We start from the raw sequence: 72,089 nt of genomic DNA on the forward strand, positions 1-72,089 counted from the left end.
TTGTTTTTTGGGGGGGGGTCTTGTTTTCATTCAGTTAGGTTTCATTTTATGAAAGCTTTCTCTGCAAGGGCCACGCGCACACACCGAACTTCCCTGCTTTTGCAGGAAGAATAATGAGCATGAAACACATCTAATGAAGCCACAGCTCCTAACCAGGAACCTTCACAATCAGGAGCGTTAAAAGGCGAGGGGGAGGGGGGGGGAAGGAACCAGAAAGACAAAAGAAATAAAGAGAAAAACAACGGCAACAAAGCAAGAGGCCAGAGGCAAGTCTGGAGGGAGAGGGAGGTGGTGTCCAGTGGGGGTGCGGCGGTGGGCAGAGCTGGAGGCCGCAAGGAGGAAGAGCAGACACAGTGTTCGAGAAGAAAACCAATAACCTGGGATGCCAGGGGAGGGCTCAGGAGCCCTTGACATTGGTATTTCTTAAAACAAATAGCTCTCTCTGAGCTTCAGCTTGATTTGGGCTCAAAGCATAAAGGATGAAATCATCATCTTGCCTAATTGTAGGTTTAGTGAAATGTGTGTAGGTTTAGTGAAATAATGTCCACACTTAGCTCTTCCTTCGCCTTAAATCACGGGATGGTGTATTGTCAATGGAGAAACTTACAAGCCCCACGTGAATAAAATTAGTTGTGACACTTCAGAATAATGTCAATACAACTGCAGAGTGACCCCAAATCAAGGACCCAAATGCCTTTATCCTTCAGGGCTCTTTTATTTTTAATTCGAAGGGCAGATATTATTGGTTACCTCCCCAATATCTATTCTCTCTTCTTTGCTAATGGAACCACAGTTTTGCTTGAATGGCAATGTGCCCCACCCTGGGGAATAATAAGCATAGACTAGACCGATTTTGGAAATCCCACTCTCCCTTGATAATAAGCAAACCAGGGACACACAGTGAGGTATAAGGAGAAATTGGCTTGTGGGTTTATGGAAAAGATTTTCTCAGCTGATAAAGGAGATTGCCTTTCTGTTTTGAATGCTGTTGTGTGAGAAGGAGCTGTGGCAGCCAGGTTGTGACCAGAGGTAGCAGACCAAGAGAACCACAGAAATGCCATGTTCAGGTCCTGGTGTTGTTGAGCCATAGAACAGATTTTGACTCTCTTTCTCTCAAAAGTAAATAAACATTAAAAAAATAAATTTAAAAAGATCAGTAATCCATGGCCTCCTTTTCAAAGGTCCCCTCATGGTCTAGATTGATTGCTGCCATTCCAGCCACCATGTCCATTTTTCAACCAGCAGAAGGAATAAAAAAGGCAGAAGGGGCACCCACATGTGACTTCTTTCCCAGTCCTCAGGAAATAAAGGATCTCGGGTAATAACTTGGAACAACTGATCTGTGTAAAGGCATCTGCATAATTCACTGAAGCAGATTCTTCCCATTTCAGAGGCCCCCACAGTATGGTGCATTTAGAGGGTGTGGACCAGAGGCCGCACTGCGGATGGGGCTGGTAGGCAGCCGCTGCAGGTGCTGTGGCCGTATCCTCTCTCATGCAAGCAGGGGCATTCGAGAAGGTGTGTGGGTAGACATGGGTGAAATGTCCTGGGGCGGAGGCTCGAGGTAGGCGGCGGGAGCAGGGAGTCCCGGGATGGAGGAGAAGTGTGGAACCAGAGGAGTAGTTTTATTATTGCTTGCAGGCTTCACTCTCCCTCCAGGCCAGTGTGGACTGGAAAATATAAGCTACACAGCTGCGCATCTGAGTTATACAGGATAAAGACCGAGCCACGCTGCCAGAGCATGGACATAAACAGTGGGAGATGTAAGCTGTGTTGACTCTTCAGCTCCCTTCCAAAATTAACCCCTGTCCTTTGGGGGGGGGGGTCCTGACAGTGGGCATGACTGGGGCTGAAGTGGCTCCCGGGGTCGATAGGAGACACTAACAGAACAGAGGTCTGGGACCAAGCTCCCCGGGGAGCCACGCTTCAGCTGCCCGGGACACAAATGCTCTCCTAGTGCTCAGTGAAGTTACTTAGCCTCACTAAACATGAGATTCCTCTTCCAGGAAACAGGGGCAACACTAGTAACTACGGTAAGTGGAGTTTTTTTCTTGCTCTTCCTCTCCTTTCCTCCCTCTCCTTGACCGTCCCTAGTCTAGGTGCTGAAAGGCTCTGGAATAAGTCAAGGAGAAGGGCCAAGGCTTTGCGTAGACAATTGTATCGTCCTGAAACTTTGCTATGAACAGTGGTCACGGTGGCAAAAGGAAGATTAGCAAGATGGCGCTCCTCTCTGGTCTGGCTTAACGCTCAGAACACTTGGGATCCCTCAGTGCTTTCTACCCTCAAGGGCAACCAACCTGTGGGGAAGAACAAGGGTAGCAAAGGCCGAAAAGATCCTGAGTGAAGGGGGCAGAGGAAGAGAGACCAGACAGAGAAGGGTCACTCAGATGCCTTCTGAACCAATGGGTGGAAAGGTCCTCAATGAAAAAAAGAAATAAACACTGTCTTCTTGTTGTCTTTTTCCTTGTTTGATCATGGACTATTCCTGCACATCCTTATACGTGTTGTGACTTGATCTGCGTATCTCAGAGGCAATAAAATGCTCCAGTGTATACAAAGTACTGAGCACAGTGTGAAGCACATGGTAACCACTCCACGAATGTCAATGACAGTCTTTACAATAAAAGAGACCTTGGTTTTTGTCTTGGTTCCGCCACTAGTGAGCATGTTTCTTGGTCGATACAACGGGGGCTTTGAACAAGATGACCTCTAAGTTCTGTTTTAGCTTTCCTGCCTGTGTGGGGCTGGCACTGGGGCTAGGAAGGTGGTGGTGGATTACATACAGTCAAGGTTAGGGAAGAATTTTTGACATGATCTTGGCTGATGGGTCTCAACTGTGTGGGGAGAAGAAGGGCTGAGTTCCTGCTCTCAGGGCTTCCCTAAACTCAATGCTGGACCAAGGGATCTCCAGGGGTGGACCTTTCTTCTTCAGAATGGAATGGGTCTACTCTTCAATTGTTCTTCTCATATAGGAAATCTGACCAATTAAAGATTTGTTCATAAGAATTATTCTGTAGAAGGGGAAATGTTTTTGGGCAAACGGTGGTCTCACCTATTCAGATGAGAATGGATTCAATCAGATTGATTTTCTTTGAAACTTTAACTGATATGAGCCATGTTTAGGAAATGGGGACTTTGATATTCGGATGAGCAAGTGGAGGGCAGAGAAGAGACGTGGTGGGGTGAGGGAAGAAGGTGTGTAGGGAGGTGAGGTCAAGGTGTGTGTGTGTTGGTGTACTTGGCTAGGGGCAGGAGATGCCTAAAGAGCTTCCAGACTGCATTAGTGTCTTGTGGCCGCTTTCAAAAATTACTACAAACCTGATGGCTTAACTCAATAGACATTTATTTTTTCACAGGTCTCGAAGCCAGAAGTCCAGAATCAAGGTGTCCGCATGGCCATATTCCTGGAGGCTCTAGGGGAGAATCCTTCCTTGCTTCTTGTAGCTTCTGGCTTGTGGCCGCATCATTCCCACTTCTGCCTCCCTGTTCATGTGGCCTCCTTCCCTGTGTCTCTCTCTGTGTCCTCTCTTCCTGTAAGGTACCAGTCACTGGATTTAGGGTGACCCTAGATCCAGGATGGTTTCGTCTCAAGGTTTTTAACTAATTACACCTGCAAAGACCCTATTTCCAAACAAAGTCACGTTCTGAGGTTGTAGTTGGCCATGATTTTGGAGTGGGTACCATTCAACCATTGTGCAGGCACTTGCAAGTGGGGGAAAGGGGAGGGGTCTTTGGTGGTGCTGGATGGGAGCCAGAATAGGCTGGAAAATTACGTCTTTTCTCTAGAGCTGGCCTTTCCTCTCTCCTCTTATCAGGTGAGACTTGGCCTCTCCTTTCAGAAATTCTGACCCAAGGGGACAGAAGCTGCACCAGTAGACACCAACCTAGGGTGATGAGCTCTCTCCCATTCTCTACACCTGCTGTCTAGCCTGAAAACACCCTTCCTCAGCTGGCCTCCTCTCCTGCCCCTGCCTACTTGCCTCTCCCCCCAGAGGGATCTGATTCCACCTGAGATGGCTTCAGGCTCAGAGTGTTTTGAATGTGATAGACTGGTGTTCAAGGGTTTGGTCCAGGAAAGAAGTTATGAGTGGCCTTCGTTCATGTAAACGTCAGTCTCTAATTGTCTAAGCGTTTTTGTTAGTTTCTGCTACAACTTGAACGTGATTGGATCCCCTCAACCTCGCTACTGAGTACTATTTTGAAATTTTCATCTCTACCTACAAGGGCTTGGTCTCACAGCCCCATCAGTGCAGCTTTTTTTAGGCAGTGCACGAGCCCAAGGGTGGAGTGTTGGCTTCTTATTAGCATTTTCCAACCGCCTGGCTTGTGTGCTCTTATGCAGATGTGCCGAATGCTTTCCTTTTATGTAAGTGTCTGATCCACCACCCTGACTGCTTTCATCTTGCTCAGATCTTCCAGGGCCCTTTTAAGGTAGCAACAATTTGGCAGGTCTAGTCAAAGAAGCTGGCCTCCTTATATCAGAAGTTAAAATTCCGACATAGCCCTAAAATTTCGTGAGACAAATAGTTTATGGATTTTCAGTTTGATGGTACATTAATTGCGAATTGTTGTTGTTTTTTCTCTGTGTGATAAAAGATCAACTGGAATGAGCTGGAGCATGAAGAGGGATTTAATAGAGTACTGGGGTTTCTTACATAATCAAAGGAAACCAACAGCCAAATAGCGAGAGGGAAAGCATGTGGCTCAACTCAAGGAAAGATCACGATAGCCTTGAAACAGCCCAAGGTTTTGTGCTTTGTCTACACTTCCCTCTATGTGTTGACCTCATTATCACCCCAGATCAGCCCAAATTTTACATCTTGCTGAAGCCACAACTAGAACAGGGCCAACTCACTCTCTCCTGGTCCCTTGGTCCCACGGTAAAATAAAGCATCAGGGAAGGGTTGTGCTCGGTTCAGCTTAGGCAAGAACATTGCTCCTGGATCCAAGAGCCACACATATCTGGAAAAGTTGCTTCCTTTGGACACTTTCTGAACTTACATCGAGGTCACTGACTGTAAGTCCTGTCTTCTTTTATGTAATGCAAATCTGGATGATTTTGCTGTGTACCTATCTCATTTTGAAGAAATTGATGCTTTGAATACTATGGTGTTTTTTCCCTTTGACAGAACCTTCTGGAATAAGCAGAAATATCCATCCCAGCAAAAAACAGTCTACTATTCCAAGTTTATTAAAATGGCTCCGAAATTTTATTTAAAATACTGTATTAAGTACTATTGCATAAAGAATATTTAGTGTTGGGGTGCCTGGGTGGCACAATTGGTTAAGTGTCTGACTTGGGCTCAGGTCATGATCTCACAGTTCATGGGTCTGAGCCCCATGTCAGGCTCTGTGCTGACAGCTCAGAGCCTGGAGCCTGCCTTGGATTCTGTGTCTCCCTCTCCCTCTCTCTGCTCCTCCCCCCACTTGTGCTCTGTCTCTCCCTCTCTTGAAAATAAATAAACATTAAAAAATTAAAAACGGGCACCTGGGTGGCTTAGTCGGTTGACCGTCCAACTTTCGCTTAGGTCATGATCTCGCGGTTCGTGGGTTCGAGCCCCGCATCGGGCTCTGTGCTGACTGCCAGCTCAGAGCCTGGAGCCTGTTTCAGAGTCTGTGTCTCCCTCTCTCTCTGACCCTCCCCTGCTCACGCTGTCTCTCTCTCTCTCCTAGAAATAAATAAAACACTAAAAAAATAAAAACAAAATTAAAAACAAAAAATATTTACTGTTACGGATATAAATTTAACAAACTATAATATTGTGTCTAGCAAAAAAACCCTCTTTTCTGTTTTAAATATTCATTTCATTTGTTGAGGAACTAACACTGAGATTTAAAAGGGATGATTGAATTCTGGAAAGCAGTATGGATATTCCTCAAAAAATTAAAAATAGAATATGACCCAGCAATCACACTACAGGTATTTATCCAAGGGATACAGGTGTGCTGTTTCAAAGGGACACATGCACCCTAATACTTATAGCAGCACTATCAACAATAGCCAAAGTATGCAAAGAGCCCAAATGTCCATTGCTGGATGAATGGGTAAAGAAAAAGTGGTATATATATACATACACAAAGGAGTATTACTCAGCAATCAAAAAGAATGAAATCTTGCCACTTGTAATTTTGTGGATGGAACTAGACGGTATTATGCTAAGCGAAATTAGTCAGGGAAAGACAAATATCATATGACTTCACTCACATGAGGACTTTAAGATACAAAACTGATGAACATAAGGGAAGGGAAGCAAAAATAATATAAAAACGGGGAGGGGGACAAAAACATAAGAGACTCTTAAATATGGAGAACAAACAGAGGGTCACTGGAGGGGGTGTGGGAGGGGGATGGGCTACGTGGATAAGAGGCATTAAGGAATCTACTCCTGAAATCACTGTTGCACTAAATGCTAACTAACTTGGATGTAAATTTTAAGAAAATTAATAAAAAATAAATAAATAAGAGAGGTGGTTGATAACAGCAGCTCTGGGTTATGTCCCCATATGTTAAAAATAAGAGTGTGGGCAGTATGTGTCACGGTCCTTTAAAAAGACAGGTGCTCGTTCCAACAGAAAAGCAGACCGGACTCAACCACGAGGCTCAGCTTTGTTGCACTTAGTCATCATTTCATAGAGCAAAATTCTTCCCTTCTCCTGTGCATTCCACCATCCTGGTTCCCTGGAGTAGCTCACACTGCATTCAAGAATACTTCTTTGCCCAGTTCGAAGGGTGAGCCCAGAGGCCAGAAGACCAAGCAGAAACCGCCATCTCTTGCTGGCATATAGGGCAGAGGGGGAGATTTGGAGACCAACAGTCCTGGCTTCAGACTTAGACTTCATTGTGCTGAACACAGTATTTAACACTTGAGGGTTTTGATTTTCTCATTTGTAGAGTTGAGACGATTTTACACAGGGTTGTGTTGAGTATTAAAGGAGATTATCTGTGTAATGAGTTTGGCACATGATTACATGGCAAGACTTTCACTTGGTTCTAACCATACTCTGACCTCACCCCCTTTTCTGGGTTGTTCCAGTCTGTCTCCTTGGTCCCCTGCATGTCCCCGGCGCCAGGCAGGTGGGAGGGGCCATAGCCCCACTCATGTTAGCTTTCCCTCCGGTGGTGTAATTTAACCAACAGGTTCCCCTTTCTCTTCCCTCCTTACTGTTTTTACATGAGTGCGGGGTCATTTCCATTTGGCTGGCCTCACAGGATGAACATTCATCTGATACGGACTGTCCTCCATCCTGTGTGTCCAGGGGCCCCATCAGGGTGAGAAGTTTGTCTTGAGCAGAGTATTACGGTCTTTCAAAAGCTATGACTTGGTAGGTGTTCTAGTTCTTTCTTGTCACCATCCGTATTTACTTGTGGGCTCATTCCATATACCCCATGTTCTTTGCAGAACATTTCTTAGAAAGAGGAAGCAGAGTTTGTGTAAATACATCAGCAACAGATTGAGGGGCACTTCGAACAAGGGGGCTGGCGAATCCTTTCCATGGCTGGCCCGGTCCCCGGAGGGAGAGTGACAGAAAAGAGAGTCAACTGGCGATCCGAAATAGTGCCATGTAAATCCTCAGGCACCAACATCCTCATCCAAGAAACTGCTATAAATGTCAAGTGCATCACATTTGCTGAGGCAGGATCAGAGGACAGCCAAACTCTTGGCCATTGCCAATGGAAGGATGATATATTACCGTTGTTTTCTGTGCTCATTAATATCCGGTTTTCCTGAGGTGACATTTCTCCTCTTGCTAGAAGGAAGCAAATATGTCTTTGGCTTTCTCTGGCTCTGGATATCAAGCTTAGTTTTCCAACAGAAGAACCCAAATTCATTCTGATGGTCTGTCTGCGTCAACATAAATGTCAGAAAGGAGAGCCATGAGGCAGCACACAATTTGGCATTTGGGACACCCGGACACTCCAAAATCCTGCCCTTTCTCGGAGAGCTTAGAGGAACGGCAGTGACTGGCAGCCCCTGGAAATGCTGATCAAACTTCCCGAGAAGCTGCACAATCATTTTTGGGCAGTGACCCCACCTCGAGGGGGTGTTTTGGGGCCCAACCCGGCTTTTGCTGAATTTTGTATATTATTCTAGCTTGAGGACTCAACCGCAAGGCCCAGGGCCAAAGACGGTCCTATTTCTGTTGAGAAGAGTTAGAAACACTTGCCATTTAATTCTGTCTCAGATAACATTCGGATGCTTTAACCCATAAAAATAAATCCAATTCTTTGAAGTCTGATGTGTGTTTGGATCTTTATACAGAGACAATGGGAGCTGTATTTCATTATTGGCTTTAATAGCAAAAGCAAGGACTAAATGTCTGTAAGATGAAGCCTGTGAAGCCATTTTAGAGCCTATAATTGTCTTGATAATTGGGGGGGAATGCACTAGAATTCAATAAAATAGTAAGGTAGATTTAAAACATTCTCAAGACAATATTTAGACTGATAGTTATAAATACTGTTCAAGTGGGCCTAACTTTATTTCCCAATTAGCAAAAGATAAGAAAACCACCTCTGATTGCTTTAGATGCAGACCATGAATGAATAGCCACAGAATGAGATAAGGGCGTCTCTAAAGCTCACAGCTCATGAATTTGTCCAGAGCGCCCCCTAGTGGAAAGGTCGGCACGGCTGCAGGCCGGCAGGGAGGGATAATGTAATGAGTTTAAATTTAAGAGAAAGTGAACACCCTTTGAAGCCTCATTTAAGAACGATTTTTCTAATATGTCCGTATATAGTTTGCCTCGATAAATATAGTGAGCATAACCAGCGATTTCTCAGGCAAATCGGAATGATAGTGCTTCAAAAGCATCCTTTAGAAAAATCAGTTTCCTGTGCAGAGAATCAGGTTGGTAGTGCAGACAGTGAGAGATGGTCACAGACTCTCTCAGCCTCTGTTACATGTTTTGAATAAGTCTCTTTGTTTTCATACAGTTTACCTCTTAATGACAAGAACTTAGTGTATACAATTTTATAGAGTTGATGCCACTGGTTAATGAATTTGTAAGCTATAGTTAATAGAGTGACCATATATGTGTGCGTGTGTACATGTGTGTATGAGTGCATATGTATACACACACACGCATGCACACACATATATGTACATATACATATATACATATGTGTATATATATTGAAGCATTCAGAGTGGGTTTACCTCCCACACCCCCTAGCTGGGAGGTCCCTGAGGACAGGAGCCATTGTGTATGGGCCTTGGCACCTTGAATGCTTCGCATAGAGCTCACACGATGGGGGATTTAAAGCAGTGGTTCTCAACTTTGGCTGTACTTTGGGATCCTCAAGAGAGCTTTTCAAAAACACTGATGCGAGTTCCCACCCCAGAGACTCTGATTTAATTGGTGTGTAGAACTGTGCTTGGCACTGGGAATTTTAAAAGTTCCCCAGATGATTCTAATGTGCAAGTCAGTGTTGAGAGCCATTGATCATAGGAGTAAATTCTCCAAGTGCGGAAACAGCAGTATCCCTTCTCAGGTGGTGGAAGGAGGCACGAAGAAGGGCTTGGGTGACACAGAGGTCCCCGGGATTTGCTTGTGAACACACGGCAATGTGTGTGTCCCTGCAGAGCTGCCTGGCGTGAGAGTAGAGTATTGTGGGAATTTTTCTGGCCTGATTGTCATGAGTAGTTGGGATGAGTTCTGTAGAACGGGAAGAGCTTGAGGGCCTTCGAAGATTCCAGAATTAAACTTCACCCCTGCCACAGGTTTACAGGCTATCATATAAACAAGCAATTCACAAAAATGGAAATAATAAAACTATATTAAAAATGTTTAATTTCAGCAATAACAGTATGAAGGCAAATGGACCCTTCTTCCTCTTAATTACAATAGAGTTATTTTGATAAAACTCCGTGTTAACAGGGAGAGTGTAAAACTGAGTTTTGCTCAGCAGCGTGGATCAAGGATGATAAAAATGTATACCCTTTGACCCCCTGATTCCCCTTCTGAGAGTCTATTATAAGGAAACAATTCACCATTCTGGAAAATCTACATGGACAAAATATTCATCATGGTGGTCTTTAATGGTGCAATATCAGAAATAGCCAAAGTATCAAATAGGAGAAAGGTTAAAAAAGATATGAAAGTGATCTAATCACTGGGTGGAATATTATACAGCCATTATAAATATAGAGAAGAAAACGCTGCACACAAAAAATTAGCTCTGGTGCTAAATAAATCATGATATAACACTATTTGCAAACTATGATTTCCATAGGTTTTGTTTTGTTTTGTTTTTAGAAAGTCACTTGGGACATACTCAATTCCAAAGTATTTTTCTCCTGGGAGTTATTTTGACACACCAAACATTTGTTTTCTGTGTGGATTGGCTTACGGTGCTTCCATTTTGGATTCAGGTCTTCGATCTAAACTGTCTCTCCTTTGAAATGACTGTTGCTCCTTTACATCAGAAGTTACTATGACTGGGTACAGACACTTTCTAAGTTTTTGACTATCTCGCACTTTCTTAGAAGAGCCAGAGATCACCAAAACGGGGAAGCTATTGAGTTCAATGAAAGTTCTCTCTTTGTGTTGCACAGAGGAGAAATGACAAGCCTGTCCTATTCATCTTTTAGCACCTGTTCCTTAGGTCCTTCCCCCTTCGGTTGAAATTTCCACCTGTTCTTAAATCAGAGAGCCTTGCTGACCACCTTAAAAAGTTTTGCATGCCCACCCGGCTGGGGACATGACTTACGAAAGGCAGACCAGAATCTCCAGCTCCAGAAATGATAAAAATAACCAAGCAGCAAAGCGAATGCACAGACAGGAAATTGCTACAAAATGAGTAAGGATTCTCTTGCAAATCCTTCTGTGAGAATTCCAGAATTTACACGGATGCTGAGGCTTTGGAGTAGAATGGAAAGAGTTACGCACGAGAGAGCGAAGCTGTTGCTCCACACAGGGACCCCTGTGATGAACTCAGCACTTCAGGTCATAGGCAAAGTGCGCCACCACTGGGCCACCGCCAATCGATGAACGCTTACCGAGCTACATGCCTATTAAGTTATGGTAGCGGACCTGTAATCTATTAGTAACTTATCACAGGCTTATTAACCTATTATTTAAAAAATTAGTTAGTCCAGGCCATTTCCTACATTGTGGTCTGAAGGATTATAAAAACCAGGCTGGATCCAATAGAATGCCTTTCTTCTCTCTCCTTCTTCTTCTTCCTCCCCCGCCTCCCCTCCCCCTCCTCTCCCCACACTCCTTCTCCTCCTCTTCCTCTTCCTCCTTCTTCCTCTTCCTCTTCCCATCTATTCCTGTTCCTATTCTTATTCTCTCTCTTTCCCTTCCCCCTTCTCCTTCGTCTCTTCCTCCTCTTTCTCTTTCCTTTAAGGAAAACAAAGAGGACTTTTATTGTCCTTCTTAACTACAATTCCAAAGGTTTATTGTTTCAGGTATAACCCAGGGGCTCAAAGGGTGATTTGATTCTTTCTGTATCTTTTGGCTTTATCTCCTTTTTGTTGACTCAAGATTTCTTTCTGTTGGACAGAATGGAGATCATTCTAAACAGATGAGAGCGGCCCTCGGAACAAGGTGACAGAGGTGGCTATTTGGACTTTAAGACTCTCTATTCATTTCTTTGTTTATGATTATGGTAAAAAAAAAACAACAACCATATACCATAGGGGAGCTTGGGTGGCTCAGTCAGTTAAGTGTCTGACTATTGGTTTCTGCTCAGGTCATGACCTCAAGATTCTGATTCTGTGGGTTCGGGCCCCAGGTCAGGCTCTGCAAGCTGACAGTAAGGAGCCTGCTTGGGATTCTCTCTCTGCCTCTCCCTCCCTCTCCCCCAAATAAATAAATAAACTTAATAAAAAACCTACAGAGCATCAAATTCACCATCTTATCCATTTTAAAGAGTGCATCAGTGATAAGTATGTTCACATTGTTGTGCAACAGACCCTTGGAACTTTTCATGTCACAAAACTCTAAGCTGCCTGGACGCCATCTCCTTACTGCCCCTCCCCTTGGCCCCCAGCCACTACCATTCTACTTTCTGCTTCTGTGAGTTTGGCTACTCCAGACACCACACGTAAGTACAATCATGTGGCCTGTGTCTTTTCATGACTGGCCCATATCTCTTTGAGAACATCCTCAAGGTTCATTCACATGGCGGCATGTGTCAGAATTTCCTTCTTCCCTAAGACTGACAAGACCCATTTGATTACTTGCTTTCTTTAGCCTACAAATATGCTCAATGATTCCATCTCATAATAATAGAAAGAACAAAAATGATAACTTCTTCTGTTTTCTCTGATAAGCCCTTAAACTGGTGTCTTTCTTCTTTTTACTTATTATCGTCAAAAAGCCCCAACTAACCTGTATTCGGTCCTCTCATCTTTGAGATTTGGATTGTAGCTCATCACTTTTCTACAGCTATTTCTTTGAAGAGTGTTAGAACGTTCTGGCATTTAAAAAAGAGAGGGTGCCTGGGGGGCTCAGTGGGTTAAGCGTCTGACTCTTGATTTTGGTCCAGGTCATGATCCCCATGGTCCATGGGATCAAGCCCCAAATCTGGCTGCTTGGGATTCTCTCTCTCCCTCTCTCTGCCCTTCCCCAACTCACACTCTCTGTCTTTCTCAAAATGAATAAATAAACTTTAAAAGAAAAAAAAAGTAGTTCTTCTATAGCATGATGCACTCGCGGGAAATCTATTTCTGTTTCTTGGCTTATGTTTTCTTCTAGATGAGGTTCTTTGTCCATGCCCTTCTTTCCTTTCGCTTTACTTTTCTTTTAGTTTAATTTTGGGTAGTTTTGTCCTTAGCCCCAGAATCGCCTGTAGAGCAGACAGAAATTCCTCATGCTTTAAACAGACAGCTCTTCTCAGACACCTAATTGTTCTTCTGTGGTATAATGGATTCTTCTTGACATGTTCCTCACCTGATTTTGAGGGCAGGTTATTATGTCTTCCCAATGTTAAGGACAGGTGTTGCTGTCAGCTCAGTTTTCCGTAGGCTGGAGGCAGGAAGACAGACGGAGGCTGACATCCAGGCTGAGGCTGACATCTGAGCCTGGGTACGTGAGTTCTGAAAGTGTTTTGAGATTATTTCCAATGTGACAGAGCCCACTTCACCCAGTCAGGGGGACACCCAACCTCTGGAAGATTGGGCTCATCACCCCAACTCAACATGATGTCTTGGAGGGTGGGAAGCCTTCCTAAGTCTTTCTAACATCTTTCAGGACCCTACCAGAGAGAAAGGCTTCTAATCTGGAAGACTTTTCCACAGGTTTTCCGGGAATGCCATTCTGTGTCCTTGGTCTACTTCTCCATGGATCCGAAGGCGTTAGTGAGAAGGCTCGAGATTTTGTTGACTCATTCATGTTCTTTCCTCAGTAGTGCTTTCGGGGGAGGAGAGAGCTGTCAGGAGCCACAGGGATTGTATCACTGCAGAATCATGTGTCCCTCTGTCCCTGTCTCTTTTTCAAAGTGTAGGACATGAAGGGACTTCTTTTTTCTTGCTTGATTACTCCTGTTAAGTTTTTATTGTTTCTTTTTAGCTTTTGTGGTTGTTTTCAATGTTTCGCTCATTGCTTTAGCAACAGTCTCTGGGTTGGCTTTGGGCGGCCATCTGTGCCTCAAAGTCCGACAGCAGCGTCCTCATTATGAAACGAAACGATCTTTTCTTGGTACTCACCCCCCTCCCCACCTCCTCAGCATTTTAACACAGCTAACTCTGCCCTTATCTGACCCAGGTTATGGGATATGCTCCTGTGTGGCCCTAGGATCTCGCTTTTTTGGATTCCTTCTCCCTAAAACGAAGCTGTTGGACTACTAGCCAGTTCTTAATGTTGGCTGTACATTAGAATCACCGAGGGAGCATTGTAGAAGTATGTCAGTCCCAGGAAATCTAATTTATTTTGCTTGAGGTTGAACCTGAGCATGAACACTTAAAAAAAAAACACCTCTTTTCAGGGGAATCAGTGAGTGGCAGTAGTTGAGAGCCACGGGTCTCTGCATGGTGACAGCCCCACTGGGCTCTGATGCTATAAGGCTGTCCTCCCCTATAAAGAAGGCAAGTGGCCCTTACCAGAAATCCCTCCACAGTGCAAGTAGTTGAACAACTTCAGTGAGAGGGAAGATTCCATGAACAGAAAACACGAAATACAGAGAAGACCTAAGTAGAGCAGAGGAGGAAGACCCCCTAAACAGGATACTGATTCTGTTTAGTAAATCAAGAGTAGGATCCGGAAGTTATAATTTTAAAAAGCCACCCAGATAATTTGGGTAACTGGTCATATTTGAGAACCGGATGTCTGGAGATATCCTTTGCTTGTCTCCTGCCAAACCTTCTGAAAGGTCTTTCTAATGCATCCTGTCCCGCTTAAACTCACGCCCCTGGCTTTTTCTTTTTTCAGGCCTGAGCTATTTGGCGGTGCAGATTCAATCTGTCTCTCCCCAACTGTTACTAGGACAGTGCGTCTCTAATTTGAATGTGGATCAGAATTAGCTGGACGCCTTGATACCATACAGATTCCCAAGCCCCATGACCAGAAATTCTGAATTTCTGACCTTGAACTCTGAGGATGGGGCCAGAATTTGGGTTCTTACCGGGTCCCCAAGCGAGGCTGCGGCCACTGGTCTGGCCCACACCTCAGGGAACATGGGACGGGAGTGATCACCCTACACCCATTGGTGTGCTTACCAATCGCCTAAAACCCTATTGTGTTTACAGGATCAGGCCCGACCGTGGAGCAAGGCACGTCTCTCCCCTCGGCATCGCTGGCTCAGACACAGCAAACATTCCTCTGTTCTACCACCCTGCCTGGTACTTTCACACTCCAGGCTTTGCACATCCCATCCTCTGCCCGGAGTCTCTCCCTCCTGCTTCTATATTGGGTGGACTCCCACTCATCAGTCAAGACTCTGCCTAAATGTCACTTTCTTCACGAAACCATCGCAGAGCCCGTCAGTAACACAGTGCCTCTCCTCTCTCTTCTGTGCTCTGATATGGAGTCGTCACCTCGCATTTTGATCATCTATTTGCACATCCGTCTAATGCTTGTGAGCCCCTAGAAATCAAGCTCAACATATTCTCTTTATTCTTACCTTAAGACCTAGCACAGTGGCCAGCACAAAATACATGCTAAATGAACATTTGCTATATGAAAAGCTGGCTAGTCAAGCTATAAAAACTAGCAAAGAGGCAGGTGATTTTTCCCTTAAGGCATGAAAATACTGCAAGTGAAAAGACAGATTCACTCATGAGATGGGGGGTGGGCATATCAGAACGACCTGGAAAATGTTTTCAGGGCTGGACTTGGTGGAAAACATGTAGATTTCCTGAAAGAACCTCCTGAGACCATTGTCTTCTCTACACCTGAATTCATGCCACCTTCCCCAGTCCTTACTCCACTCTTCCAGAAAGGCGTTAGTATTTCAAATCTGATCAGTGCTAAAGAGAGTCTGGGTGTGGTCTCCCTCTTCTGAGCAAATATAACTGCAATTATTTCAGTGACAAAAAGCCAGAGAACTGACTTGGTAACCCCCTTCACATCTGAAATGTAGGACACGCTGTAATTAGGAGGATAGAGATCCAAGGTTCTTCCTTTTATTAAGATGAATGCCAGTTTCTTTGGGCTTAAAGACACTTAAGTGGTCACAGAAGAAATTTAGTGTCATTCAAACAGAATAAATTACAGTCATCTATTCTCAGGTGTCTAAAATATTGGCTGGGCGGGGGGAAACCCTACATTTATAGATGATTGTAAGGGTGAGGATGTTTTTCTGTCACTGGCTGGTATTTTGTAAAACATGTCATTGTGCTCAGCTTTGCAGAATTTATGCCGCTAGGAGTTGTACATTCCGATGAAAGCTGGCTGCAGGACAGGGAGCCGTGGGCAGAGCATAGGCTGGTAAAGGATTTACAAAGACATGAGAGTTGGCTTGTTCTGAGTTTTAATCTTTCCTTTCAGTAATACCACGACCTTGCAAGGACTTGGAGATCTGCCTGAGCTTGTAGTTCAGAAGGGCAAAGTACTGTCTGTCACGAGTGGTAGGTGGTGTCTGTGTCTCCAGACATATTCTGGGATTCAACCACTAATGTGATCCAGAGAAGTCACCCGTTCACTCGTCATTCAACAAGCTTGTATGGGGGGCCAGTCCTATGCCTGCAGTACAGACAGCAGTACACACAGCAGACGCAAGTGTCAGCCCGCATGGATCTTACACTGTAGTTGGGGAGACAGGCAAGAAACCAAATGTGTATCTGTATGTGTATGGGGTGTGTGTGTGTGTGTGTGTGTGTGTGTTTAAATCATTATGGAGAAGAAGAGAGCTAGAAACAGGCTAGAGAATGATGAGAGTAGACAGCTTGCGGTTTTCTACTAGGGATTCAGGGAAGACCTCACTGGTCGGAGGAGTTGGAGGAAGGGCCCCGCCACTGTCTGGGGGAGGACGCTTCCAGGCAGAGGAAAATGGCACAACTGGTTTGAGATGGGACCAGACCTGGGGCGCTGAGGAACTGAGAGGTGCTAGCGAGACTGGAGCAGAGTGAGTAGGGAGCGCACTAGAAGGTGAAGTCTAGAGAGCTTGGGGTGGGGTGGGGGCATCCTTGTATATGGCTTTGCAGCCATTGTAATGATTTGGGCTTTTACTGAGTGTGAGATGAGAGGTCGGGCAATGTCAATTAGAAAAAGGATGGGGGTGGGGTGCCTGGGTGGTCCAGTCGGTTAAGCGCCCAATGTGATTTCCCCTCAGGGTCTGATCTCACAGTTCATGAGTTCAAGCCTAGCTGGCACTCTGTGCTGGCAATGTAGAGCCTGCTTGGGATTCTCTGTCTCCCTCTCTCTGACCCACTTGTATTTTCTCTTTCTCAAAAATACATACACTTTATTTTTTTTTTTAAAGGGTAAGATCTCTTTTATGTTTTAACAGAGTCACTCTGGCTGCTGTTTTCAGAATAGACGGGAAGGAGACAGAGCAGAAGCTGGGGGATGAATTGGGAGGTCATGACAGCCGTCCTAGTGAGAGGTAGCTCTGGCTTGGATAGGGACATGGTACACAGATGGTGAGAAGTAGTCAGACTCTGCATATAAAGAAGAGCCAACAGGATCTGCAAAAGGATGGGGCAGAAAATGGGAGAGAAAGAGAGAAGTCAAGCATGACATCAAGGTTGGGGCCCAAGCCACGGAGGTGGGGATGCCATTCATTGAGATGGGAAAGGCTGTTAGAGAAGCTCTATTTGGAACATGTTAGGCTGAGATGCTGATGAGACACTCAGGTGGAGTCCGGTCTTAGGGAAGGCATCAGTGTTGGATAGAAGGTCATCAGTCATCTGCATGTAGGTGGTATCTGACTGGACTGGATGGATATCACTAAACATGATGTAAGTCGGAAAGAAAAGAAGCCCAAAGGAAAATGTCTTGGGCTGTTTAATGGGAAGAGATCAGGGATACAAGGAAGTGAAGGAACTGAGAAGTCAAGATGTGGGAAGGGTATTCACGCAGATATTGAAATTGCCAAGAACTGGGACAGGAAGAATGTTGGAAATCTAGGAGCTGAAATAGCGAGGGATAGACTATCCGAAATTTTGATTATCATGCACTCAAGTAGAATAATTCAAAATGCTCTAAACCCCGTAGGTATTTAGTGTACTATTGAGAGGCATAATGGCTTGGATTAATTATCCTTCAGCGCCACCTGCTGGACACAGACCAAAGCAAATAGCTGTAAGGATGAAGCCTCTAAGGAAAGTCTTCCATGTAATTTTAATAAGTTTCATGACAGGTGCAAAAATATAGAAAAGTCCTTAGTGTACTGTGATTAATTAGATAGTCACTTTGGCATTTCACCAGAGGTAATAAATTTCTCAAAGCTTGGCTTCTGAAATATCTAGAGAAGAGACCGAAGAAGGAGGAAGCCCAGGCCCACAAAGGGATAAAAGAAAAGGAAACAGGGATAAGACAGAAGAGTTGTCTATTCTATAATTTGGCCTTTGGGAAATACAGCTGCCATTTTATTTTTTTCATGTGTACATGTATTTCCCCCTACTCCACCGCACGCTAGTTCCTTAACATTTTCTATAATCAAGTACTCCATTTTAAACATTATTAGTGACATGCTCACCCTACCAATAAGTCCAGTACAGGTCCAGGTGGAAAGTAAATGTTTAATATTGGCCAACGTTTGGAGTAAGAAGAACTCAAGAGTGAAGCTAGTTGTACAGCAATGTGAATGTACTTAATATACCAAGCTGTACACTCAAAAATGTTGAGATAGTAAAGTTTATATTATGTGTGTTTTTTGTTCCACAATTAAAAATTTAAAAAGAAATAAGGGCAATACAAAGGATCCTTGTGCTGATGGAAATATCCCATACCTTGACTGTATCAATGTCAATATCCTGGTTGTGATAGTGTACAACAGTTTGGTAAGATACATTGATACATTTCTTTATTGTTTAACACGGTGCTAGTTTGGCTTTTTATCATTTTTAGTTGAAAGCATCCTCACTGATAAAATGACTTGGCTAGGGGTTTACTCCAGGAATGGTAGTATTGTTCAGTATTGGCAACGATGCTGGTATAATTCATTCCATTAATAGGGCAAAGGGCAGAAACAACACATCCATTTTGACATATTAAAGAGACATCTGGGGAAATTCAAAATACGTTTGTGAGTGAGAGATTCTCTATTATCAGATAATAAGAAAAAATGAATACAAAAATACTAACAAGCTCTCTCAGAGGATGCGGAAACATTTGGGGAACAGAGCCACCTGAATGTGCCCATTTCTCTCCCTTTACTCCAACTCTCATCTCCATGGGTTTTCTAGGCCACACGGCTGCTGTAGTCTGTAGGAAGCTGGAGGAAAGCAAGGTCTTAGGTTTAGTTGGACTCTAGCGGAGAGAACCAGAATAAGGCTTTCTCTCCCAAGAGCAGGATGTTTGCCTGGAGACCAGGCATTTGACAAGGGTGGATATTGGGAAGGATGTAGCTTTCGGAGATAAAGGGAGCCCCTGGTGATAACCACCATCTGCCTTAACAAAGTGTGCCCGGCTACCAGGGTTCTATAATGTTAAGAAGTTAACAGGGTTAACTAAGCCTTCTTTGCCCATGAGATTGGTAAAGTACATGGAGACCACTGTCAGGGAACTCTCCCCGTGTACACACAGCACTGGGGGGTTGGTGGCCTGACTTCTACGCGTGAACTCCCTGGAATGGAGACTGTTTTTCTTCCCTCTTCCTGTCACTGCTGCCTCCCGGGGTATTTAAACAATCTTATCTGGGTGCTCCCGTTGGACATCCAACAAGAGTGTTGGCAACAACAACAAATCCCACCTTAGGATGGTCTGCAGTCGAAGACAGAATACAAGTTGTACCAAACAGAATGCATGCCCAAGGAAATGGAGCTGCTGGAGAAGACAGATGATGACAATTTAGTGGAGGAAAAATAACATCACATAGAGGGGATCATTGGCAACAGGGACAAGAAATGCTGAAGCTAAAAAAAAATACATAATTTACCAAATAAGCAATTCTAAAGATAAATACAAATTTGCTGTTAAGATCCAAATTAGTGGGCTTAAGAAGGCAAGTCCAGGGGCGCCTGGGTGGCCTAGTCGGTTAAGCGTCTGACTTTTGCTTAGGTCATGATCTCGTGGTTCGTGGGTTCGAGCCCTGCGTCGGGCTCTGTGCTGACTGCCAGCTCAGAGCCTGGAGCCTATTTCAGTCTGTGACTCCCTCTCTCTGACTCTCCTCTGCTCACGCTGTCTCTCTCTCTCTCTCTCTCCTGGAAATAAATAAAACATTTAAAAAAAAAAAAAAAGAAGGCAAGTCCAAGAGCTATCTCAATGACCAGGAGAAGGGGAGTATATACATACATAAATAAGAGACTTGGAGGACAGGCCTAAACACTTAATTCTATAATGGAGCTCTGGAAAAAGAGGCAATACTTTAAAAAATAATAAAAGAACATTTCTGTAAGTTAAATAAATATTGGTGGCCTACAGATTAAAAGGGTATCCTGATTTCTAGACTGTGTATATGAGAAAAGACGCACACCTAGGAAAATGCCAATAAAATTCCTGAATTCAAGAAAAGAAGAAAATCATAAAATCTTCAGACAAAAGGTCAAAATCACTTCCCAAAGAAAAAGAATCAGACTGGCCACGGACTTCTCGTATGTAATGCTAGAAAATGAAAGACAGTAGAATCAGATCTATAGACTTCTCAGAGAAAAGAACCACAAGCCACAGTCCTATACGCAGCCAAGATATCCCATTTCACACACCAAAGAAACTTGAAAGTATGCATGAATTCAGAGACGGTATCACTTAAGTGGCCCCAAAGGAGGAATTTTCTCAAGGAAATGCTCTCATCAGGTCACAAACCTAAGGAGACATGAAGATAAGTCAAGAAGATAACAGGAGGGGCACCTGGGTGGCTCAGTCGGTTAAGCATCCGACTTCGGCTCAGGTCATGATCTCACGGTTCATGGGTTCGAGCCCCATGTCGGGCTCTGTGCTGACAGCCAGCTCAGAGCCTGGAGCCTGTTTTGGATTCTGTGTTTCCCTCTCTCTCTGACCCTCCCCTGTTCATGCTGTCTCTCTCTCTCTCAGAAATAAATAAAACATTAAAAAAAAAAAAAAGAAGATAACAGGAAACAGTCATGGGCAATGAAACTTGAGATATTTACATCTGTGATAGATCTATATCTGAGAATCTGTATCTAAGTGCAGACAGGGACCCCTAAAAAAAAAAAAGCATCCCTTACAGACAATGTAACAATATTAAAAGTGCTAAATTATTTCACACACACACACAACGGGGAGTTAGAAGGAATAGTAACTAAAACCATTCTTAAACATTCAGCTTAAGACCAGATGAAGAAGGAGCAAAAAGAATATTGAAAAGTATTCGCGGAACTTGTTGAGCTGATGTGGGGCTGTATTGGAGATGTGGGAGGGCTCAAGCTGGCTGGTTGTTCAGAGGTTCCGGAGGGCGCCGTGACCACCCTGGTGTCCCCCACTGAGCTGGGGACATTGCATGTACAGGCCCTGCTGTGGCCCTTGATGATACGAAATAGCAGGCTTTTATCAGGCCGAGCATCATGAAATTGGCACAACTGGACCATATTTAACCTCTGAGCTTTACATCACAGACGGTGGAATGTAATATTTTAGCCAAGCCAATACTCCAAGGCCACCTGCCCCGGGCATCACTTTCTTCCTTTTTGCTCTACAGCACGTCGCACTGGAGATGTCAGCCTTTCTAGCAGCTGATTCACCGGCCAGAAATCGTTCACCTTGGGCTGAGGACTCAAGTCCACAAGAACCTCTCCACCTCAGCCGCTGCAGCCAGCGACCACTCGTTTGTCTTTTCTGGTGTGGATTTTCAGCATGTTAGCCGCACAGGTTACAGCAATGTGGAGGGAGGAGGGAATAAGGGTCTCTCCTTGGAGAATTACACACATAGTTCCAAGCCATCTGAGCTCATCAAGCACTCAGTCATTGCCATGGTTTTCCTGTCCAAATGGCAATTTCCTGAGTCGTCAAGTTTTCTGCAATGGGAGACTCAAGATGCAAAACAAAAATTTCCATTTGAAAGAGCTTAGGAGATAAAATTGAAGACATTCAAGACTAGGTTAATAAACTAGCCATTTGTATGTTGACTGCAGAATTATTTACAATAACTTATAAAAGTGAGAAATTGAAACTAACCAAAACTTCCTGTAACAGGGATTAATTAATTAAATAATAGCAGTATCTTCCAACTTTTTTGGAAATGCAAATCCCCTTAAATGGTTTAAAAAACTATTTTCAGCAATTTTGTATGGCATGCGAGAAAGAACTGATTCTAAATAAAAAATACTTTAAAAATTTTGATCCATATATTAGAAGCTGTGTTATAAAATTCTTTTAAAATATAATAGATGTAGGGGTACTTGGGTGGCTCAGTTGGTTAAGCCTCTGACTCTTGATCTTAGCTCAGGTCATTATCTCTTGATTTATGAGTTCAAGCCCTGCATCAGGCTCTGCACTGACAGTGTGGAACCTGCTTAGGATTCTCTCTCTCTTCCTCTTTCTCTGCCCCTCCTCTGTCCCCCCATCAAAATAAATAAATAAACTTAAAAAATAAAATATAATAAGTGCAATCAGGTATGGGAGATTATTAGTTAATAAAAAATAGTCAATTTGACAGAAAGTCTTAAGAAACTATGTATATATGGTAAGCAGTTTATTTTAACTTAAAACATTTACATAAACTTTCACTTGAAAATATTTTGACATAAACCAAAGCGTGATTGGAATTCTTAACATGAGCCACATCCACAATGCACTGTCTAGAGCCAAAGTTTTAGTTGTCTTAATTGGAGGGTGAAACTTGTACATTTTATGAAATGATGTGAGTGTAGAACCTCTGAAGATTTTTTTTTTATAATCTTATCTATTCCTTTCCAGGCCACATTTAAAATAGAGAAGCTATTAAAAATTAAATATAACAGCCAGTACAAATGGCATTAGTAGGTTATTGAAGAAACATCACTGACTTGGTAAGTATTTTTTTTTAAGTTTATTTATTTTGAGAGAGAGAGAGAGTATAAGTGGGGGAGGGCCAGAGAAAGAGGGAGAAAGAGAATCCCAAGCAAGCCCCGCACTAAGAGTGTGAAGCCCCACATGGGGCTCAGACTCACAAACTGTGAGATCACGACCTGAACCGAAACCAAGAGTCAGACACTTAACCGACTGAGCCAGCCAGGTGCCTCTGACTTGGTAAGTATTTAACTCAATTCTGGGGGGTAGGGGTCCCTCAGCCTGACGGAAGCTGGCCTGAACTGAGTGCCTACGAGGGAATGGAAGCACAGGGTAACTTCGGTGAGCATCGGAACTGCCTGGAAGGCTAGAGCAGACCCAGAACGCTGGGCCCCACTATCTGATACAGAAGGTCTGGGGTGGGGGCCTGAGAATTTGCATTTATTACAGCGTGGGGAGGCGCACGCCCTGAAAATCACTGGAGAGGCTGGGGGGCTGGTAAACAATCCTCTCCATTGTCTTTCTCCCACTTACCATGTGAGCATTGCTGTTTCAGTGAAGCAAGGAAAAAGCATGAGTTGTTTTCATACGCATTTTAGACGGTACATTGTGTTTACTTTAGGCATTGAGCTGTATGACACTGAAAGGAAATTAATGTATTAATTACTAGAAATTACTAGGAATTGAAGTCCAGCTTTCAGGACCTTAATGTTTAGAATGATTGCCCTCTGTGCTTAACAGAGCCAATCGCTCTATTTTTAAGACTACTTTCTCGTTCTGAATGATGAGAAAAGCTTTCAGACCCTTAACCGCAAACACTCTTCTGCCCACGGCACTTTGCAAAGGCGGCTCGTCTTTATGCCTGGTCCACGAAAAGCCAACTCGGATAGAAGATGCAGTGGTCAGTCTCGTCCCTCTTTATCACACGGGTATTTGAAGCAGACTTGGGGTCCCTGCATGCTCAACAGCATCTGTGATGAGGTGAAGTCAGGAGTGGAGTCTGGAGGTGGGTCTGTAAAACCGATTGCATCTGACCTTGTGTTCTTTTGCACTGACTGCCCTGCAGCGTAGGGCCGTGGAATAGAGCCCAAGCCAGGAAAGCCAGCCGGGCAGTTCCTGCCTTCCAACACGTTCAGACCATGCCGTTTTCACCGGGGAAGCGTTCACGTTATTTGTTTGTTATAAACGTTTTATTTATTTTTGAGAGAGAGAAAGAGTGTGAGCAGGAGAGGGGCAGAGAGAGGGAGACGAGACACAAAATCCGAAGCAGGCTCCAGGCTCTGAGCTGTCAGCACAGAGCCCGACGCGGGGCTTGAACCCAGGAACCGTGAGATCATGACCTGAGCTGAAGTCAGATGCTTAACTGGCTGAGCCGCCCAGGCGCCCCATGTTCAAGTTATTTGACTTATCCACCCTTTAAATACAGAGATGGTGCATGCGTTCTGAACGTCTTCACCTATGGGAACCCTTAGAAACGTGACAGGAAAGCCATCCAGTATGAATGATAGAAGTGGATGTATTTACGAATGAGAATGAGAAGCTGTGGATGGAATGGAAAAAGCAAGTTTGCAAAAGAGTTTGTGTAGCTTGAGTCCACTTTTGCCGGAAAAAAAGTGTTAAAATACACACGGCGAAATGCTCTCAGCAAGTTATCTCAGCTGGAGGGAAGCACGTTGGATTCCTCATGTTTTTTTGCTTCTTAGGTTTTTCAGTGTTTGGGATTCCATATTACTTAGGTAATTAAGAAAAGGGGGGGAGGCGGCTATTATTTTTAAAAAGCAAATACAAGAGGCACAGAGAGACCATAACAGCCATCTCCCGTAGATTATTTTAAAATAGAATAATACCCTTTCCTGCCCGGAGACGCCCAGTAAGAAGGTGTGGTGTCACAGATTCTGTGGGTGTAAAGCAATCTATCTGCTGACACCCCAGAGAACCACATCAGCTTTAAAATGCAGTATTTTCCATATAATTATGGCTTCAAATACTAGCTGCTTACTGGTAGTGGAATAACACACAGAGATAGGCACAGTCATAAATTACTGGTAGTCACCATAGCAACACCGCAATAAATTCTATTTTTGTGACTGTGACTGCACAATCACTTTTGATCTAACATAAATAAGAATCTTACAATGTGTATTATTTTAAATATATGTGAAATATTTTAAATATACTTTTTATTTTTTTTTATTTTTTAAAAATGTTTATTCATTTTTGAGAGAGAGACAGAGTGTGAGTGGGGGAGGGGCAGAGAGAGAGGGAGACACAGAATCCGAAGCAGGCTCCAGGCTCTGAGCTGTCAGCACAGAGCCCGACGCAGGGCTCGAACTCACTAACTGTGAGATCATGACCTGGGCCCAAGTCAGATGCTTAACTGACTGAGCCACCCAGGTACCTCTTAAGTACACCTTTAAAATATTAATTTAGGTATAAGTTATTCATAAGGGTTTTTCTCATCCCCTTAAACTGGAGGGTTTACTAAATATCAAGGTTACCTCCTATTAGACTGGACCAGATCATCTTCCACAAAGAAACCGATATAGGCATTTTTCCATTACCCCCAATTAAAATGATTATAGGACATTTACCTAAGCTTGTCTTCCTGACTCATAACTTCCTGAAGGTTGTGGTTGGATTTGAGTTAAAATTCTCTGGCGGTTGTTCAAAGCCTTCTGCTTTAGCAATGAGAAAACCAATTATATTATTTTCATCACATAAAATTAATGTGATCCCACAGGCTATATTTTAGAAATCTCTTTCTTTTCCATTAATTTTCAGTATAAACCATTCTTTAAAAAAAAAAAAAAAGGAGGATCATGGGAAAAAGTCATGTTGACATTTTAAGTTGAAAAAAATACGTTGCCTGGATGGGCTGGTAGCGAAGATTCAGACCCAAGCCAGACCCCCACTGATGCCAGCGTCTGTGAGGGTGAAAAGGACTGAGAGCCTCTGAGCCTGGTTCTTCGTCCCTAAAGCCTCAGTCTGTTTGGTGAATAGTAATGTACTTAGAGCTTAAGAGCCATTCCTTGTATCCAGTTGTCTATTTTCATCATCTTTCTTCCCACCCTGTTAAAGTGTTTCTTGCTAAGAAAATACACAGCTAGTCATTCTGGATGTGTTACTCTGGTGTATTTAACTCTATGTAGAAAGCTTTCTGAGTCAGGTTACCGGTGATGATGTTCACATCTATAGTGCATCTATTTTAACTCAACAAATGTGTCATTCAAGCCACTATAAATAACATAAGCAAGAGCATAGAAGTTCAAGAGAAAGTATCAGTTAGTGGGATATTTATCAAATTGGGGAATTTAATTTACAACAATTACTACAGAGGAACCTGGGTGGCTCAGTTGGTTAAGCATCTGACTCATGATTTCGGCTCAGGTCATTATCTCATGGTTCAAGGTCTAAACTGACAGTGTGGAGCCTGCTTGGGATTCTCTCTCTCTTCCTCTCTCTCTGCCCCTCCCCCACTTATGCATGTGTGCGCTCTCTCTCGCTCTCTCAAACTTAAAAACAAAAAACTTTAAAAACAAAACAAACCAATTACTATACATTTGCACTCAATATATATTTTGGTCATTTAAAGTTTTTTATTTACAGGGATCTAATGATACCTAAATCCTTTCTAAGTGGCCTAGTGCAATCATTTCAGCTACTGTAATAGTTTATAAGATTAGCCCATGTCACCAGCAGACAATCACCAGAGAAAAATCTCAGGATAATATGGAAAACATCTGTTGATCACCTGGGATTTTACATGAACAGTATTCTATAATATTATGGCATATTCTAGTTTACCCAGTACTTTTCAATCCATTATTTCATTTGGTACAAGTTGATGAAAGTGGTTATCCCGAGTTAACATAGAAGGTAATGGAGACACAGACTGTCCTGGACCAGGGCTCTGCACGTCACACTGTAAGAAGGAGACTGTGCTTCTTAAAGGTTGGGGCTCTGGAATGAGTTTCAGAATGAATGAAGCCCTTCCATCATACCAGCATCACACCTGGCTACCGGATCTTCAATGCTACAAGACTCCAAAGGGAATGCATAAACAGTAGGTGCCTCATGCTCCTCAAGCCAAATTGCACTGTTCCCAGCCACCGGTTCCCATGTTCTGGGGCTGCCCTGCTTCTGCAAGATGTATGGCTATACCGACTCACCCACTAACAAAATATGTACACAGCACTTATGTGCCATTCACTTCCTGAGGTACAGAAAAATGCAACTGTGAACAAGACACTCATCTCCTGCCTTGTTAAAACCGAAATGTCTAGTGGTAGAGCTGAAAGCACATCAGGCAATTCCAAGTGAATGGCAAGTGCAAAGATGAATGGGTCAGGGTGCCAAAAGTCAAGTGTAGCAGAGCGGCACCAACCCACACCAGGAGCTTTGGACTAAGTGGTCTGAGTGGAGACATGAACGACAAGAAGGCATCAGTCAGCCCCAGCTGCGAGAGGGAGAGAGAGGAAGGCGGGAGCTGCATGTGCAAAGACCCTGAGGCAGAGGGGAAGGAGTGTGTTGGGTTTGAGGAACTCAAGTTCAGTGTAAGTGAATTGTGAGAGCAGAGATCCTTACTGTTGCAGAAAGGGGTCTGAACTTTGCTTTGACAACGAAAGGAGGCCAGGAAAGTGTTTTAACTGGAGGAATGTGGTATAGGGATCAAAGAAACTTTTGTAGTGATCCAGTTGAATGATAGGTGGGGTGGAATGAGGGGAAATGTGTGAAAATGGATGGGGCATCTTCAGGATGTAGACTTATCAGAGGCGCTCGGCTGGTTCAGTTTTTTAAGAGCCCAAATCTTGATTTCAGCTCAGGTCATGATCTCATGGTTCATAGGATTGGGCCCTGTGTGGGGCTCTGTGCTGACAAGCCTGCCTAGGATTCTCTCTCTCCCTCTCTCTCTGTTCTTCCCCTGCTTGCATGAGTGTGCTCTCTCTCAAAATAAATAAATAAACTAAAAAAAAAAAAAGAATGTAGACTCATCAGATCTCATAGGTGATTGGGTGTGAATGGTAAAACAGAGGAAAGAAGCAAGTATAATCCCACTAAGATAAGAGCCAGCAAACCCAGCCTGGAGTGTCCACAGGGAAGCTGGGCACTGGCATTAGGGTCTCCTGTCAGTGTACCCCCTCCCGGACATCCCTCCACTCCTGGACCCTAGTGAAGTCTGTCTTTTTTCATACTTCATTCTCACAACTGGATACTGCTTCCTTAAGATATATGGATGAAACTGTAATTCAAACAGCTTCAAGATATCGCTTCCATCCTTCACAGCACAGAGAATGAAAACAAACATGGAAACATACAGATAAGAAGCACAGAGATCATTCAAACATGTAATACAAAGCCATGCAATCTGTCTGAAGGGGCCCTCAGAGGGTGGGTATAGCCAAGGGGCAGGAGCATAAAAGAAGGGTTTCATCTGGCACAAACACATGAACGTAAGCTGGAAGGTACTCATAAAGACATCCTCACAGCGTCTGAAGCCACGCTGGAGGAGAATGCCAACTTTACAATATGGAAGCTGGTCAGATATTCCTGGGTTTTTTCCCTTTGGTAAAGCTAGGTTCCCTTTGGTACCTAGCATAGATATTTACTTGACTCAGTCATGTTCAGCCTGTACAGCTTATACAATCACTCCTAAATCCATGGCAGAGCCCAGCGGGGTGAGATCAGGCCTCCAGAAAAACGTGCAACAGACTAAGATTGTCACAAGCAGGGAGAATGGATGGCTTCTCATGAAATCCACATAAGACGGCTTATTCAAATACATCATCTGCTTGGTTGTAAGACATGTCTGACTCCACCATCCCAAATCCTTCATAAGTGAAGTTTCTATTACTCGATGTTGGGTGGCTCTTCTCCTGTTTCAAAGCCTTTCCTCCCTCCTGGTCAGACGGCTCAAACTCAAACACAGCAGAACTCACAGCGTGAAGGCCTTTGGCAAAAGGGACCTTACCCCCATCTGGCTCAGTTGTGTCTGAAGGACTGGCAGGGGATAAGAGTCGACCACTCCGTAGCCTTTTTCTTATTTCTTCTTCTTTAGTCTGAAAGGCGGTATTAAAGAATGAAAATGAGCCCTAATAACTTCTTCGAGTTCTCATTAATATGCCTGAAATTAACCTATATCGCTTTTCCATCTCATTATCCAGTCACTTAACAAACATGTGTTGAGGAACTACATAAAACCTTGGTTTGCAGCCATAATTTGTTCCGGGAACACGCTTGTAATCCAAAGAACTCCTCTATCAAAGCAAATTTCAGAACCATTGGTTCAGTTGCAATCATGTGATATTCAGTGTCAGGTATGGCTCATATTGCAAGACATGGCTCTTTTATCAAGTTAAAATTTACTAGAAATGTTTGCTCATCTTGCGGAATGCTCACAGAACAAGTTACTCACAATCCAAGGTTTTACTGCGCTATTAAAGGCACACACACGCTCCCTACCCTAATGGAGCTTAATGGGGAGCCCCTGTTCCCCGAGATGCCAAGTAGAGGGATGGAGACAAAGGCTGTCAGACCACAGCTGTGAAGGCTGTTTCACGGAAGGATGGACGACGGAGGGTAATGGCGCCCAGGGCAGGTATTGGTCTAATGGTCTGGACGGCCTCCTTTCAGCCTTCGTCACACGCCTCCTCTCCTCCCCGCCCACCCCAGATGAAGCTTTCCTAATTCCAGATGAAGAAAGCTCCATGCTTCATTCTGAAAACTGAATATTGCTTCCTTAGATTATATGGATGAGCCCATACTTCAGGCAGCTACAAGATGTTGCCTCCCTCCTTCATCACAGAAAGAGAATTAAAGTAAAATTAAACATCCTGCAGAGGAAGCGTACACTAAGACACTTAATCTGAATCTTAAAGTGGTAGATAGGAAAGGCCTACGCGGGCTCATTTCAGCAAGTAGCACACACTCACGCAGGAGCTCAGGTACCTTCCTGCGCCGCTCCACCGCCCACATCTTCTCTTCTACATCGTTCATTGTGAAAGCCTTTGCTTCCTTTTTGATCTTCAGTTTTTTCAGCCTGGCTGGAGGCTTTCTCAGTGGCATCTCTGTCGTGTTTACCTGGAGGAAGGAAAGGGAGGAAACAGAAGATTTGTTCGCTGGTGGAGGAGGGAGACAGGAGAGGTAGAATGAACACAGTGTAGAACGTCGATCCTAAAAATCCAAATAGATATTATGGCAGATTTAAAAGTCACAGTGTGAACGCTGCTCACCACAGAACTCATTCCTAAAAAAGAAGAAAAAAAGGTCTATTGGATGCCTAGGAAAAAAAAAAAAAGACAGGCTCTTCCTGAAACACACTGAAATAATCCAACAATGGTCTGGAGTGGGTAAAAAGGCTCAAAATGAAACCATTCTGGGGAATGAACACAAGATGGAAAAAGGTGGCAGACGAGTGATGAATGAATGCCTAGCTCAAGGTAAAAAGTGAAACCCGACAATTTTGTAATACGCCACAGCTACAAACGCTGTGATCGAGGTCAGTTTTGAGCACTTTGGGTCTCGTGCAGGAGAAAATTATTACTGAGCAGCAACCTTGGGCTGGGCTTTGCCGTCAGGACTTTGTGAATGTTTTCAGGATGGGAGGAAAAATTCCCAACTGTTCCACGTGACTGACTACCCTTTCCATGGTTCAAAGCAGCGATAATGACTTTCTGATGACAATTTCTTGTTACAAAAAAGTAAAATTGTTGTCAAGGCTTTATAAAGAAAGCTTTAATGCACGTGTTTTTTCTTTTTTAAAGTTAGCTTTTTATAACCTACATAAGTTATGAAAGAGTAACGTGTACATAAATAATTCCCTAGTCTTCTGCTGAACCACCTGACCCCCAGTCCTGCTTATCAGCATGAACTATGCTGAAAAATTTGGTATGTGTGCCTCCAGGCATACTCTGTGCACATATATTTATAGACTTATGTATGTGCAGTACATCTGTAACGTTAAACCAAACATAAATGAAATTATACCCTCTACGGGCTGCACAATTTGCCTTCTCTACTTAATTTGCTATGGACATCTTTCTCGGTCAGTACGTATAGATTTATGACAACCGGGGAAGATCTCCATGAACTCTGGGCTTCATTATAAACTAAACTTAATGTTGTAGGTAATTTCTCTAATGACTTTTAAAGACAAAGGAGCCATTGATATCCACTGTAATATTTAAAAGAGTCTACAAGGCTGCTGGTACTGAGAAAATACATCAGAGAGGCAGTCTAGCACAGTCTAGACTAGCAGAAAAAGATGCCTGGTCAAGACACGGACAGACCTAGGTTTGAGTCCTGGTTTGGCCACAGTGTGCCTTTGAGTGAGTTCTTAAGCTCTGTGAGCTTGCCTCTGTCGCTTAAAAGATGGGTTTAATGGTACTTATTTCTCAGGATTTTCTTTTAAAAACTTTTTATAAATGTTTTATTTATTTCTGAGAGAGAGAGGAAGACAGCATGATCAGGGGAGGGTCAGAGAGAGAGGGAGACACAGAATCTGAAGTAGGCTCCAGGCTCTGAGCTGGCTGTCAGCACAGAGCCCAACACGAGGCTCGAACCCATGAACCATGAGGTCATGACCTGAGCTGAAGTCGGGCGCTTAACAGACTGAACCACCCAGGCGCCCCAAGGATTTTCTTTTTTTTTAAGAAAGTGTAGAGTAATCACACAGGAAATGGTAATTACATTTCATTCAGTGAAAGCAGCGACTGTTTTAATGAAGTTTTTAATTTTAATTGCAGTACAGTTAACATATAGTGTAATATTAGTTTCAGGTGTACCATATAGTGATTCAACCGTTCCATACATCACCTGGCGTTCATCACAAGTGCACACCTCTTCTTTATCCATTCATTCATCAGTGGACATTTGGGTTGCTTCCATAGTTTGGCTATTGTAGATAATGCTGCTATGAACATCAGGGTTCATGGATCTCTTTGAATTAGTGTTTTAGTATTCTTGAGTGAATACTTAGTAGTGTGATTACTGGATCAGAGGGTAGTTCTATTTTTAACTTTGGGAGGAATCTCCATAGTGTTTTCCCCAGTGGCTGTACCCATTTGCATTCCCACTGACAGTGTGCGAGGGTTCCTTCTTCTCCATGTTCTCACCAATACTTGTGGTTTCTTGTGTTTTTGATTTTAGTCATTCTGACCGGTGTGAGGTGATAGCTCATTGTGGTTTTGATCTGTATTTCCTTGATGATCAGTTATGTTGAGCATCTTTTCATGTGTCTCTTGGCCATCTGGATGTCTTTTTTGGAGAAATATCTGTTCATGTCTTCAAGCAGTGACTTATTTCTTTACTTTTCTTTTTAATGTTTATTCATTTTTGAGAGAGAGAGAGAGAGAGACAGAGCACAGGCAAGGGAGGGGCAGGGAGAGAGAGAGAGGGAGACACAGAATCCAAAACAGGTTCCAGGCTCTGAGCTGTCAGCACAGAGCCTGACACAGGGCTCAAACTCATGAACTGTGAGATCATGACCTGAGCCAAAGTCGGACACTTAACCGACTGAGCCACCCAAATATCCCCAAGCAGTGACTTTTTTTCAACGACAGCACACAGAATCATCACTAAGATACAATATTTGTCCTGAAGGGCAGGAATGGGAATCTGAATCACAGGGGCCAGCAGGCGACCCGGGCTGTAATCTGGGTCGGCCTCTAATACCCATGGCGTCCCCTGAGACAAGGCACCCCTACTCTTTGGACTCTGTTTTCTCACATGTAAAAATAGTGAGGGGGCTGAGGACCGCTAACGTTCCTTCCAGCTTTAAGAACCATGTTTCTCAGAAAACTGTTTAGAGGGAAACATTTGTTGAAGTTTTGGCTCAGTTACAGCCATCAGACAGTTTGGTGTGGTGAGAAGTTTTTCACTACATGAAGACCGTGGAATGTCTGTCAAAGCAAGTTCCCCTTCCCCCATCACTGTATTATTTTTATGACAATTGGCTCTTAGGCTCCCTGCTGGCAAAGCCATTTGCTGCAAAGAGGGACGTACTTGCTGTAGTGGCTCAACTAAAGATACTGTGAAATTAGTATGAAAACAGTTCTTTAGGGAAGTTCGCTCACAGAAGGCTAAAAGAACATGAAATGGTAATCCCAGATTTAATGAAGAAAGGCTCCTTGAGGCTTGACACAGGGGTCTGAATCTTACCTAAAGGAGTACGCGAGTAGCTCAGAGACTTGGGATTTCTGGTCTGGGTGGACTCTTCCTGTAGCTTTATCTCAAAGTGATGCCTAGGAAATCAAGTACTTCCTCCCGCTTCTGGAAGTTAATCCTACCTGGGCAACCCTCATCCTTTCCCGAGTTTGACATTTGAAGTAAAGGCCTTGGAAGACCTGAGGGAAAATACCTGTATTCTTTCCCACTGGATTTTATGAAGTCAGGATTGGCCAACTGTTGGCACTTAAAAATAACATGATGCTTAGAGAGGGTGCTCCCCATAAAAACTCTAAACCTGTAGATGTTACTAGTTCAATTATGTTCTTAAAGGGTACCATCAGAAGACTGTCAAGCCTAAAGATGCTGTGATAAAGTCTGGATCTTGTTTCTAGCCAACCTGGCTTGTATATATTACAAACCTGTGACCACTGTGTAGTCCTCGGAGCTTCCCTAATTAACTGTTGATCCACAGATAAGCCTACGGTGGCTATGTTCCCTCCCCAAAGTCTTGTGCTTAGAATGGGTCAAAGCTTCCAGAAGACCTGTCATTCCTGTTCTGGCCTTGTGAGACCTCCCAGGCAAGGTGACAGCATTGGCTGACATTAGTCTTACCCAGTCTACTTCCTCCTCCTTAAAACACTCCCTGAGAGGTTCAACAAATAATGGTAGGGACTCTGATGCAAGGTGAATGAACTCCCTGACTGCACTGAGCGTTACCAAGGGCAGAAGTTGCCCAGAGCAGGGCATAAACTTTGGCTGGAGACAGCATGAGTCAACAGAGAAATCAGTCTTGTGTATGGAGACCCGGGACATGTAGGAGGCAGGGGAAAATGAGTCTGGGATAAAAAACACCTCAAGTGGGTAATACCAACGTGGATAAATGAGAGCCAATTACACCTCTTGCAGAGATATCTACCAGTGGTGACACGCAGTTACGTGTGTATATAAAGTCCATACACATTTATAATACAGCCACTTAGTCTCTTTACAATATTTTAAAATACCCTGAAAAATTAATTTAGTCTGATATTTAGCTTAGTAGTCTATCATGATATATTATAATTCATTATATCAATATAATTCTTTCTGAGTGAGGGTAAATTCTGTTTAGTATGACTCCGCTTGAAAGCGTGTTACCCCGGGAGCACTATGAAACTTCTGTAGTACTTGCCAACAAGCAAATGATAACAGTTAAGAAAAACGATGAATGGGGGCCTGTGGACAGATACTGCCCTGGACCTCCAGGGAGAGACTGGCCCACAGGGGAGTCTCTCCATTCAGCAGATGAATGGAGGGCCTATCATATTTTTCAGTCTACATGAGAACTGTGTTAAAGAAGGAGACAGATATGGGGCATCTAGGCAGCTCTGTCGGTTAATTGTCTGACTTTTGCTCAGGTCGTGATCTCACCGTTTGAGTCCCACATCGGGCTTAGCGCTGACAGGGCAGAGCTGCTTTGGATTCTCTCTCCTTGCCCCTCCCCTACTCTCTCTCTCTCAAAATAAATAAACTTAAAAGAAAGAAAAAGAAGAAGGGGACAGATCTGTCTGACATTCCCTTGCATTTATACTAACAGTCTATGTCAGAAGTTTTGTCCTTATTCTCACATTTATTGTTCTATTTTTTCCCCTCATAATATTTGCTTTAAAAGATTTTGCGGGACCAATGAAGAAACCATGTTACATGCCTTTGTCACATTGTAGTAACTGCTGACATTACTAATATCCCTTTTGGTTTGCTTTTTTAGCCAATTTATCATCTGCTGTTTTTTTTCTAACAAATATTATTAAATGTTGGAGAGTGAAAAGTATTAACTCTCTAATAATATTTTCATTCGTAGTATGTTCCCCTTTCAGTATTCACTACTCATCTTTTTACAGTGACTCATAACTTTTCCCAAAATATGGAGACACCTGGTGTCTGATATATGTATGATCTTAGCTATACCTGCACTGTAAGAGACTGCACCTGTGACGCTAAGCAATTATCCCTCTCCCTCATTTCCATACATTCCTGGGGATACGCTTTGTCCTGTGCCTGGAAATATGTTACGCTTTCAGGAATCTTTTAGAATTCTCTTTCACAATGGGGGGTTTTGATATCAAAAGCTTTTACCCTTTCCAGCTTTATAATGAATTTGGGGGCCTTGTGTATGTTGGTAGAAACTTCAGGGCACTAGAATCACGGGGAGCTTTCAAAAGCACTACAGCCAGAGCCCACCTCCGGTCACTGGTCCTGGGGGTGCCCAGGCACTGGGATTTTCTTTTTTTTTACTGTATTTTCTTAATGTTTATTTTTGAGAGAGGGAGAAAGATAGTGCTCAAGCGAGGGAGGGGCAGAGAGAGAGGGAGACCAGAATCTGAAGCAGGCTCCAGGCTCCGAGCTGTCAGCACAGAGCCCAATGCGGGGTTCGAACCCATGAACCACAAGATCATTACCTGAGCCAAGGTCGGACGCTCAACCGACTGAGCCACCCAGGTGCCCTGAGAATCCCAAGCAGGCTCCACACTCTCAGGACAGAGGCCGATGTGGGGCTCGAACTCACAAACTGTGAGATCTTGACCTGAGCTGAAACCAAGATTCGGACACTTAACCAACCCAGGCGCCCCTGGGACTTCTGAAAGCTTGCTAGGTGATCTGAATGTGCAGCCAGGTTAAGGACCACTGCTCTAGACAATAAAACGTACAGCTGTGTGTTACTGCTCTGGCCTTTTGCAAGTCTAGATTATGCTGGGACATCGTGGCCCAATTCCAAAGCAAAAAGCAAAAGCAAAGAGCTGTGTTTTTCTTACCTATCTCTGTGGTCCTCCTTTTGAGGATGTGGACATCCTTTTGAGAATGGTCCAGCTAGGCACCTGACAACCATTCCATTTCTATAGAATACCAACACACTCTTCATCTTCCGCTCACGTAATGCTGCTATTGAAAGTCAAGCCTGTAGTTTTCATTTTTTAAGTAGATGTATTTCTTCACGATGTTATGTTAATTAACCTTGATGTGCCCTTGTAAGGTCTCAGTCTGGACTCCTTCATCTCTGGTATCTGCCTTACTGGAAAATATTTTAATGCTCTTCCCATTGCTGTTAGCATCCATGTTCTATAGCATTTCCCTAAAGAAGGCATCGCTTAGCTACTGAAAGTATCCACAATTTATCCTCCTCCAGATTGTTCTCTTGTCTTTTTTCTTTTGACACACCTTCCTTTTTTCTGACCCCCAGAGATTCCCCTAGAGCTGGAAAAGAATCTCTCCCCTCCTTTTCCATGTTCAAAACACATCTAGTACTTTCAAGTAAGCTACTGTACTCTAAAGTGCCTCGCGTCTCACAGATGTAAACTGTCATTATATTGGCGTTATCTTTTCCACTATATAATCTATTTTTACCTTCCCCTGCCCCCTACATCCGCTGATTATTCGCAGCCTGATAACATCATTCATGAGGTTAGCGATTTCCTCTTTTCCCCAAATACCTTCTGCGGGATGCATTTTCCTTCTTCAAAAGAAAATGCCACTTTGGTTTTTATTCATGAGTCTTCAGCAATTTCTACATGCAGAGAAGGAAATTACCTTTGTTCAAATACTTAAGTGACTTGGTCCAGGTGGCAACCTTGATTTAAATAATGTGCCTATTTATTCCCAATTGATTGTTTTCCCTACAAGGCAGGGATGGGCGACCGTCGAGGAGCCTTTGATGTTATTTCTGGTCCTGATTTCCATCCTTTCTGTGTCCTCCTCATCTTTCTCACTCATCTCTCCTTAGGCTTCTTTCCTCTGTTTATTCTTCTTTCCACCTTCTTTAGACAGTGGGGTTGCCTGGGAGCTTTGTTAAACGAACACAGGAGAAAACAGAACAAAACAGCAACGACGCCACCAGCCATCGACTTTACAGGTTTAGACAGAACTTATTAAAAACATTAAGGACTCAAGATTTCAGCCACAACCAGTTAAAATCAGAGTAAAAATTCTGCTCACACTAGGGAAACACAACAACTGATTAGTCAAGATGAATCAACAAAGAAAAATAAGAGTATAGATTTTTACAACTGGATTCATTTCCTCCTGTTTGACTTTAGGGTCAATTCATAAATGTGTACATATAGATGTATATATACATGTGTAAGCATATCTGTTTTAGCTTTAACATTTAGGCCTATTTTTGAATTAGATAAATCAGAGTTCATTTTTATACTCACAATACCAAGTACACAGGCCATACTTAATAAAAATTCTTCGAAGAATGAAGGCCTTATTCAATGGGGCTTACTATCTCTCAATTTCAGTAAAACCCAAGATATGTTTTACTGGATTCATTTATCATCAGTGATTAGGGCAATTCCCGGGTGCCTGGCTGGCTCAGTGTGTAGAGCATGCGGCTCTCACTCTTGAGTTGTGGGTTTGAGCCCCATGTTGGGCATAGAGATAGATTAAATAAATAAATTTAGTATTTATTATTTAAAAATTTTTAAACTTTTCTATGAATTTATTTTTTAGTTTTTTAAATTTACATCCAAGTTAGTTAGCAAGTAAATAAACTTTAAAAAAAATGATTAGGGCAATTCCTGAGTCTGTGGAGAAGGATGACATGGAGACGGGTGACAGAATTGATGGGAGAAGAACCCGGTGTAGACAAATGCTATAATCTGCACTGTGACTTCGGAAATCGTAACTTGCGATCAATCATATTCTATTGCTATTATAAACTATAGGCTAATGTTCAATTAGGGAATTACTTGCCATGACGTCATACGATTCTCCGTGTCTAAATACTTTGCTGTGGCTTTGTATTATTCCTTGAACAATTAATTCCTCCAGAATGTCTGATGACTTTTGTCGCTCTCGGGTCTCGGGGGGTTGGGGGTTATGGATTAATCCACTGGTCACTAGGGCTTCCAAAGGAAAAGAAAGAAGAAATAGGAATTTAAGCATTAACATTTTATCAATTGGATGCTAAATGGATGCCTTATAAATTATGCCACTTCATTAAATCTTGTCTCAACACTCTTACCTACATATCTGTTTCCGTTATAAATCTTTGAATCCTTTGAAGTTCAAATTCTTCCTGTTCTTTCAGACGATGCGCATCACCAGAATATACTGTTTACTTAGCAGGCCCCATACTAACATAACAAAAGTCTCTCATGTGCTGCTATGTACTACTTTTTTTGTTGTAACAACACTTACACACTGGGGTAGGGCTGCATGGGTTCTCTACACTAATTACTGAGCTAAAACACAGCTAGGAAGGAGATATTCTTTTGGGGACTCTTGTGAGTTGCAGTTTGGTTTCTATGCTCTGTATACAAAGGGTAAACAGTGGGATGTTGCCAAGAGACTTCGAGTTCCGCAACCTCAAGGTTTACATTAGTTTACAATGACACCATCTGCTAAATTTATGTAAGTAAAAGTAATACCTTTTTGAAAAGAGTCTTTGAACCAAATCAGAATTGAAGTCAAGCGATGTCAGCTACATTTTTATTAATGATTCTAAAAATGGCACCGAAAGGGTTTCTCAGGAGGCTTTATAAACTGCACTAATGAGAGAGATCCCAGCCTCCCATTACAAATCGTCCAGGTCTCCAAATAGGCAGGCATCTGTTTTTACAGACTCCCATCATAAAATAAAGGTGCAATGTGTCTTCAGAAATGAGCTATTTCCTACTTTGTAATCATCAGGAAGTCCTCATAATAACCACATTCATTTCACCTAGTGGACACAGTCTTTTTAGAAAAATGTCTAACCTCACTGGCTGACAAAGACAGTTTTCATGAATCTGCAGTGGGAAGAGAGAAAAAATGCACACATACACACGAGCCTGATGTCTCTTACTTCAGAATATCTGCCTTCTTGTTACAAGAGACTTCTCTAATTGACCCCTGCAGGTAACCGCAACAAATTGCCTATAATCTCATTTCTTGTCCAGTGCCGTGTCTTCCTTCTACCTTCCATGTGTTTGAAACAGACTCGATTCCTACTTTAAAGAGCTGTATACAGATTTTGGTACAGAGTGGTAAAGCATGTCTTTCAAGTAGGTTAACTAGAAGCTAGAAACAATAGAGAAAAATTCAATAAAAGAGCTAGAGGTAAGCCCTCTTCAAATAATTAGATGGATTTTGTTGTTGTTGTTGTTGTTGTTGTTGTTGTTTAGAAGGTGAGCTTAGCTGGAAGGGTCAAAATAATAACAATGACTATTTGCTGAGCATTTATGTGCCTGGCACCATATTGGGTACTTTATATACTTTATAATACTGTGAATCCTGTGAGAGAGGTACTGTTATTCCTATTATATAAACAAACTATATGAGAAAGGTGTTAAATTAACTTGCTTAAGTGACATGGGTAGGAAGAGAATCAACTAGGATTTGAATTCAAGAATATCTGATTTCCACATCTGTGCTCTCCGCCACCTCCCTGCACTCCTTACTGAAGGTCATGGAAAGAGGTCCACTGCATGATCCATTATTTTTCTGAGTCCACCAAACTATTTCGTTTGACATTGACAGTGGCTAACCTACAAAGAGACCCCTGAGCTATGTTGGTCACTGCGACTAATTCTCATGATTTCTTGGGATGCTAAAGACGATTGGGGAAATGTTTGAACATGACATTATGCTTTTTTCTGATTATGAAAGTGATACATGGTTATCATAGTAAGCTTGGAAAATATAGAAAAGAATACAAAAGAAAAGAAAACTGCCCATCCTCTTACCATTCAGAGATCACCACTGTTAATATATCAAATTTTACTTTTACAAACCAGACGTCATACTGAACATACAGTTATGTTTCCTATGCAGTTAACATCACACTAGCATTTTCTCATGAGATCAGAAATTCTTCACTAGCATAAGTGTCAAGAGTGATGTAAGAAAGTGTATGTGAATTCATCTTTAACTGTAGTGTAGGAAAAAGCTTTCTAACTATGACTCAAAATCCAGATTCAAGAAAAGAAAAGATTGATAAATTTAACTACATTAAAAAAATGTTTGCACGACCAAAAAAAAAAAAAAAATAAAGGTCAAATATAGATACCACGTACCTCCTGATTTGATGTACAAACAGGGTACAATATCATTTTTGGTATTTTTGCTAAAAATGCATAACCTCAAGCTAATCATGGGGAGTTATCAAACACAAATTGAGGAACTTTCTACAAAATAGAGAGCTTATATCTCCAAATAGATCAATCCGATAAAAGACGAAGAAAAGTTGAGGGACTGGCTCTAGATTAAAGGAGCAAAACACCACATGACATCTAAATTAAACATGTGATTCCCGATTAGATCTTGAACCAGACATTTATTTGTAAAGGACATCTGTGAGACGATTGATAAAATTTGAATATGCAGATGAGATGATGTACTGCATAAGGGGCAATTTGCTGATTGTGATCCCTGTACCGTGATTATGCAAAGAATATCCTTGTTTTAGGAAACACATACTGTACTTAGGAGTAAAGTGTCATTATGTCTGCGATTTGCTCTCAGAAACAATTTAGGGGTGTGTGTGTGTGTGTGTCTGAGAGAGAGAGGGACAGAGGGAGAGAGGGGGACCATGATACATGAAATTGTACCACATACAAATGTGATATAATGTTTGCATCTGGCAAATCTGGGGGAAAGACTATAGGCATTCTTTGTCTTTGCAACTTTACTTAAATCTGAAACTATTCAAAATAAGTGTTTTTTTAAGAAGGAAGTACTTGAGAAGTGTTAGTGTGAAACCTGAAATTTTAAACAAATACGTCTGTGGCTGGCAGAGCATGGATGCAGAAAGGACACAGAGGAGAAACCGAGCAGAGAACGACTCTTAGGCTTAGCGCGCTGGTTCTATTTCATTCTGTGGGAAGGTATCTTCTGGAAACGAATCTACACCACATAGTGCTTTGGGGTGCTTTGGTAGCTCCCTCCCTCCCCAGGCTGGTGTCTGTCAGCTCTACCCCACTGGCTGGGCTGATGGAGGGGACACCCAGGTCCCCTCCCACCTGACAATCTGCAGTCTGTTAGTTCCGTGGACATTGAGCACTCACGGCGCTCCCATCCATAAAATTATCAGAGAGAAAAATATATAGGTGCTGGCCCACCACACAGAGAGAGGAGAGGGCCCCCACTCTGTCCCCTGCCTCCTACCTCGTTCTCTGAGGTCATGAACGCCTCACATCGGAACTACAAGATGAAGGGTAAGAGGAAATCTATCATGATTAGCATGTACCATCCAAGTCCAAAGAAAAGAATCTCATTTATTAACCCATCTATTTTCCAGTTCTAATCTGAACCTAGGGAAGAAATAATAACGGTGAGGAATGACACGCAGGCCTCCCCCTCAAATAAGACAGAACACTTCTCCTCGAGTCCTGTGGAGTTCAATTTGTTTCAGAGGCTGATGAAATGTCAATGGGAGAGTTTAAATCAATACCAGGGGGGTAACTCAAGGAAGGCAAACACAACCGCAGGAAAAATCAAAATAGTTGCTAAGGAGCACACCAGGGCATAATTACTTCTCTCATGTTTTTGAAAGATGACTGTTTTGTATTTTCGCTGATACTTTGGATGGGAGACACAAGGGAAACAGTCTGATGTAGGTTTTATTTAGTCTTTCAAATGTAAAACTTTCTCTTGGAGGCGCGCCTGGGTGGCTTAGTCGGTTAAGCGTCCGACTTTCGCTTAGGTCATGATCTCGCAGTTTGTGGGTTCGAGCCCCGCGTTGGGCTCTGCGCTGACAGCTCAGAGCCTGGAGCCTGTTTCAGTCTGTGACTCCCTCTCTCTCTGACCCTCCCCTGCTCACGCTGTCTCTCTCTCCTAGAAATAAATAAAACATTAAAAAAAAAAAAACAACTTTCTCTTGGAAAGATGTTAACACAGTGGAAGTTTTCAGGAATTCAGCCAAAGCCTGTGTGACTCCTATTCCCAAGGCCTGTTCCTAACCAGTAAGGGCTCTCGGGTAGAAAACAAAAAAGGTAAAGAAAAGATAAAAAGAAAAAAACAAGATAGTTTTAATTACTTGATCTACAAGAAGATTAGTGGTTAGCATTATTTACCCACATAATGAAGGCCTCAGGCTACATCCTAATGTCTCAGAAATCGGGATTTTGCTCTTCGGAGCACTGCCTGGCCCACAGAACTGTGATAAAGGGGTTGCTAACATACATTATACTTTGTGTGTGTGTGTGTGTGTGTGTGTGTGTATAAACATGTATATGTTTTTTTTTTTTTTATAATGGAAGCACCCCCGCATCCTCAATGGAAGGATGTCCATCTTTTTTTTTTTTTAATTTTTTAAAAAATTTATTTCTGAGAGAGAGAGACAGCGTGAGCAGTGGAGGGTCAGAGAGAGAGGGAGAAACAGAATCCGAAACAGGCTCCAGGCTCTGAGCTAGCTTGTCAGCACAGAGCCTGACATGGGGCTCGAACCCACGAACCGTGAGATCATGACCTGGGCCGAATTCGGACGCTCAACTGACTGAGCCACCCAGGCGCCCCTACGTATATGTTTTGAAAAAATATTTATTTTGAGAAAGAGCACGTGTGGGGGAGGGGCAGAGAGAGAGAGAGAGGAGACAGAATCCCAAGCAGGCTCCACGCTGTCGGTACAGAGCCCAATGTGGGGCTTGATTTCATTAACCATGAGATCATGACCTGAGCCAAAATCAAGAGTCAGATGCTTACTGACTGAGTGACCCAGGAGCCTCTACATTTCACGATATATTTAGAGAGACAGTATTTTGTGGAGATTAGTATAAATGGGGGCTGTTACCTGAATTTATTCTTCTGTTTCTTTCACTAAGAGATGGGGGACTTTCTGCTATGGCTCCAGGTAAACTTCCCAACTGAGCCTGTTTTCCCAGGCCCTCGGGGCTGCTCACAGTGTCCTTGGGCAATTCAGCTTCAGTCTGGGGCCTGCAGTTCTCTCCGGAATGAGTCGCACCAACATCAGCCTGTGACAAGGGAACAGCTCCATGAGAGTCAAGATTTTGTAGAAAATAGTTTCTTTTTTTAATTTTTTATTTTTTAAAATGTTTTATTTATTTCTGAGAGAGAGACAGCATGAGCAGGGGAGGGTTAGAGAGAGAGGGAGACACAGAATCTGAAACAGGCTCCAGGCTCTGAGCTAGCTATCAGCACAGAGCCTGACATGGGGCTTGAACCCATGAACCATGAGATCATGACCTGAGCCAAAACCAAGAGTCAGTCGCTTAACCAACTGAGCCAGCCAGTCTCCCCTAAAAAAGTTTTTTTTTTTAAATGCACTGTCTTTATTGCTTATGCTGATTAAAGAAGTAATAAAGACTCATTGCAGAAATAAATAATATAAAAGGAAATTGTTGATGATCAGGTCTATGTGTCAACTAAGCTAGTCTATGGTATTGTTATCCAATCAAACATGAATCTAGGCATTGCCATGAAGGTATTTGGTAGATGTGGTTAATGTATACAATCTGTTGACTTTATTTATTTTTTTAAATGTTTTATTTATTTCTAGGAGAGAGAGAGAGAGAGCGTGAGCAGGGGAGGGTCAGAGAGAGAGGGAGTCGTAGACTGAAACAGGCTCCAGGCTCTGAGCTGGCAGTCAGCACAGAGCCCGATGCGGGGCTCGAACCCACGAACCGCGAGTACATGACCTAAGGGAAAGTCGGACACTTAACCGACTAAGCCACCCAGGCGCCCCACAATCTGTTGACTTTAAATAAAAGAGATTATCTTTGATAATCTGGCTGGGCCTCATCCAATCAGTTGAAGGCCTTAAGAATAGAATTGAGGTTTCCCTGAGGAAGAAGTTCTTACTGTGGACTGCACTTTCAGCTCCAGTATGGACCTGACCACCTGACCATCTGTGTTATCATGTGAATTGCGGACTTGGATAGCCAGTCCCCATAACTGCATAAGCCAATTCCTTGCAATACATCTATCTATCTATCTATCTATCTATCTATCTATCTATCTATCTATCTCTCTCTCTATCTATCTATCTATCCATCTGTCTATCCATCCACCCACCCACCCATCCATCCATCCATCCATCCATCCATCCATCCATCCATCCAACCATCCAGTCATCCATTATACTGGTTTGTTCTTTTGGTAGAACACTGAATGATACAGAAACACAGTAAAAATAAGTACCATTCCCTAGACAAAAGCATGGTTAACATCTTCGTATATAACTTCTCAGACGTTTTGCTCAAAGAAATACAATCTTTAAAAACAAACTGGAATTGTCTAATTAGCACATGAAAAGATGCTTAATATCATTAGTCATTAAGGAGATGCAAATCAAAACAAGAATGAGATACTACCTCACATTCACCAGCATGACTACAATGAAAAGTACACATAATAACTGTGAGTGGGGATGTGGAGAAATCGGAGCCCTCGTACAGTGCTGTGGGAATGTAAAACGGTGCAGCCACTTTGGAAAACAGTTTCGGAATTTCTCAAAAAGTCAAACAGTTAGCATATGACCCCAAAATTCCACTTCTAGGAACCCAAGCAAAATGAAAATGTACGTCCACACAAAAATCTGCACACATATGTTCAAAATTAACATTCAACATATCTAAATAAAATGTGGTCTATCCAGACCAAGGAATTTTATATGACAATAAAAAGAAAGAAAGGACTAATGTGCACTGCTCAGAGATGACATTTGACAACATTCTGCTGAGTCAAAGCAGCCAGACACAAAGATTGTTCCACTTACCAAACATTCAGAATAGGCAAATTAATAGGAACGCACTGTAGATTTAGTGGTTGCTTAGGAAGTAGAGGTTGGCCGCTAATGGGTAGTGGTTTCTTTTGTGGGCGGGATAAAAATGTTTTATTAGATTAGATTGTGGTGACAACAGTGAATTGTATCATATGTGGATTATATTTTAATAAAGCTATATATGAATAATATACATCAGGTTATATATTAAATGGGATTGTATTATATTTCTGTAACTTAATTTTTCCATTAAGGATATATTAGACATTTGCTTACATCAATATATATAGGCCTACTTCCTTCTAGTTAATGGTGGGGAGTAGTCATTTATTTGATAAATGTAGTGTAGTCTATTATGTAACATACCACAATTTATTCAACCGATTCCTACTGATGGCCATCTAGGTTGTTTCTATATATGCTTCTATATGTGTTTCTATATGTGTCTGCAATATAATGAACTGTGCTGGCATAATATTTGAGCATATATATTGGTGTGAATTCAACCAATCATCCTATGAGAATAATTCCCCACATCTAAAGATGTACACATTTTATATTAATATGTGTTTCTAGAGGGTCCTCCATAAATTCTGCACTGGCTTACAATCCCACCTTTCCTTGTTAAGAATGTCTATTTTTCCACACCACAGTTCCATTGATTATAAATAGGTTAACACACTGTAAAAAGGGTCCATATGTCATTTAGTAAGCCACTGACTCCAAAATGCTGCCCAGGTCAAAATTTTCATAGTCCCACAGCAAAAGAAGAAAAGACAAATGTAATGAATTTTCCAAAAAGCTAGATTTTTTAAAAAAATGTTTATTTTTGAGAGAAAGAGACAGACAGACAGAGCACAAGCAGGGAAAGGGCAGAGAGAGAGGGAGACACAGAATCCCAAGCAGGCTCCAGGCTCTGGGCTGTCAGCACAGAGCCTGACGCGGGGCTCCAACTCACAAGCTGTGAGATCATGACCTGAGCCAAAGTCAGACACCCAACCGACTAAGCTACCCAGGTACCCCCCAAAAAGCTAAATTAATTCAATTTAAAGAACTGGCATTTATTTGAGAGGCAGCGTGTTCTAAATATTGGTATGTTCAGGAACACTTTTCTCTAATCCCCACTAACTCCCCTGCCCCTTTTCTCCTAGTGCTGACCTTTCCTTCCTTGTTTGGTTTGATCAGACAACCTTTTCTCCATCAGACACACCAGAGGAAGCCTCCTCAGTGTTCCCAGAAGACCTATAACATAAGTATCTTCTACAGAGTATTGCCTTCTGGCTATTCTTCTCATGTCTATTGATTTCATGTTGGTCCAAGGGATGCTCTTCTTTTCCCCCAGAACTCTACCTCCAAGGCCCTATGGTTTCCAGTAATGCCCTGGTACGCTGGTACCAGGCTATATCTTCTTTGGGCAGCAGAAGGTGTTAAAGAAGAGAAGATGCTTGAATTGGGTCTTGAGGAATGAGTTGCCGGTGGGCAAGGACAAAAGATCATTATAGACAGAGAGGTGAAGCACACACGAAGATGGGTATGAAACAGTATTGTGACTGTATGAACTTGAACTATTCCAGTGGAGCAGAAACAGATGGAGGTAGAACAGGGTAGGTGCTGAGGTGGGAAAAGGAAGTCTTTTGTGACGAGTGAAGGAGTTTGATTTTATTTTGAATGCAACGGGAATCCTTTGTAGGGTTTTTGTGCATGGGAGCAAAATAAAATGATCAGGCGTGTGTTTTTAGAAAGATCACTGGGGTCAGTTCAAACAAGGGTCTGAAGGAAGCAAGGAAGGGACGGAGAAGGTCAGTTACGATGATTTCAATTGTCCAGGTGAGCTCTGACTGAACATGACCTAGGATGGTGGCAGTGAAACTGGGGGAAAGAGATGGAAGAAACATTAGAAAGGAAGGCAACAGACCTCCCAGATCTTCCATTTAAAGGAGGGACAAATGGGACATCAGCACGAAACCCCTGGTATTCTCACAATAAAAACTATACAGATTGTTTAAATACCCAAACACGTTTGTTCACTTCCTGAAAGCTCTCCAAAGGGTCTTGAAATCCCTCAGATCTGAGTAGAAACCATAGTAGCCAGGTCATGGCAGCTCCAACACCCATCCTCGGGGTCCCGTCATTCACTTCGGGTTTCTCGAATGTTCGCAGGGAGACTCACATAGCTCCTTACCACCATGTTTACATAACATGCTGGTGGCGGCTAAATCAACATCAGTTCATTGTGTTGAGGGTTAATTAGTTCTGTGCTTCAGGACTACACGGGAAAGTATGAAAACCCAACCAACTGAACATATAAGTCAGCCAACAAAAAGTCAACAGATCTGAAATATAAATGGCAGACGGAGAGAGCATGAGAGCCACTATGTGCTCGTTCTTTCTCTCTCCATTTGTCTTTCTTCATAGACACAGTTACTGTCGCGTAGTTCCTGTAAGCCGACCCAGGAAAAGTCTGTATATATATTTTGTGCTATTATTTTATTCTATAATAATAATTATATTATATCAGACAGGGTGTCTCTCTCTCACGTGCACACACACACATTTACACATACATATATCACAAATATATAAAAATATATATTGTTACATATAACATAGGGAAAGGAGATTCTGATGATTTTGCAGGTGCTCAGCGTTTATGCTGAAGGTAAAGAGCAAATCATGGGGCACCTGGGTGGCTTAGCTGGTTAAGCGTCTGACTTTGGCTCAGCTCATGATCTTGCGGTTTATGAATCTAAACCCCACATTGGGCTCACTGCTGTCAGAGCAGAGCCAGCTTCAGATCCTCTGTCCCCGCTCTCTCTCTGCCCCTCCACCACTCACACTCTCTCTTTTTCTCAAAAATAAACATTTATTTTTAAAGAGCAAAGCTCGCGTTAGGTATTCTTGACCTTCTTTCCAAATAAAGTATTAAAAACCAATGTCTGCAATGGCCATGAGATAGGCAATTTCACGAGTTCATTCTGTTTTGCAGATGCTTCTTTTTTGAACCTAGCAGGGCAGTGAGTTACATACAGGGACACATTTTGCCATCTAACATTTCCCATCAGAGACCCTGAAAAATTTAACAACAACAAACCAAAAAAATGTCCATATTGCAGCTGAAAGCATACTTGAATATTCTCAATTTATTTTTTTCTAGGAGAGAGAGAGAGACAGCGTGAGCAGGGGAGGGTCAGAGAGAGAGGGAGTCACAGACTGAAACAGGCTCCAGGCTCTGAGCTGGCAGTCAGCACAGAGCCCAACGCGGGGCTTGAACCCACGAACCGCGAGATCATGACCAAAGCGAAAGTCGGATGCTTAAGCGACTAAGCCACCCAGGTGCCCCGAATATTCTCAATTTAAAAGGTGGCTTTTCACAAAGACATTCTGTCATCTACAAGTCAGAAAAATATATTTATTTATTTGTTTTTTAGCTTTTTATTTATTTTTGAGACAGAGAGAGAAAGCATATGCTGGTGGGGAAGGGGCAGACAGAGAGGGAGCCGGAGGACCCAAAGCAGGCTCTTCTCTGACGGCAGGGAGCCAATGTGGGGCTCGAACTCATGAGCCCTGAGATCATGATCTGAGCCAAAGTCAGATGCTCAACCGACTGAGCCACTCAATCCCCCTGTAAGTCAGAATATATTTAAATTCCATAACCCTGAGTGACCCCCATTGGTTTCATAAAAGTGAGGAATCCAGGCCTTAGTAACACTCTCAACCCATTTCTGCTTGCTTAGATCCAGTTGCCTTCAAGCTCTGTTAGTGACCAAAGCTTAAATGGTAGCAGATGAAACACAATCTTTCGGCATAAAATAACATATATCAGCCTTCAGTTTCCAGAGCAGAAATTTAAGGTTTTTTTTCTCTTTGAAAAACTAAGCATGTCTTTCAAATATCTTATCTATGTGCAACACATTCTGGAAATTTTAACCCAATTTCATAATCTAGACTTGAGAAGAGACACAGTTCAAAGGCCAGAGATATTGATGAATTAATTATATCTATGCCTCTCGGGGATATAGCAAAAACAGTTTTCTTGTTCTTTCTATGCATGCAGGGTTTACATTTTCACATCAATGAGAAGTCTATGTGCTGTGGAGGGGATGGGGAGGAGGGTGGAGGTTTGACTTTTTTCCTTAAAATGAAGTTGTGGCAGAAATACAGATTTGAGGTGTGCTCTGGTGGCTCAGTCAGTTAAGCTGCCAACCTTGGCTCAGGTCATGATCTCATGGTTCTGTGAGTCTGAGCCCCATGTCAGACTCCGTGCTGACAGCTCAGAGCCTGGAGCCTGCTTCGGATTCTGTGTATCCCTCTCTCTCTGTCTCTTCCCCTCCTTGTGCTCTCTCTCTCTCTCTTAAACATAAATAAACATTAAAGAAAAAGTACCCAGATTCGATATGTTTCTATATTTTGTATCAATGTTATTTTATACTTCATTGTCTTGAGGATACAATCTTATCAGTTTTCGACAGAATTGAAACGCTGTGAATTCTTTTTTTTTTTTTAATATTTTTATTTATTTCTAGGAGAGAGAGAGAGAGACAACGCGAGCAGGGGAGGGTCAGAGAGAGAGGGAGTCACAGACTGAAACAGGCTCCAGGCTCTGAGCTGGCAGTCAGCACAGAGCCCGACGCGGGGCTCGAACCCACGAACCGCGAGATCATGACCTAAGCGAAAGTCGGACGCTTAACCGACTAAGCCACCCAGGCGCCCCGAAACGCTGTGAATTCTAAGCTAACAGCTCTGCATGGGAATCATCAGCATTTCAAAAAAGGTATTACTTTTAATTACACACAGGGCTGTTTTTTGTTCGTGTTTTGTTTATTTGTTTTGGGTCTGGAAGTATTATAGGTTCTGTTCTAAAGCTTTTGGGAAACACATTATTGGCAGACGTATTTTATAAATATATTTATCTGCAGAAATACAGGAAAAAATGCATTCTTCAACATCTGATTTTCTAGTTTATGTCTAACGAATCATAACAAATAGCAACCCTCTAAAAACACTCAGAAATATCCTCTCTTAAAAATTTGGACTTGAAGAAGTCATTTAGTCCCTTTTACTGTTGATAAACCAGAATTTTCTTGTCAAAGGTTAGGGAAAACTGTGAAGGGTCCTTAGAGATTGTCTATTCCAATCTAGTCTGTTCCCTTTCATAATAAGACAGAGGCTCAGAGTTCCTCACACAGAACATTTTTCTGACTGAGAAAAGTTCCCCATGCTTTTCTATTTTTTCAAAAAAAATTTTTTAACATTTATTCATTTTTGAGAGACATAGAGCACAAGCGGGGGAGAGGCAGAGAGAGAGAGGGAGACACAGCATCCAAAGCAGGCTCCAGGCTCTGAGCCATCAGCACAGAGCCCAACGCGGGGCTCGAACTCAGGAGCAGTGAGATCATGACCTGAGCCGAAGTCAGATGCTTAACCCACTGAGCCACCCATGCTTTTCTTATTATGCATTATTTTACTACTATGTCTTCTTGCCATGTTAGAATAAGGTACAAGTGAAGACAAAGTCAGCAGGCAAGTCTCGAGAAGTTTGATTCGGAATATTTTAAAAGTTGTGCCGCTAAGAAACATAAATATTTCATGAAAGCAAATAAGTTCATCTCATTTTAAAGAGCCCAGTGAACTCGTAAATTTTCAGCCTGTGCATTTAGGAAGTTAGCAAAAGTAGCACTGTTCTGATAGCTAGAGAGTGTCGGATTCAGAATTACACCTTGGCTGGATCAGATTCTCAAAGTCTAATGCTTGGGGTGAGGAAGGAGCTATGCATGAACTGACTCTGAGTCTATTTTCAGGCTATTTATTTTTATAATTTTTTTTACGTTTTTTAAAAAATGTTTTATTTATTTCTAGGGGAGAGAGAGAGAGAGAGACAGCGTGAGCAGGGGAGGGTCAGAGAGAGAGGGATCCGCAGACTGAAACAGGCTCCAGGCTCTGAGCTGGCAGTCAGCACAGAGCCCGACGCGGGGCCCAAACCCACGAACCGCGAGATCATGACCCAAGCGAAAGTCGGACGCTCAACCGACTAAGCCACCCAGGCGCCCCTTAAGTTTTATTTTTTAAGTTTATTTCTGAGAAAGAGAGAGAGAGAGAGAGAGAGAATCCCAAGCAGACTCTGTACTGTTAGCCCTGATGTGGGGCTTGGGCTGAGATCATGACCTGAGTTCAAGTCAAGAGTCAGATGCTTAACTGACTGAGCCACCGAGGCGCCTCTATTTTCAGGTGATTTTAATATTGAATTTTCTCCTTGCGGACTGTCATTGGTCTAGTTATGCAACTAGGAGACAAGAAAACACCAAGGAATCAGAGGGAGCGGAAGGGACACGGAGTCCCTCAAGGAATGTTCATTCGTGCCTGGTCTGTGTCAGGCACTGTAGAAAGCAGTGGGGATTGCAAAGACCACGAGCAGTTCCTGTCCTCAAGAAGGTAAGAACAACTCTGGATGGGAGACAAACACAAAAACAAATGAATACAATAAGATGTTTTGAAATAAGGTAGGAGAAGGTATAAGGTCTGCCAGTGTGGTGGCCTAGCGGCGATGGGGAGTGGGGTCAGGAGAGTGGTCTTGAGTTGTCTTGAAAGATGGGTACGTATCTGCATGCGGCCCAGCACGGAGGAGGGGGGTCTGAAGGGAAAAGAGCAGGTGTAAAAGCATGGAGATCGAAACAGAATGGATTTGGGGAGCCATGAGTAGGGAAGTTTGACCAGAAATGAACATGGGAGGAGATGAAGGTGGAGAATTTGCCAGAAGGCAGCTCGAAGATGGCTGGTAAGATGTGCTATGGAGTCAGGACTTTATCTTACATAAATCACTGTAATAACAACAATTGTACTAACTCATATGAAGCACTTACTCTGTGCCAGGCATTGATACGATCATTTTACATGAATCGAATTCATTTAATCTTTGTGACGACTCTATAACGTAACTATTATTATTATTTTACCCTCATTTTACAGACAAGGAAATCAAAGCACAGAGATGTTAAATAACTTGACAGAAGTCACACAGCTAACAAACAGAGAACCCAGAAATCATAACCGAGGGAGTCACGTTCTTTAACCCCTGGTTTGCGTGCCTACCTAATGATCTGGGAACTGTTTTTTCAGCAGAGGATGACATAATCAGATTTTACTGCAGAAGGATGGCGCAGGAGGGGCACTAGCGTGGGAGCATGGGTGGGGGTGGGCAGCGGAGGAGGGATCCAGGGAGACCAGTTATGAGACCTGACAAACCCCCCCAGGAGAGAGGCAATGACTTTCACACCCAGGGAATTCAGGAAGAAACCCAGAAACCCTCCCAAACCCAAGGAAGCTTGGCTTCTAGGGACCCAGCGTATCTGACACTCAGCGAGGATTGCACTTCATTGCTTTCTCCTGCTCTGCGCAACAATCATTTTCAGTAAGAACCTTGAAATGAAACAAATGATAATGGCCGGATAAGAAGCACAAATAGTGAAAGTGCCCTTCTATGGAAGTCTTACGTGTAATCATCCTGGTAAAGTAAATAAAAAAGATTTTCAGTGCCAGCACAATGGATTAATATTTTAAATCATATTCATATAGTTTTTGGAGAAAGGGAGAAAAATGCATTCCTACATATTAATCCAGACCAGTAGAAATGAGTAATTAAGATGGCGCAATGGTTTCCAGCTGTTTAAAGGAGAACGAGCTTTCAACATATGTTTTGTTTGCAAGAAGGGAGTACCACAGGGGTGGCATTTGGGCTCAGCGCTGAAGGACAAGTAGGGATGCATCAGGACACCTGGGAATGGGGCCTGGGGAGGACATTCCGGGAGGAGGGAATGGCATGGGGAACAGCATGGACGGTGCTGACGACTGGTGGAACTGAGCACTGTGGCTTCTTGGTCTGGCAGACCCGAGAGTGCACTAGTGCGCGGGGCTGGACAGAATGACATTTGAAAGCCTGGTGGCACCACGTGGAGAGGGTTTTGGATGCTCCAGGGAAATTTTTCTTAGAGAGAGAGGGGGCAGTGTGGGAGGCAGATGACGTAGGGTGCTCATGGGGGATGCAGGAAGTCCCAGTAAGAGGGAAATGTGCCCTAAACTCAGACAGAGGCGGCTGGAACAGAAAGCAGAAAACAGGGCACCTGGGTGGCTCAGCTGGTTAAGCGTTCAACTCTTGGCTTCCGCTCAAGTCTCGATCTCGCGGTTCATGAGTGTGAGCCCCACATCAGACTCTGCACTGGTGGCGCCGAGCCTGCTTGGGATTCTCTCTCTCCCTCTTTCTATCCCTCCCTTGCTTGTGCTTTCTTCCTCAAAATAAGTAAATAAACTTAAAAAAAAAAAAAGAAAAAGAAAATAGAATATAGAAAAGAGTGTCTAGATAGGTAGGCACCTGGGCACAGGCTTCCACAAAGCCACCAGGTCCTAAGCCTGAGTTTCAGCCTTTCCTAGCTTCCGGTTTGCATTTTGATGCACTCCAAGAGCCCAGAAGGTGTTTCACACACACACACACACACACACGCATGCACACGCACTTGCACACATGGTAGGTGCCCTCAATGGCACCAAACGGCACCTTGCACATCGTTTGCTGAAAGAATGCTGTGCTCTTGAGACAGTAGCTTCAAAAATGCCCATTAGAAAGGGCGACCTTAAAATCCTGGTTTTCGGCCAACTAACTGTATGGGCTTAAATCAGACGAGGCAAATTTATTAACAGTGTTCCTTGTCACTCTTAAAGTACCCTGCTTTTGATGATCACTTATATGGTATTACTATCTTTGGGTGACCCCTCTCCAAGGTATACCGGTGCCTTCCCAGTCCCATTTACGGAATACTGATGGTGGTGGGCGTAGGAAGAATCCCGGACCTCGTTTCTGCCTGGACCACCCCAGCGCTCCATGCCCCTCCCTGGGAACAAATGCGAGAGAGCGGAAAGAGTAAGGGAAGGAGACTCTTTGACAATGAGATTCTGGCTCCAGCTCTGCCCCCAAACAAGCTGTGCAGCCTCGGGCAAGGACATCCCCGTCTCTGGGCCCTAGGGTCCTCAGGTGGGAAGCAGGAGGGCTCAGCCAGATGCAAGGTCTCTACCGCGTCTTTGAACTCTAAGTAATTCTCAAAGGGCCCACTTGCCGGAAGCCGTAGCAGAAGGCACGTCCCGGGTCTCCCCTGAGCATCACCGCCGCCCGCAGTGGGGACACACGGCTCTACCCGGTAGTGCCCCGGGGTGGGACCCCCTTCGAAGGTTCTTGAACCACAAAAAGCCCTCAACGCTAGTCCTGCAGCAGCGGAGTCCTGGCTACGACAGCAGTTCAACAACGGCCCGTGCAGCTGCCCGCCCCGCGCGCCCCTGCCCGCCCGCCGGCAGGGCTGGGGGCCCCGCGGACCCAGCTCCCGCCCGCCCCCGTCGCCACGCCCCACCCCTGCCCCCCGAGCGTGGCAGAAGGCTTTGTGCCTGCGGGTCGGCTTCGTTTGTTTTACCTTAACTCCCTCCTCCCAGCCCTTCCTGGGCTCGGGGACTCGCGTCCGGTCGTCGGCAGCCTGCGAGGGGCCGCAGCCCATGCCGCGCGCCGCGCGCTCCACTCCCGGCCGGGCCTCCAGGGGGCGCTCCCCGCCGCGCCCCTGCGCCCCCGCGCCCTGCGCCTTGACCTTGCCCCCTGCGCCCGCGCCCCTGCGGCCTGCGGCCTGCGCCCCGCGCCCCTGCGCCCCGCTCCCTGCGCTGCGCCCCGGTCCCCCGCCCCTGCGCCCCCGCGCCCTGCGCCTTGACCTTGCCCCCTGCGCCCGCGCCCCTGCGGCCTGCGCCCTGCGCCCTGCGCCCCTGCGCCCCGCTCCCTGAAAGCCTGGGCTGGAGGCGCGCGGCCTCGGGGCAGTTGCCGGGAGCTGTTGCCACAATAAACCGCATCACGCGGACCTGGGACCTGGGCGGCGGCAGGTCGTCTGTAACTGAACCTGGACGGCGGGAGGCGCCTCGGTCACGCCGAGGATGCGAACTGCAGCCGTCTGCAGAGGAAAGGGCAGGGAGGGGGGCTCACTGGCCGAGGCAGGCTTCGAAGCGCCGCGGTCCTCAGCCTCCTGCGGGACCTCTTATTTGCTCCCGTCTGAGGCCCCGGGACCCGCCCCGCCGGGGCTGTGGCTTCCGTGCTGCGGGCTGCGTGGCCGCAGGCTGCGTGGCCAGCCGCTGCCCGGCCCCAGACGGCAACGTCACAGGCACACCTCGGGACGACGGCCACACAGACAGAAACCCACACAATGAGGAAAACCAGGCATTAGGATCCTAACAGCTCAGCAGCCGCGAAATGGGTCCCGCGGATCATTTTTATAGAAGGCATGGTCTGTGAGCTGTTAACCTGGGAAGGAGTTGCATTCTCAGAGAATTCAATGAAAAATGCAGTAATCCGCCAAACAAGGCAGGCCAGGAAGACTGAGCAACAAGTTCCTTCCTGGATGTTTTTTCTTTGTGTCCTATTTTTAATTCTTTTTTTTAATTTTCAAGAATTTTTTTAAAAAGTGAAAGGGGTCTTAGACGTCATCTACCACCATCCTATTTTACAGGCTGTAAACCTAGGCTCAGAGAGGGTGATTCAGATTGGGGTGTGGAGGCTCGTTAAGGAGGAGTCTGGAACCAGGAACCAGGTGGCCTCATAGCAAGAGTCTTGCACAGAGAGTCGGGACCGGAGGCTTTTCTTTCCAGGAAGCAACTTTATTCCAGCCAGCACTGCTCAGTTGGATTCGTACCCTCAGAATGGAGCCCCCAACGGCCTCATGGCGTAGTTTTTAAAATGCATTTTTTACTTCTTTGCCTCCCACATATGGTGAGGCACAAATATGTAGTCTAATTAAATGGTCTCCATGTTACAAGGTTGTGATGGATGCTGTCATGTTCGCGTCTATAAACCAGGTTGTCTTGAGGTGCTTTTTTTCTTTCCTTAGGGAGGGGACCCTGGCACAGCCTGACTCAGTCCCATGAATCAGCAGCACCAGGAAAATCCTAGGAGGGATTCTGGGAAATGTAAAAATCCTGGGTCTTTCCAGGGAAATTACTGGTCAGTTCTGTTACAGACGTTGATTATCTGGGTTATAGCATTTAACCTCATTTCACTGCCTCTCTTTACTGCTTGGATGGTGTTCTTGTCAATTTTCCTTTTACTAAAATTGAGAAAAGAGGAAATGTGGGATAAAACTCAAGTCAAAGCATTAGAATTATTGAGCAAGGAGCAGTCAAGATTTGTGAATGAAGAGGTGAAACAAGGCTCAGATGGCATTTGGGGAATGTCTCTGAGAGAATTAACTCCCGGGTGCAATAAGTCACATGAGACGTTCCAACTGGAGACTGAGCACCCTCGACCAGAATAAGCCCACACAAGACAGCAAAGAAATGTTCTTGAGAAAGTTTAGTGAATATTTGCAGGATGAACCGTGTGATTTTTTTTTTAAGGCAACCGGGGAACAGAGATTGGATAGGACATCAGTGTGAATACATGGGGTAGAATCACGGTGTACCGAATGTGTTGTGCGAGTCTGCCTGGAACTTTAGTCCACGGTTGTGAAAATGTTCTTTTTCTAGCAATGTGCTACAGCTTGCTTGTACTGCCTCAGGAGAGCTGATTGTCAGGAATACTTGGGCCGGGTTGTTAAAACAAAATCATTCTTAAAAATGAAGTTATATAAATGTACCATCAAATTAGTTGTATTAAAAATAAAGGTAATAAATACAACTCATCAGCTCCTAATTATTTTATTACAACTTACCGTTGGGCACCTGAGCGGCTCAGTCGGGTAAGTGTCCGACTTCAGCTCAGGTCATGATTTCACTGCTCGTGAGTTCAAGATCTACGTCGGGCTCCACACTGACGGCACAGAGCCTGCTTGGAATTCTCTCTCTTCTTCTCTCAAAATAAACAAATAGACTTTAAAAAATAAAATAAGGGCATCTGGGTGGCTCAGTCGGTTGAGCATCCAATTTCATCTGAGGTCATGATCTCACGGGTAGTGAGTTTGAGTCCTGTGTTGGGCTCTGTGCTGACAGCTCAGAGCCTAGAGCCCGCTTTGGATTCCGTGTCTCCCTCTCTCTCTGCTCCTCACTCCCCCTCCCGCTCTGTGTCTCTCTCCTTCAAAAATAAATAAACATTAAAACAATTAAAAAAACAATTTACTCCTATGTTTCTGAATGTATTTATCATATCTGTGTGCTCTACTGCCCTGGGTCTCTTTCCAGCTCCGTGTCCAGTGACATCACATCCGTAGTTTGAAATCAGCCAAGGTGGGAATATGGACACCATGAAAATCAATAAAAGCTACGAATCAGGGCTTTCTGCCTCCCCACATCCAGCCCCTGGAATTCGTTATTAAACGTCTGCCAGCACACCACTGCCTTTTCCTTTCCAGAACACCAAGGAATGGCTCTGCTCTGCTTACCCTTCGCTGATTTCTGCAGCAAAGTGGCATTGGCCACCCCTAGCCCCAGCCACAGGATGTGTGTGGCTATCATCTCCCCTTCGCCCTTCTCACTGGAGAGTTGCCCTGAGGCTCTGTGCTGCTGGCCCATAACGATCATACTCTGGTCCTGGATAACTTGTTTCCACTTTGAAGGCTGCCAGTGTGAAAAAGCCTTTGATTTTCACCCAAACAGGGCCACATCGCTTGCCCATTTTTTTTTTTTTTTTTACTTCTACGCCGAAGGTGGGTCTTGAACTTACCACTCTGAGATCAAGAGTCATATGCTCCACAGACTGAGCCAGCCAGGTACCCCCATCACTTGCCCATTTTAAAGTTTGACCACCATCCTTGGTTTTCCTACCCAGTTTTGGATAATCTCAAGACGGTCAGCTTTCCATTTCCCAGTGGCATTTAAGCCTGAGGTTTGACTGGGGTGATGAAGACATTGAAAGAACTGGTGCCTCTCAAACTACAATGTGTGCGCCCCGGAGACCTTGTCAAAATACAGATTCCCATGGGGTAGGTTTGGGGTGGGGCCCAAAGACCTCATTTCTAACAGGCTTGCCGTCTGCTGTTGACGGAGAATTGCACTTGGAGTAGGAAGGTATGGAACACATGTGGCTGTCAAAGCATTACTTCAGAAGACAGAAAGGACAAATGGCAGGAGGAGAAAGAATTGAAGAGGAAGTGACAGGAGTCGGGAGGGGGGAGTATGAAAATTAAGTCCATACTTCATTTTACTCCCATCTGGGAAGGACCTTTACGCGTAAAGTTGCGAACCGGAACACACGAGCTTCTCACCCCTCTTCTCTGGTGGAGGATGGGTAACTGGGTTATGGTGAGGGAGAAAATTCTCATTTGCTGTTACCCGAGCTCTGGAGTTAGATTTTTTTCCTCTTCTGTTCGTTCTGAGATCATTACCTTTCCAGGGATGGCGGGTGGGTAAACTAGAGGGCAGAGCTAGATGTCTCTCTGTAGCGCTCAGAGCGTTAGTGCACAGGGTGGGTTTGGTAGAGGCAGCTGAAAGGTTTCAGGTTTCAGTGATTAGAAAAAGTTATGTGTGGACCTTCATTCCCAAACATGTTCCAAATGACGAATTTCTATAATAATGGCTATTACTAAAAATTTTTTTTTTTTTTACAAATAGTTTATTGTCAAATTAGTTTCTACATAACACTCTAAAAAATTTTTTTAAATGTTTATTTATTTTTGAGCAAGAGAGAGATGGAGCATGAGCAGGGGAGGGGCAGAGAGAGGGAGACACAGAATCTGAAGCAGGCTCCAGGCTCTGAGCTGTCAACACAGAGGCTGAGGTGGGGCTCGAACCTACGAACCATGAGATCACAACCCGAGCTGAAAGTCAGATGCTTAACCAACTGAGCCCCACAGGAACCCCCTGGGTTTTTTTTTTTTTTTTTTTTTTTGAGTGCTTGCTAAGGATTAGGTAAGAGAAGGAAGCTGACAGCTCTGTGGGTATTGCTATTTTATTAGTCAATTATTGGCTTCAAGTATGGATTGGAAAAATATGACCCACAGGCCAGATCGGGCCCACTGCCTGTCTTTATTGGACATCTGAGCTAAGAATGGCTTTTATATTTTTAAACAGTTGAAAAAAATATTGGAAAAATTTTTGAAAAAGAAGAACATTAGTCATTTGTGACAATTATATGAAGCTCCAATTTCAGTGTCCGTAAATAAAGTTTTATTGGAACATAGTCAGCCCCATTTGTTTACATATTATCTACACCTCCTTTGTGTCATGAGTGACAATGACCATATGGCCTGCAAAGCTGAAAGTATTTATTATCTAGCCTTTAATGGAAAATGTTTGCTGATCTATGATTTAAAATGATAAAGTCATTCCTGCAAGGATCTCAAATAACTGTGTGGAACCCTAATGGCCTGGAAGAGTTTGCACTGCTTTCAGAAGGGCAAAAATCTCCTAGGGGACAGATGCCACCCAGGGGGAATTCATCTAACTAACTAACAGAACTCCCAGCCCTGTAAACCACTCTGTTAAGTGGCTTCATTCAGTCCCCCTCCCCCACCCCCATGCCTCGCCCCAACACCCTGTTCAGCAGGAAGGCTGTGGGGTGGGGCACACCACCTCACTGTGTTGACATGGGACGTGGTGCAGGGAGCACCGTAGCTTCTGGAAGAAGAGAAGAGAGCACCAGATTGTCAGAAACCAGGGGCGGCACTTTGAGTGTCTCCTTGAATTTAAAGACCTAATTAAAAAACCCCATATCGTTCTGGTGTTTTACATTCCTTTGTCAGATACTTCATCCTAAACACTGTATATCTGGAAAACAGTCCCCTCTTTTATGCACATGTTGTGTCGCTCAGATGTGAGGGGCCTCTAAAGTCTGTGTCTCTGGCACCCACTGGGGAGGGTTGCTCAGTAACAGGACCAAGCACATTTAGAAGCCTCATGAATCTGTCTATGAATAGCTGTGAAAAGAAAACTACCACTAGTAAAGGAGAAAGAATTGTACCGGAAGATCATCATACACAAAACATACACAGCAACACATTTGCATAATTAAGATTTTTGTTGTCTGTGTACAGATGCTTGTAAGAACACCAGCAATGGACTGATGGAGTTGCCCCAAAGTGCCGAAGACAGCCAGCCTAGGCGGCCCTTTAAAGGACTTGATATGAAGGGCGCCTGGGTGGCTCAGTTGGTGAAGCGTCCGACTTTGGCTCAGGTCATGATCTCTCGGTTCGTGAGTTCGAGCTCCACGTGGGGCTCTGTGCTGACAGCTCAGAGCCTGGAGCCTGCTTCGGATTCTGTGTCTCCCTCTCTCTGCCCCTCCCCTGCTCACATTTGGCTCTGTCTGTCTCTCTCTCTCTCAAAACTAAACATTAAAATAAATAAATAAATAAAGGACTCGATATGACAGACTCTTGCAGAGTACATGCAGAAATAAATAAATAAATAAGCCCCCAAACAGGGGAAGAATTGTTTGCCAAACTTCCGCCTGAGGTCAACAATCCCGACGTTTGCCCATTCCACACAAACGGGGTAAATACAGAGAGAAAACATCAGTCTCAGGGTAATAGTTTAGAGAATGGCAGCCTAACAGTAAATTTAGCATCCGTTTCCATCCACCTGAAGAACCCGGTCTGGAGCACATTTAGGTCTTATGTGAGTCTAACATGGGCTGAGAGCTTAAAGGGATGTGTAAAAGGAGAAACAATCCTCACTGAATGGCAGTTGGAAAGGAAAGCTTGCTTTTCAGAAAACGGTAACAACTCCTAAGGTTACCCCTGACAATTTTCACACACTGATATTCTCACAATTAAGGAAAAGTAATAATTAAATGATTTTCACCGCTTCCAGTTTTGGCAGGACTCAGGCACAAAGCACTGAGATTTCTCAAATCAATGGTGTGATTTTCCCGTGCTGCCCTTGAACGTACTGTTTGACGCTCCAGGGAAGTGAGGCTGCTGGGAGCGCTGAAAGACCAGGGGGACCTGGATTTGTTTCTCCACTGGAATTCGGGGGTGGGGGTTTGGGGGGTGGGGGCCAGGGGTGGGAGGGAGGGGAAGGATGCAGGGCTGCTGGCTCCATCCTGACCCAGTCCCTCTCTGGGCTCGTGGACCACCCTCCAGGAGGTGATTTCATTGCTGGTGGGGGGGGGGGTCTCTCACTCTTCTAATGAAGGGGCTGGACTAGGAGATGCTGGTTCTCAAAGTGAGGTACCATAGCACCTGTCTCAGATGGCAAGCTGCTGCTGCTGGTCATCAGTGCAGATTCCCAGTGACAGGGACACCTGTATGGGATGGGAATCTTGAAAGACGCCGCCCCGGATTCTGTATTTTCAGGAATCTTCTTGGGTTGTCCACATTGCAAGAGCCGGAGGAGCCTGGGCTCTGGAGGGAGACCGACCGTTGACTGTTGGGAAATTATTTCTCATCTTTAAAATACGAGATAGCAATGGTGCCTACCTCCGAGGGTTTTTCCTGGGAAAAAATAATCCTAAGGAAAAAAGGCACAGGAAGTACTGCATGTAGTTGCAGTGACTATGCAGTACATGGAAGCTAAGTGGACTTTGGCGACACTTTAATAGTTAAGGTTGACCTATTTTTTAACAATTTTTTAATGTTTATTTATTTTTAAGAGAGAGAGAGAGTGTGAGCGGAGGAGGGGCAGAGAGAGACGGAGACAGAATCCGAAGCAGTCTCCAGGCTCTGAGCTGTCGGCACAGAGCCCAATGCGAGGCTCGAACCCACAAACTACGAGATCATGACCTGAGCCGAAGTCAGACGCTTAACTGACTGAGCCACCCAGGCGCCCCAAGGTTGACCTATTTTTTATTGTAAAGTAGATAAAATTCTAAATTCTTCTTTTGCTTTTAACAGGACAAAATCAAATTTAATAGGCATCCATATGGGGAATCCCCATAGGCATGAAGTTCTGGATAAAGTTCTAAATTCTGACTGAAGGTCCCCAGCTCCATCAAACTGACATCACTGCAAGTAAAGAAAACACTCTTTGTTGAATAATCTGGCCTTTCAACAAAGATTTAATGTTTTTGATTTTTAAGAATAATGTGTATTTATTTTGAGAGAGAGGGAGAGAGAGATTGAAAGCAGGGAAGGGGCTGAGAGAGGGAGAGATAGAATCCCAAGCAGGCTCTGTGCTGTCTTTGAGGAGCCCGACGCCAGGCTCGAACTCACAAACCGTGAGATCATGACCTGAGCTGAAATCAAGAGTTGGACCTTCAACCCACTGAGCCACCCAGATGCCCCTGATTTTTTTTTTTTAACTACAAGTTTGATTCCATCTCACTTTTACACCAGTGAGAACAGTTCAGCTGGCCTTTACCTGATGCGCCCGGCCCCCAAAACTCCAGAAAATTTTAAAAAAGAGAGTACAAGTGTCACATGTCACCTACCCCAAACCAGAGGCAAGCATGTCTCCAGTGGCTATTGACAGTGCTCTTTTCTGCGGAGAAGCCCCTTCTGAGCATGGACAGATGGGGTTCCCATGAACCCTACAATTCATGGCTTTGCCTTCCGGCCCTCTGTCTTCCTTCCAGCAAGCTGTGCAGTTAACGCAGCTAACAGTCTGTGCTCTGTCCCCTCACCATGCACGCTGCAGCGAGGGTTTCACGTCACAATTACCTGGAGCGAAATTACAACCCTGGTCCCCGAGGAGTGTGCTGAGTGTTGCCAAGAGCATCATCCCAGGGAGGCTGCTACGGATCTCTCTCTCTGGCTGCGAAGGCTTGAGACTCATGCACAGGCATAGTTGTTGGGAGTTAGGGACAGAAGAGGGAGAGAGGGAGATAGACAGACACAGAGAGGGATCATTGAGCCTGTTCATAGGTACAGCTCTCCCACGCAGGTGAGGTGCTAGGTGTGCCCCGAATCGGCCTCTGCTGGGAGAAGAGGGACTCAGTTCCTCAACTGCCCGGTGCCTGGATGGGTTTCAGTCAGGAGGGCTCCTGCGTCACTGCTTACAGATAGGGCTCCATTCCGTGGACCGGTGACCTGCGAAGGCTCAGACGCCCTACGGGGCCCATCGTCTGCCGTGGGAACATCTGCGTCAGGCCCCACCTGTCGGCAGTGTGCTGCGGGTGGACTTCTCATGGTCACAACCATTAGAACAGAGGACTGGGGCAGACACTGTGGCCCTGAAATGAGGACATGGGCTTTCGTTTAGAAGTCTGTGCTAGACATGCCAGGGCGGAAGGGGAATGTGCCAAACTCGAGCTCAGTTTTGTAAGTCATCTGGAGTGGCTGCTGATAGTTTTTGATTACTTAGGTAACTTGCCACCGTGCTTTTGGGTGGTACTATTGGCTAACTACATGGGTCACGGAAAGGCTGTGCGGGCCCCCTGTCTACACCAGCCTGCTGCGGATGATTGGCGAGATGTGCGGTGGAGGCTCTGTCTTCCAGTGGTTCCTGTTTCTAATTCTTTTTTTTTCAACGTTTGTTTGTTTGTTTTGAGAGAGAGAGACAGAGCACAAGAGGAGGAGGGGCAGAGAGAGGGAGACACAGAGCATGAAGCAGGCTCCAGGCTCTGAGCTGTCAGCACAGAACCCGATACGGGGCTTGAACTCACAAAACATGAGATCATGACCTGAAGCTGGTTGTCCACTTAACCGACTGACCCACCCAGGATTCCCTAATTCTTTTTTTTTTTTTAATGTTTATTTATTTTATTTTTAAGAGAGAATGGAGAGGAAGAATTCCAAGCAGGCTCAGCGCTGACTCACAAACTCGAGAGATCATGACCTGAGCAGAAACCAAGAGTGAGTGGCTGAACCAGCTGAACAACCCAGGCGCCCCTTGTTTCTCATCCTTTCCTGAGGGAGATTTTCAGGCCCAGCCTGCCCCTTTCTTATGAATCCTTCCTCGTAGTCACTTTCCTAGATTGCTACCCAGATATGCCCCTCCCCCCATGCCCACAGACTCCTGCAATATCTCCAATTGCCCGATGTATTACGTTTTAATTTATGGCCAAACATCGTTTGTTACTTTGGTCTAGTCAAGCCAATTTTCTTATGATCCAGTCACACTAGTTGCCTGCCATCTGTTCTAAACTCTTGCTTATTTATTCGTTCAACAAATATTTATTGGGCACCAGGCACTGTCCCACGTGCCGCGGAGAAGAGAGAGACCAAAGCAAAGGCCCTGCCTTCATGGAGCTTATAGAGCATCAGCGGAACAAACAGATAAGTAGACATATACGACAGGAAGTGGTGGAAAGTGCTCTGCAGACACAAACACAACCTTGGAAAGAAATAGAAATCACCTGGAAAGGTAGAGCAGAAAGGACCCTTAGGGGTGGGGGTGCGTGGAGAGGGGACAGGAAACAGGAATGATGTGTGCAGAAGCGTGGTTGGGGCGTGTGGAGGAGGGTGTGTGGGCTGATGTGGCTGCAGAGGAGACAGGACAGAGGAGGGACAAGGTCAGAGAGGTACCTGACGTCAGCATCATTGCTCTTTGGAGCGGGTGGGGCCCTCTGAGAGGTAGTGCATTCCAGTTCGTGTCTCATTCTCCATGGCCATGTATTATTATACTCGTTGTATGAAATGCTTGAGGGTCAGAAAGGGGGATCATTTTTTTAAGCTTTTTTAATTTTTAAGAAAAATTTTAAATTTCATTTCAGAAAGAGAGGGAGAACACGAGCCAGGGCGAGGGGCAGAGGGAGAGAGACAGAGAGAGAGAGAGAGAGAGAGAGAGAATCCCAAGCAAGATCCATGCTCAGCATGGGACCCAATGAGCAGCTTGATCCCATAAGACTGGGATCACGCCCTGAGCTGAAATCAAGAGTCAGACAGTCAACTTCCTCAGCCACCCAGGTGCCTCTGAAGAGGGGATAAATTTGGGGGCTATGGACCCAGGATGTGGTGGCATCCGATTCTTCCACATCTGTCTTGCCTGCGTGGATCTTGCTATTTCCTGTTCCCTTTGCAAAGTTTCTCTGGCACCAGTAGAGAGTGACATTGTATTTCAAGGCAAAGCCCTCCATCTTTTCCCCCAGACGTATTTTACTTTGCAAACAGGTGGTGGTAGCAGCAATCGTGCACCCAGGGCGCTGCGCAGTCACTGATGTGCCCCAGCAAACGTTGCAGCAGGGAGCATTCTTCTCCCCTGAAAGGGTTTACAGCTAACAGCACCCTCGGCCCCTTTGAGCACAGTGTCTGAAGACTGAAAAGGAGTAATTGAATAACCCTCCATGGTGGGCAGGCCTAAACCTTCCCGATGAGCTTATTTTTGTCTGCCTCTAGAGTTAATCCCAACTGACTATTAACTAGACTGAGTATTTACCAGCTAAGTGCTGAAAAGGCAATAGCAAGAGAGAGATTTGGTGATATTAGCAGGGAGAATCTCACTTTTTTTTTATTTGAGTATCCTTATTTATTTTGGAGAGGGAGAGGGAGTACATGGTGGAGCGGCAGAGAGAGAGAGAGAGGAAGAGAGAGAATCCCAAGCAGGCTCCATGCTGTCAGCACAGAGCCCGAGGCAGAGCTCAAACTCACGAACCACGAGGTCTTGACCTGAGCCAAAATCAAGACTCAGGTGTTTACCAGACTGAGCCACCCAGGCGTCCCAGGAGAATCTTACTTTTAAAGGACACTGGCCAACATCATCAAGTTGTACTTTCAATTATTCAGAATAGATGTGGTATCACTGAATACTTCTAGAAGGAAATCTTCAGCTTGTTTTCTTATCCATTTGGCTTTGGTTGAGTTAAATTAAGCAACAATTTAAAAATTCTTTTATTTTCTGTCCTGTTAGGGGGGAAAAAGGCAAAGAATATTTCAAGCCACAAAAGAAAAAAAGAGATAGCTCACCTGTCTTCCTTCCTCTATCTGTTCTATAAAAAGAAACAGAGTGAGACACAGAAAAACCATCTCAACGATATGATTATTCTATACCTAGATAGCTTCAAGAATTTCTGGAGAACGATGTCTATCACTGTCTTCCTTTTTCTCCAATGTTACATGGTCATGGTAGACTTCTGTTTCTGGTCAAAATAAATGGTTACAGGACAAATAAAATCACCCAGGACCCAACAAGGCAAAACTGATTATGCCAGACGTCTAATAATAATAATAATGATAATAATAATAAACTTACCAGGCATGCAAAGGAACAGGGAAATATGATCCACAATTAGGAGAAAAATAAATCAGTCCACTGACCTAGAATGAACGCAGATGTTAGAATTAGCAGACAAGGACATTACAATTTAGGATCGCTGTATTCTGTGTGTTCAAAGAGCTAGAGGAAAGACTGAGCATATTAAGTGGAGACACGAAAGTTATTAAAAAAGACCCAAATTAAACTTTTGGAAACAAAACTATAATGTCTGAGAGGCTTTTAAAAATTTTTTGAATGTTTATTTTTGAGAGAGACAGAGCATGAGCAGTGAAGGGGGCAGAGAGAGAGAGAGAGAGGGAGACACAGAATCTAAAGAATCTAAAGCAGGCTCCAGGCTCTGAGCTGTCAGCACAGAGCCCGATGCGGGGCTTGAACCCACAAACTATGAGATCATGACCGGAGCTGATGTCAGACACTTAACTGGCTGAGCCACCCAGGCACCCTTGAGAGGTTTTTTATTTATTTATTTATTTATTTTTTTAATGCACTGAATGAGCATGACAGACTGTCAGGACTAGTCTGTTCAGGCTGCTTGCTCTAACAAAGCTTCACGGGCTGGATGACTTAGGGACAGGAGGCTTGTTTCTCATGGTTCTAGAAGCTGGAAGTCTGAGCTCAGTGTGTCCACGTGGTTGGGTTCTGGTGAGAGCCTTCTTGTGGGTTGCAGACTTCTTGCTGTGTCTTCACTGCGGAAAGAGGGTGAGAGGGCTCAAAACCAGTAATAAAGGGGGGGCACCTGGTTAGCTCGGCCGGTGGAGCATGGGCGTCCTGATCTCAGAGTTGTGGGTTTGAGCCCCATTTTGGGTGTGGAGATTATGAAAAAATAAAATCTTTAAAAAAGAAGGGATAAAGAGAAAATCTTAATAGCAGATGGAGAAAAAAAATCTATGTGCAGAGGAACTTTTAAAGTATATTGAAAGTACTTTTAAAGTATCTGAATATACTGCAAGCAAAAGTAGTGACCTATAATTTTATACCCTGTGAAAATATCTATCAAAAACAAAGGCATGGGGGTTCCTGAGTGGCTCATTCAATTAAGCATCTGACTCTTGACTTCAGCTCAGGTCATGGTCTCATGGTTCGAGCCCCATGTTGGGCTCTGCTGCTAACAGCGTGGAACCTGTTTGAGATTCTCTCTCTCTCTGTCCCTCCTTGACTTGTGCTCTCTCTCTCTCTCTCAAAATAAATAAACAAACTTAAGAAAACAAAAATGAAGGCAAAACAAAGAGTTTTCAGATATGCAAAAGTTGGAAGAATTCATCACCAGCAGACCCATATGTAGAAATGTGACAGGAAGCCCTGAGGGAAGAAGGCAAATGAAACCAAATGGAAATATCCATCTACACAAAGGAACAAAAAGCACTGGAAACGGTAACGACACGCATGAATAGGTAAGATGTTTTATGACTATTTAAATTTCTTTAAGATATAATTGATTATTTAAGCAAAAATAGTAACAATGCTGTGTGGGGTTTATGTTGTAGGTAAATGTACCATGTATGACTGCAATAATAGCTCAAAGGCCAGGAGGGGAGGAATGGAAATATACTGGGAGCATTTGGGGAAAACCAGTAATATGACCTCTGGGTAAGCCCCCAGATATTTGGAAACTAAATAACATTCTTCCAAATAATCCCTGAGTCAAAGAAGCAACCAAACAACTAAAAGAAAGAGGCTTGACATCTGGTTTCTTTGCCCAGTTCATTGGGAAATTAAAACACCAGTGAGTACCACGATAGTATTTTGGGTGAGTAATTACTAACAGTAATTGGGGAGTGTATTTGTTTTCCATAGCTCTATAATTAATCTCCACAAATTTAGTGGCTTTAAATAACACATATTTGTAGTCTCAGTCTCTATGGGTCAGGAGTCCATGCATGGCTTAGCTGGGTCTTCCGTTTAGGAGCTCACAGGCTGCAATCAAGGTATTGGATGAGGGTCCAGCTGGGGCTCAGGATCTTCTCCCAAACTCATGTGGTTATTGGCAGAATTCATTTCCTGGCAGCTGTGGAAGTCATTGCAGCTTTCTTCTTCAAGGCTAACAGGAGAGACTGTGCGGCTATTCTACCTCTGACCCATAGACTCTCCTTTAAACGGCTCACCTGATTTGGTCAGGCCCACCCAGGATAGTCGCTGTTCTGAGGAACTCAAAATCAACCAATGTGGAAACTTAATTATATCTGCAAACGCCTTCACCTTTGTCATATTATGTAACCCAATCATGACTATGACACTCCATTATAATCACAGAGCCCACCACATTCAAGGAGAAGGGATTATATGAGGGGTATCCACCAGGATCCTGGGATTTTAGAGGCCATCTGAGCATTCGGCCTGCCCCACTGAGAGGGAAGGGAATAAGCATAGGAAAGGATATGATTAGTCAATTATTTGTCACTCATAATCTCTTGTAAGTGACTGAATATCATTCCTGGATGCGAAGAATTAGCTTTGATTGGCTAGTTTCTTTCTCATGTTATTATTATTTCCTTCCTCAAGACCATTTGTAAGGTTTTGAATAACCTTAAGAATAATTATAGTAACAATAACAGCTAGCATTTCTCGAATGCTTAAGTCTGATATTTTGCGCAGTATTTTACATACAATATCACATTTGATTTTCACAACAAGCATAGGAAGTAGGTGTTATTATACCCATCTTACAGATAAAGAGAAGATCCTAACGTTTAAAAGTCTTATATAAATCGCCAAAAGTAACATAGCCAGTAAGGGAGGAGTCGAGATTCAGACTCAGAGCTGCCAGATTCTTTTTTGTTTTTAAGTTTATTTAGTTATTTTGACAGGGAGGCAGAGAGAGCAAGCAGGGGATGAGCAGAGAGAAAGGGAAAGAGAGAGAATTCCAAGCAGGCTCCACACTGTCAGTGCAGAGCCCAGCACAGGGCCTGAACTCACGAACCTGGGAGATCATGACCTGAGCTGAAACCAAGAGTTGGATGCTTAATCAACTGAGCCACCTAGGCGCCCCAGAACCAGAGCTGTCTCATTCTAAATCCAGTGCTCTGGAGAAAAGCAATGGGAAGGCAGATATCAGGAGAATCTGTGTTTCCATCACTAATTCTGTTTTTTGAACAGCTTGTCATTTCTTACTGAATTGTTTCCATTAAGGATAAATGCAGCCGTCTTCAGCTTTTGGGAAATACTCTCGGTGGAAAGAACGTATAGCCAAAACTGGTATATATATCACTGTGTGAGTGTGTGTGTGTTTATGTGTGTACGTATATTTCAACTCTGCCAAACCATTTTCTATCAGTTGGAAACATTGTTCCCCATACCCACCTCTCCCCTACTTTGTCTTAAAGGCTAGAGCAAGGTTGTATAGTTGTGAGCAGTTGGACTGTGTTTTATGAGTAAGTTTCTGATTTAGGGAGTGAAAACACATGGAGATATGAAAACGTGTACAGGGGCACTGCGTTAGCATGCAATTATTATATGTAACGCATGTACCTAACTTCATGTCTGATTGTTGGCAGTGGTATATACTTTTACACGTTTGAAAAATTTTTGCTCCTGAATGTCTAAGTCCCTTTGAAAAGCTAGCTCCTACCAGACTGAATATTGCACAGATGTTCCCTAAAACGGGGGTTCCCTTTGTTCTTCGAGACCAAATGGCTTCATGACTCTGGTGGCTGCCTTCCCAAGAGGGGACAAAAAATGTTTTCTAGGGGATGAGGAGCAAAACGAGTAGTTTGGTAGGTCTTCAGAAGAGGTGTGGGTGGGGTCGACCCAAGTTTTTATCAAGCACATACTCTGACGCTTTCGTCTCTAATTTAACTGGGAGAAAAATATAGCCACCATCTCCAGGAAAATGTGTGCACCTCTCTTAGAAACAGCAGCTTCTACAAACGTACAGAGCTACGTAATCATCATCACCACCAGGGGGCAATAACACCACAGCAATGCTAGAATAGTAATAAACTTGCCATTGTGTCCAAATCATCAAGAATAAACTTAGGTGAATGGATTATGTGCTACTCATGGTCTTTGATACAATTAAGTACTGATATACTAATTACATTTCTACTATAAAGTAACAGTAATTGGGACCATCTAGGTGGCTCAGTCTGTTGAGCCTCCAACTTTGGCTCAGGTCATGATCCCACAATTGGTGAGTTCGAGGACCCGACAGACTCTGTGCTGACAGCTCAGAGCCTGGAGCCTGCTTCAGATTCTGTGTCTCCCTCTCTCTCTGCCCCTCCCCCACTTGCACTCTGTCTGTCTCTCAAAAATAAAATAAACATTAAAAGTAAAATAAAATAAACACGAAAAAACGAAATAACAATAATAATAATGAAGTAGTGCTGGGCAGGCCCTTTTTTGGGGAAACTTTTATTTGTCTCTGCTACCTTCCCCCTTAGAAGGAAAACTTAGTGGTGGGAATCATGGGGTAGGGAGGGGGATTGGAATGGACAAATGCAGGGAAGCTTCCAGGTAATGAAAATGAGGTCCAGAGACATGAGAGAGTGACTCCTCCAACATCGTCTTCCTAGAAACACAATCAAGGCCCAGAGATCACGAGTCACATCCATTGGAAAGCCCACAAGACCATGCAGGCTTCTCGGTGAGGGAAGGGGCACCATCTCCTCCATGTGCCCTCAGCATTTACCATGGGCTTCTTGAGTTCCTAGTATGGGCAAGGCACTGTGCTTGGCCTGGGCTGACCTGGGGGCAATAATAATTAATAATAAAAACAATAATCACAATTATGGCACCAACAATAATAATACCGACATAATCTCTGCTCCCAGGAATCAGGGAATATAGATGAGTTAATGCTCAAACAAACATTGACTCACAAAATGTGTTAGATGATGTAAAAGAAAGTATGTTAGTGTGAGATCATATAATGGGGGTAGGGTGTCAGAAACTGACACTTAACCTGAGAAGCGAGGGAAGAGAAAACAAGATATGTCATATGACTTCACTCATTTGAGGATTTTAAGATACAAAACAGATGAACATAAGTGAAGGGAAGCAAAAATAATATAAAAAACAGGGAGGGAGACAAAACATAAGAGACTTAAGTATAGAGAACAAACAGAGGATGGTTGGAGGGGCTGTGAGGGGGTGAAGGGCTAAATGGGTAAGGGCTTGAGGAATCTACTTCTGAAATCATTGTTGCACCAAATGCTAACTAACTTGGATGTAAATTATAAAAAATAAAAAGTAATTTTAAAAAGAACAGAATAAACAAAACAAAAACAGGGAAAAAACTATTCCAGGCTGACTCTGAGGCTTATATATAAAGGGAGGTAGGGGCCATTTCATGCCAAGTACCCTGTTGACCATGTCCAGGGATTGGGATTTCATCCTAAGGACAATAATAAGTGTTGAAAAGTTTTGTACACAGGATTAACATTGATCCATTACATTCTGTAAGACCAGTCTGGCTTCCATTTGGAGAAATAAAGTGAAAGAGAACAAGAGTTAAGGCAGACAGAATTATTAGGGGACCATCATAATCATCTGGTGACAAATAATGAATGCTTAATAGTGACAACAGAGAGAAGTAAACAGATTCCAGGTGTATTCTGAGTGAGACGAGGCAAGACTTATTGTCTTAGATGTCAAGGTGAAGTGAGAAGCAGGGATCGAGGATGAACCCCCAGAGCACTGGCATATGATGGGGCAGGTAGGTGACATTTACTGAATTAGGGAAGGCAGGATGAAGGACAGAAGGCCAAACTTTCAGTTTTAGTTGTGAAACCCTGGAATGTCATAGAGATATCCAAATGGGGATATTAGGTCGGAGCTCAGGAGGAAGATGTAGGCTTGGGACTCGTTTTTAGGGATCATCAGCATAAAGCCCTGAGAGTAGATGACCCTGTGTAGGAAAACAGGGTAGAAAGAAGCAAGGGCCAGGAGGAGTCTCAGGAGGATGCCAACATTTAGAGGTGAGGCAGGCAATGGATTCATGCAAAGGCGACTGCCAGATATGTTCAAGAAAAATTAGGAGGATATGGTATCATGGAAGCAAAGACAAGAAGATTTTTCCAGAAGGAAGGAGTAATCCACTGGGTCAAATGCTATTGAGTGATTACTAAGTAAGATAAGGCCTGTAGAGGAGAATTGGATTAAGCAGTATGGAAGCCATTGGTTACCTTCCCTAGAGCACTTTTCAGTGAAGCGATGGAAATGGAAGCCAGATCAGAGTATTTGAAGAGGAAATGGGCATACACAACACTCCAAAATAAACTATCGATAGTTTGGGGACTTAAATGTGAAACTAAAAACTTGGAGAAGAGAATGTGGAGGAATATTTCCATGATTTTAGAATGAGAAACAACTTCTTGAATGATAAACAAAAAGGCACAAATTGTAAAAGGTACGACTGATAAACCTGACTACTTTAATGTTCATTGAATATTAAGAATACTGCTTCATAAAGAATGTAAAAAATCAAGTTGCATATCCCATGATCCTTCCATGTTCCATATTTAGGAATGTGGAGAAAATCTTGCCCATGTGCCCAGAGAAATGTCTAAGAACAGTAACATTTTTCATAAGAGCAAAAACCCAGAAACAAGTTTCGATGACTGATCTCCAAAGAAATGATATATACATCTGTGGTATATTCATTGAACAAAATGTTACACATCACAACATGAAATGAAAATGACTGAACTGCATGAATATCTCTCACACACGTCACATAGAGCCAAACGTTCAATGTGCAGAAGATTATGTA

At 43.8% G+C, this 72,089-nt stretch overlaps 1 protein-coding gene across 1 annotated transcript; it reads right to left on the reverse strand.

The window, feature by feature from the left end:
• Positions 1–27,861: 27,861 nt before the first annotated feature.
• STMND1 (stathmin domain containing 1) lies at positions 27,862–53,886 on the reverse strand. The gene is made up of 6 exons (XM_039248575.1): positions 53,454–53,886; positions 53,132–53,235; positions 42,407–42,587; positions 37,390–37,541; positions 29,440–29,571; positions 27,862–28,550 (listed from the first exon to the last, which is right to left on the reverse strand). The coding sequence occupies exons 1-6, from the start codon at positions 53,884–53,886 to the stop codon at positions 28,263–28,265; spliced, it is 1,290 nt and encodes a 429-aa protein (XP_039104506.1). The 3' UTR covers positions 27,862–28,262.
• Between the last annotated feature and the right edge of the window lie 18,203 nt (positions 53,887–72,089).

Source organism: Hyaena hyaena, unplaced genomic scaffold, assembly GCF_003009895.1.
Source record: "Hyaena hyaena isolate Hyena2069 unplaced genomic scaffold, ASM300989v1 scaffold_313, whole genome shotgun sequence".
Lineage (NCBI taxonomy): Eukaryota > Metazoa > Chordata > Mammalia > Carnivora > Hyaenidae > Hyaena > Hyaena hyaena.

Coding starts and splice junctions, on each gene's coding strand:
- STMND1 (XM_039248575.1), bottom strand. CDS start 53,886: ATGGGCTGCGGCCCCTCGCAGGCTGCCGACGACCGGACGCGAGTCCCC. Junction 42,588..53,131: donor ATGGGACTGGGAAGGCACCG/GTATACCTTGGA, acceptor CCCTTGTCACAG/GCTGATGTTGGTGCGACTCA. Junction 29,572..37,389: donor GAGAATCGTATGACGTCATG/GCAAGTAATTCC, acceptor TCCTTCCTCCAG/GTAAACACGACAGAGATGCC.